At 40.5% G+C, this 72089-nt stretch overlaps 1 protein-coding gene across 5 annotated transcripts; it reads right to left on the reverse strand.

Annotated features, from left to right (window-relative positions):
* Positions 1–13740: 13740 nt before the first annotated feature.
* Positions 13741–60083, reverse strand: LOC139471296 (E3 ubiquitin-protein ligase Midline-1-like). Of its 5 annotated transcripts, none has more exons than XM_071253599.1 (11): positions 59834–60083; positions 49924–50001; positions 43495–43577; positions 26354–26980; positions 25131–25226; positions 23522–23752; positions 21456–21478; positions 19902–20029; positions 16811–16962; positions 15887–16097; positions 13741–14105 (listed from the first exon to the last, which is right to left on the reverse strand). In XM_071253599.1, the coding sequence occupies exons 3-11, from the start codon at positions 43540–43542 to the stop codon at positions 13807–13809; spliced, it is 1815 nt and encodes a 604-aa protein (XP_071109700.1). In that variant the 5' UTR covers positions 43543–43577; positions 49924–50001; positions 59834–60083; the 3' UTR covers positions 13741–13806. The 5 variants fall into 5 exon arrangements, with proteins under 5 accessions (XP_071109700.1, XP_071109701.1, XP_071109703.1 ...); XM_071253600.1 differs by lacking the exon at positions 59834–60083 and adding an exon at positions 53288–53351; XM_071253602.1 differs by lacking the exon at positions 43495–43577.
* Positions 60084–72089: the final 12006 nt, after the last annotated feature.

Raw genomic sequence — 72089 nt, forward strand, 5'->3', positions numbered from 1 at the left:
AATGTTAGGTTAAGCGACGAGCGCCGGTTGTAGCCATGTTTCAATGTGGTTCCCTCACCATTGCAGTAGAAAACGGCCGTTATAATAGACCACCAACCTTTAAAATGATATAATTTGCTCAAATTGTTTTAGTATATGTAATGTTCGCACTGTTGAAGATGAGAAGCACTTTTTAAATTATTTTTTCATGTCCTTAAGAGATGAACTTTTATCACATGCAAATAATATGGTACCTACGTTTAACAATCTTAACGAGTGTGAAAAGTTAATATATACATTATACAGAATGATAGTTTAGTAAAAACATTACGAGAACATTTATAAAACATCTTAACACGCAGCTGTTAATCTTGTTTTTCTTTATACAGTGATTGTACGGTTGTATTTATATATTACCGTGACACTAGTTTATACATCACCATGAATGTCTACCATGAATTTGTGCGTATTATATATACTATCTATATACGCGTGACACGTAAATAAAAAATATTTATCTCTCAATCTCTCTCAAAAGCAAAACAAAGTAAACAAAGACTAATACGAGCTGTGAGAACAATGTGTAACATTAATACTACGAATTATAGAATAGAGAGAGTATGAGGTAATAATGTATCAGTTAAACTGGTATTAATAGAATAGGCCTATAAATAAAGAAAAAAGTGATTAAACATTGTTGCTGTTGCGAAAAAGAACGTTGGGCTGGGAGGCAGGGTAAGGCGGCTGATGATTGCAGTGTTGTGCTTGTGTGGGCGAGGTGACCTTGATAAGTTGGTTATATAATCGAGTTGAATAGATTCATAGATAGGTGAGGTGAAATAGGGTTTAAACGTCCCTTACGCGGCCGGTGATCAAGGCAAACGCTCTACCACTCGTCCACGGGGCATGTCGATTCAAAGATAGACGATATTAATCTTTATTTCTTCCATATGAACGAATATAAGAATATGTAGAGATAATTTCGATGTGGATCCGAAAAGGAGAAATGTTGTTTTGGCAATTGGTTTGTTTGGAGTTTTGTTTTGTCAAAGATTAATCTAAAATGTTTGCTGTCTATTTTGATGAAATGTGAAATTGCCGAGAATAGTGCCGATGCACGGTCTGAAGAGTAAAGCAAGATTGTTTTTATCCCCCCCCCCCCCCCCCCCCCCCGGCATATAATGCGGGGAGATATAGCGATCAGCCAGTCTGTCTGTCCGTCCGTCTGTCCGTCCGTAATCATTTCCTTTTCCGGGGCAGAATTCCAAAACCATTCAGTGTATTAATCGAAACTTGGCAAATCTATCAGGCACATACTGAAGTGGTCTTTTGATATTTTGTTTTTTTTCTAATTTTTATTTTTTAAAATTTTTATGGAATGAAGTTGGACATAGACTCAATTGGGGATAGGGTTCGTTTCCGGGGCAGAATTCGAAAACCATTCAGTGTATTTGATCGAAACTTGGCAAAGCTATCAGGCACATACTGAAGTGTGGCCTTTTGATATTTTTGGATTTTTCTAATTTTTATTTTTTACCTTTCCATGGCAACAAGTTGGACTTAGGTTCTATAGTGTACAATTCGTTTCCGGAGCATAACTCAAAACCGATTCAAAACTTTCTAACAAAACTTTGCATGTTTATCAGACTCATGCTGAACTGGTGCCTTTTGCTATTTAGGAATTGTATATATTTTTTTTACGTTTCCATGGAAAAACAAGTTGCATTTAAGTTTTAATATAGGGTTGGTTCACTTATGGAGTAAAACAAATAAACTGTTAAATATTTCCTTGCCAAACATTGCATGTCTATATTATAAAACACATACTGAACTGGTGCCATTTGATGTTAAGTAAATAAATAAGTTTTAGAAATGTTTATTTAAGAATTTCCATAGCAGCTTTTTTTACATGGGCTAGGAGAAATGTTGGGTCAGTTACCTGGTGTGGGACCATAACGTGTTAAAATGGGCGGGGTATATAGATGACTTCGTGACTATACGCTTGTTTAGTTATTGTTTCTTGTAATTTGTCATTTGTTTGCATAAAAAAAACCCCAGAATACAGAATTGCACATTTACTTGTGGTTACTTTACAGACAGCTGCCGGGGGGATATGTCATCTTTCTGATGACTCTTGTTATATTTTGATGTAGAGCTCGAACAGTACTATGGAAAAACATATTCGAGTATTATAATTAGGCACAGAAAAACATAACATCATATCCTTTCAGCGAATTCATGCAGGTTAACGATCGTGTGATAACAAACATGGTCAATACAAATTTGAAATTTAAAATGAAACATCACTAGACAATATTATTTAACGTTTAAATTGTATTTCCTGTTCTGCTAGTCATTGGTTTATATGCAAAGATTACGAGAAAATACATGTAGTAATCTTAAACTAAACTGATACAGCAATCAGCTGTACACACTTTTTCTACCGGTGATTCGGTTAAAAATTACCCAATTATAAACCGTCAAAGAATTTTGATGCAATGATCGGCAGAATTGAATCTGAAACTTTTATCTTATCAGGAATAATATATTCTAATATCGTTTCGTTTCAGTTGCAGTTTTACTATATACATTTAAAATAATCATCATAAGTGAAGCACTTTCAAAGGTTCATCGCTATTGCCAAATATTTTTACGTATGGAACAATTTGACCAATCACCGTCGAGGGTCCCGCCCTTCTGATCGAGAAAACTTTATGTTGGCATATAATAGTCAAACTACAACAATTATGACTTTGAACGAGTCAAAGTATGACATTTATGATATATAGATATCCATTCTCTGACAAACAAGGTTCGTTTCAAGGGGTCAATAGCGGTAATCTGACCATGGTTGCTGTAAATAACGGTCAGTTGAATACAGTTAATGAAATAGGCTACAAACATACGTCCAGATATACAATGAACAATTTTATAACCAGACAGTGTAATTATATAATTATTTTGCGTGCTTAAGTACGGATTTCTTGACATGGTATTTCCAGTGTTACGAGCTCACAGTAATGTCTTTGCATTGGGAAAAATATCCATCACAAATTATGATGGCGTGTATTCTATATTGCGGACCCCTCTCCAGACAGTTGTGTATTTTTTTAAATGTGCAGGTTAGAAACTAAGCACAGTATGCAAGATAATAAGATAACTTCTAACCTAAAATATGTTTTATCTCTCGCACGTTCTTAGAAATAATAAGGATGCAAACGTCATTCGTATCATTAATAGACGGCAAACTTGGCAACTGTCTGTTAAAGAAATAATCAGAATTTTAAAGGAATACAATTATATTCATTATTTCTGTTGTAAGCGAATTGGTGAAGAAAACTGGATGGCGGGAAATATGCATTTCTTTGAAATGTCTGTCTTAAATATCCTCAACTATCAGATCCAAATTCTTGACTGGTGATTGGGTTGAACAATAAGTCGAGAAATTAAAATTAAACTTTCAAAGGAAAAGTAGGAATATGTTCAATGCTGTTTATGAACAAGTTATGAATTAACTTCAGTCAGCACAATATCATGCAAAACCGCTGAACACACTTGTGACTTTTTACTTTATAAACGTAAATTGAAGAACATGGCAATAATAACCGAGAACATGAAACTTTATAAAAATTATAAGTGAACACATCGCACGACGAGTACAAAATAATATCTACTTGCCTACAGGACAATTTCTTATGTTTAAGAAATTATTCTATCCCCGAGTTGGTCTTTTGATGTGTCGGTACCCCTTGAGGCGCGCCATTTCTTGTTATAATGAGTCCATCTTTTTTAGCTCCAGATAAGACGCTTTACTTTCTATAATAATGAGTTGGTCTCTAATTTTTCATCACCAGCTGTGACGCGCCACTAAATATGCTGAGTTGGTCTCTGATGTTTCAGCTCCAGTTGTGATGCGCCGCTTCATATATCGAGTTGGTCTCTAATGTTTCAGCTCCTGTTATGACGCGCCGCTTCATATAATGAGTTGGTCTCTAATTTTGCAGCTCCATTTGTGACATGTGATGTTCTCTCATGTTTAGCTCTAGTTTAGATATCTCCAGTCGCAATGCGTTGTTCTCTAATATTTTAGCTCCAGTTGAGATGCTCCACCTCCTAGTTTAATGTGATGCTCTCTAATGTTTCAGATCCAGTTGAGATGCGCCAAATCCTATTGTTATTATTATTATTATTATTATTTGTTGGTCGTTTAATGTTTCAGTTCCAGTTGAGACGCGGAACTTTCTACTATAATGACGTTTTTTATGATTCATATCCAGTTTGAGACGCGTCCTGACAGAATCATTTTTTCAATATTATGGTTTAAACCCGGCCCTACTTTAACTCCATATAGTTTCTGTAGTCACGGTGACTTTGACTGAATGTAAAAATGTCCTTCTACAAGGTTATACCCAGACGACCAAGGTGCCTGGACATGGGTTACACATTGCAACTGTCCGTGGTCATGTGGGCTCCATTCTGAGAAAGCCATGCTATGCTGGACTTTCCCTGTGAAGAATGTGGTCAGTAGATATAGGGGTGTATTTTGCTGGTCAGAATGTTCCGAGTAGTAGGGAAAGTATAACCTTCCGCATTCATGGTGAAGTGTAAGAATGAGTTGCGGGTGCTGTCCACACCCAATGATACCCCAGTTACCGTAGAAAGGCAGTTGTAGTGTCAGCTGAGGTCGTCTGGAAGTCTGATCCCTTTTGCACATATATTGAGAGTTATTAAAAAGCTCTAAGCTTCCGGTTGAGATGCGCCACTTCTATAAAGACTTAGTCTTTAAATGTTTCAGATCCCGATGAGACTCGCCACTTCTATGAGGAGTTGGTCTTTAATAATTCAGATCCCGTTGAGACGCGCAAGGTCTATAAGGAGTTGGTATTTAATGTTTCAGATCCCACTGAGACTCGCCACTCTATAAGGAGTTAGTCTTTAATGTTTCAGATCCCGTTGAGACGCGCCACGTCTATAAAGAGTTGGTATTTAATGTTTCAGATCCTGTTGAGACGCGCCACTTTTATAATGATGGTCTTTAATTTTTCAGATTCCATTGAGACTCGCCACTTCACCAAGGAGTTTGTCTTTAAATGTTTCAGATCACGTTGAGACGCGCCACTTCTATAAAGAGTTGGACTTAATGTTTCAGATCCCTTTGAGACTCGCCACTTCTGTAAGGAGTTTGTCTTTTAATGTTTCAGATCCCGTTGAGACGCGCCACTGTTATAAGGTGTTAGTCTTTAATGTTTCAGATCCCGTTTAGACGCGCCACTTCTCTAAGGAGTTAGTCTTTATTGTTATCAGAAACTGAATTACAAACAGGTCACACCAAACTAAACAGCCATCTTCAAACACTAAAAATACACGCAACAGGCACATGCCCACACTGCACTCAAAAAGAAACCACAGAACATGCACTCATCCACTGCCAACACTACAAGACACACAGAACAACACTCCAAAACACACTAAACTTAAACTCCCGAGTTAACTCTAGAAAAAAATCTTAAACCCACTAAATAACACATCCACCTTTAAAGCCCTAGGTAAATACCTAATGAAACACCCTCCTGGGTTGCACAAATCCCTTCCTTCATATTTTTTGGCAAATACATTAAATGGCCTGGCGGGCCCGTGTGCGACATACGCTTGCAGTTGGAAAGCGCACGTAAAATCCTCAACCTCAGTCAGTCAGTCAATGTTCAGATCTCGTGACGTGGCGCGTCGCGTAATTAATGGCCCTTTTGTTTCACCTCCAGCTTGGAAGCACCACTTCCTATTATAATGATTTATTTGGTGTACAATGTTTTAGCTCGAATTGAGTCTAGCCAACTTTCATAATGAGTTTGTCTTTTAGCGTCGGTTGAGAGGAGCCATTTCCTACTCTGATAAGTTGGTCATTTAGCTCCAGTTGAACCACGCCACAGATGAGTTGGTCTCTAATGTTTTAGCTCCAGTTCTGATGAGATACTTCCTATAAGAAGTTAATCTTTTAATGCTTCAGTTCCAGTTGAGACGCGTCACTTCTCATTGTTATGGTCTTACCTCTAGAATTCCTGGTCAAGCGAGAGAATGAGTTGCAGGTGTTCCAAATGATGGAGGGTGCCAACCCACCACATCTAGGCATCCGGTATACCACCTCATTTGCCTTGGCATCCAATTTAAGAACTCATTGAGGGTTATCAATGTACACAGCTGGTAGTCGTCAATCATATTTCCACATAAAATGCATGACCATGCTAGCTTATAAGCTAAGGGCTGTATATTGTATATATTTTTGTCACTCCTTGCATTATTAACAATATAACGAAAATTAATTTTCAACATGGACATACTGGCGTCCGCGTTCCAGGTAAACATTTCGTGGCATCCAGCTTACTGCACTGCGACATCCAGTGTACCAAAAGGGGGTTGGTACCCTCATGACACCCCAGTTACTGTACAAAGGCAGGTGTGGGGTCAGCTGCTGTCATCAGGTAGTATGATTTCGATCGTGTGTTTCAATAGCGGTAGATAACGGCAATTTCGGTTGGGCTATCAATGTGCACAATAGTCCGTGGAGAGACAGCGAACACAGAGCTTGCACAATCCTCTCTCCCAAATGATCTAACTTCGGATGTGAACCTAGATGCCGAATATCTTTTCGGGTCCATGTTTTCCTACTGACACCAAAGACCTTTCTGTGTATCCGTCTCTAGGTTTGAGAGGTTTAAAACAATTTTGATACCCCTGCTGGAAGATTGCAAACACAAAATAAAACAAATATGTCTTCAGAAAATTTATGAAACTGTTTACCACGGGATATGAATGTTTAGAGTTTAGATCCAATTTAAACTTTAATTTTATTGATTTCGTATTTCGCGCAATCTCGGTCTCTGTAAGCAAGAAGTTTCATATGTGCTTTTAGCGGTACGGTTTTTATAGGTCACACGACATTCGTCACAACTCGTCACTCTCCGTAATCTGCAACCATGTTGGCAATAACTGTTTCAACATGCCAGTTATTCCATCCATACTTGACAGTACATGGTGTATTTTCTAATCGTACAGTATCCTTTACATCATCTATGAGATATAATATTGCAGGCATAAGAATAGTCTCAACGCTGTTGACTACTGATATTTTGTCTTTGTAACAGAAAAGTTCAACCGGAAATGAAATAATCGATCACACTACATTCTTGTTAACTTATAAAGTAAATGAACCACCACCGTCTCCGACAACACGCCCACTGAGTATTTACAATCTCAATGTATAGGAAAAATTCAAAAGTAAATTTCCAAATGTAATAACTCTTCTATCACTTTAATATCGGCCCGACATGGGTACAATGTGTAAAGGCCATTTCCCACGCCGTGATATTGCTAAAAGCTGTGTAAAACCATACTCACTAACTCACTTTAATTTCGGTAGAAGATAAAGCTACCGGCTCATCTGGAAATATGTTTTTTTTGTACGCGTCATTATGTACAGAAACAGGAGGCTGATTTCCACAGCCGACTCGGGCGTTAAAGTCCCCGTATAATTGAATATGCCAGTCGGCAACATGGCTGGGTTGTCATACATCCACTGCTCTAAACGTTCTAAGGGCGGTATGGTAGCCTAATGGTTAAAGCGTTCGCTCATCATGCCGAAGACCATGATTCGATCCCTACATGCATACAGTGTGTGAACAAAATTTCTGGTGCTGGAATATTACTAAAAGCGGCGTAAAACTATACTCACTCACAAAACGTTCTTATCACATATAGACTGCATGCTATAAAAATGATTATACATAAATACATATATATGCTAATAATGCCTTTCAAATATTTCACACGAAATAGTACCGACATTGATGTATAGTATGTACAGATATATGTATGTATAGTGAGTTGTGGGGACACACTCAACGGGAAAGTATACATATTTAACATTTATTTAAAAACTATTTATAATTTTGATTTTTCTGTGTTATTGCTTGCCAAATGTTGCATTTGAGCAAGTCTAAACAAAATATTATGTGAAACGTATTATAGAAAGTCACGTGTTTTATCTGTTTGTTTGTTATTTAACACCGCACTCAGCAATATCCCAGCTATATGACGGCGTCTGTAAATATCGAGTCTGGACCACACAAACCAGTGATTGACATCATGAACATCGATTCACACAATTGAGATATGATGACATGTAGCAACCATGTCAGGGAGCCTGACCACCAGATCCCGCCAGTCGCCTCTTACGACAAGCAAAGTGTTCTGCATACAAACATCTGTTATCGAATGCTATATGATACATGTCAGAGGAAATACTTAAATTGGGCATCTTGTATTAAAAATTTGCTGTTTAGTTACGACTTTGGCCATGTTTGGATATCCAGGGAGTTGGTAATGAAATGGCATTTATCTCTGTCCTGAAAAAAACATATTCTTGATTGTGCTAAACAATGTCAGGATTTCAACAAAGGGCGCGTGTTAATTAATTTCTTCAGCCTAAACAAACAGACAAAAAGAGCGGCAGAAGCTCATCGGATGTCGTTATATGGAAATACCCCTGATGGTTATAGTTTAATAATAATAAAAAAAGTATCCCTGCAGTGAAAGCATTTTTGGATTTCGGATTGCTTCTATAATACGATTGCTACTCCCTTGTTGTTATCCATTTTTCTGGTATAACTCTACACTTGTGTATTTGTCGTCATTCACTTGATGCTCAGTTAATGAATTTATTACAGGTATAATTTGTTGTAATTACCTGATAAAGGTTCCCATTTAGGCATTTCTTGTGGCTGGGGGTAATTATTCAATCTAAATCCAGGTTTGAAGTTAGGTGAAATGTGTGTTATGTAATATGCACGTGGCAGCCCAGCAAGAGATCAATGCTCAGTTGATTTACTTTTTTGTAAATCAACGGATCATTCCTAGCAAACAAGGGATCAACAGAAAATACATTGATTGATTAATCACTGTTATCTTCACAGGGGATATGTCAAAAGTAGGTAAGGTGAAATGGGGTTTAACGTCGCGTCTAAGATTATTGCACTTATATAGCGACGTATGTCAAAAGTGATTACATGTGTAGGTTGACTAAAGCAAAGGGAATACACTCATATCATAGCGTGAAGTGCCGATACAAAAACAACATACTTTGTTCAAAGGGTTAACCGATAATATTTTATTGATTGCTCATTGTTATCGAACTCAATGGATTTTTTGTAAGAACCGTGGACATTATGAAAATAGTTGTCACAGCTGACCTTTGAGACTTGACACCTGTGTGAAACAACTGAAACAAACTAGGTGATCAGTTGAGAAACGTACACGGTTTATAATATTCCGAAACGATATATGTACATATATATATTAAAATATTTGATTGTTACAGAGACACGAGACATCGAATAAGTTTCTTTGTACAGCTGCAGACGTGTGGGGTATTGTTCCTTTATGTAGATATTCACGGATACATTCCTCGAACAAGGAAGCTGTCTAAAATTATACATATAAATTTGGTAAGTTGTAATTATGATATCCGCATTTTGTTTTCATACATTTGCTGTAGCATTGCACAGAATCATGCTTGTTCCTCTACGTCTTGGTTGGGAAGTTCTTCGATGCGCGATATACGTCGTTTTCACAATTCTTTTGCTTTGTAAGCGGGTATATGTTACAGTCAATGTGTAATATGTGATTCATTCAGACAATTTATAAAATGTCTAAATATTTCACCCGTTTTACAAAGTGATTGACACATCTGTCCATTTATTTAACAAATTGACGAAAAAGTATTAAGACGGTCCAAAACATCACAATAGATTAATTATGCTAGGATTAGAACCCAAACCATATACAAATGTACTTTTAATCCTAACATTTTCAGTCACTTGGTGATGATATTTAGCATAAAAATGTTTGGAATTCGTTATCATAATAATACAGATGAACATATTTTTTCAGTCAATTTGTTAAGTAACTGAATATTTTGGCGTTTAATAAATTTCATAAGTGAAAATTTTGCACATTTTCACTGTAAAAATATAAACACGATAAAAAAACCAATGCTCAGGTGAAATATTTACTTTCTGTTGCAAGTGTAAAGGATAATCGCACAATTACTGATGCTACCCACAAAGATAACCTACATTTCCTTATTATTTCCAAAACTGCATTGTTGCCCATTTTGTTGATCAATGTGACCATACGCCCTCATACTATAAATAAAAGTGACAAATGCTCTTACGAATTGGGCAGCACAGGTCGCGACTAGTCTAGGTTTCTGCTATATCATCCGGGTACTCACAGGTAAAAAACAATAACAAAGGCAATAACCAGTCCCGGGGAATAGCTTTAGATCAGTGCCCCATTAATGTCTTGGGAGTCTTTCCATCTATAAGGCGTAATTTCTCCTGGGCACTCGAAGTTCAGACTTAATTAAAGCAACAACAAGGACGCAGACCATGAAACGAAATACTTTTATTCAAATATAACAAGCAATGTGTTATGCATGAAAAATACAGGACTGTGGTGTGCAGCATGTTTTTGGCCCTCATTCGAATGAGCCAAGTCTCTGTTTCTGGCGATCGCCCCTATTCCAGGCACTTTCCTAGTTTCAAGTGTGTTAGAAATAATTCATCTTCCACGTGACCAAGATGCAATCATTGGTCTTTTAACATCTCGTATTAAAACTTCTTAAAACTATTAAATAATATTGACAATAGTTTTCGCACATACATATATATTTCAGTGTCTACTGGTTCAAATGAACATCAACATTATAATGTGAATATATTACTGAGGAGGGTTGTCATCGAACTGAAATCTCCATGCCTGTAATTTATGAACATTGTCACCCATTTTAAGTAATTTTTCTGTTGCTTTATTTTAAGCCTTTTCACATTCAGTGACATCCAAATAAGGTCAGTGTTTTACATTTGATGAAGATGTACCTCAAGAACAAAAGCGGGAACCAGGTATATATATCACAGAATAACAGTGAGCAAAGTGTGACCTTATACATCATTTAGGTCAAGAGACGGTTATTGAAACAAGCGTAAACATGATTTTGTTAGTCCAACTTGAAACAAGTGTAAAAGAATACATAAACATCACAAATAGCTGGACGGATAATTGTAAGATCAAATATTCCATAACAGAACAATATTTATTAATATATTAAGAATAATACTCTTTCCAATTTCTGTACTGACTAAATTCAAGCATGCACGATGTTAATGCTGAAGCAGCCTAAGGCGGCACTGTGGTTATCACATATGATGTATCACAGTAACATGTTCTAATGACTAGAGCAAAGCATCACTAGCCCCTAGCAGACCAACCTCATGGGCGAGACTGTTTATAAGGGAAGCTATCTATCCCTCAAAACAAACACAGTTCTAAAAAAAATAACAATGTTCTACAAGATGGCATAAACCATCCGCATAATTATGCCATAGGCTATACATAAGGAAAACAACATGAATTACCTTTGACTAAGAACCAATTAAACTGTAATCTGCATGGTTATTTTGAAGCATCTGCCTTCTGTTCTGTTGAAAAATAAATTCATCCTCAATGAGTTATCTCACCAGCAACCTGAGAGATCACTTTGTCCACAAGTAAACTATTTGGTCGCTTGCTAAAAACGTGAACTGACAAAAAGGGTTACACAACAGGGTTTTCTCTTCCCTGGACATAATACTGTGGCAGTGAGGATAACACGTTCATGTACAGCACCATTATTAAGTAGAACTAATCCCTCTTCCCATGTTTCTTCTGTTGTTAGAGTGAGTGTGTTGGGTTTAATGCTGGTTTTAACAGTATTCTAGTCATATCACAGTGTTCCTGTTGTGGTGGGGTACCTTAGTGGTTAACTAGTATTTCCTCGTCATGCCAAAGACCTAGGTACGATTCTCCACCTGAGCACAATGCAAGGAAACCTCTTTCTTGTGTCCCCCGCCATGATAATACTGGAATATTGCTAAAATCATAGCCAACCCTACGGTTTTTAGACACAGCATGTTTGTAATCTGGTTCCGCTCCAACAATGACCATCTAAGGCCCCTGTGTAGTGTAGACCTTGGGGATCAACCATATCACCTAGGCCTGGGTTGTTAACTTAAATACATAAGCTGATCCATGAAAAGCATGCTGCTTAACTTTTGGATGCAATAAATAATCTGCCAGACAAGTGGATACTTCTGCAATCTAAGGTCACCCATCCAATTATGGGTCATGTCAGAACGATCTTTCGCAAACTTTGACCGACCACTGAAATGACTAACAAGAAGTCGACATAAGCCAATCAGAAAGCAGCTTTCTCGAGCTTTACAACACTGGTTTCAACCTGGTGACTTTGAAAACTGAATAAACGAACATTCTGCAATGTCGAAAATATGTTTGAGATTGTATGGCAGTGCAACCCACATACTGTGCAACGCCTCCTCCGTTCAAATGTTTATCCCACGGAAGGGAGAGATCGACGATAATTTTGAAGGAATCAGTCGCACCGGTCGTAACTGTCATTCGGAACACCCTGTGTTAACATTTTCGAGGTTGCATGATTAGAAAACACATTCCGACTGTCAGTTTCATGATCTGGTAAACAACGCTTAGATTGGTTGGATGAAAGGTCGTTCTGACGTGACCCGTAATGTGATGTCCGCAGATCTTTGTTTAGCATCAGCAAGAACTTAGATCTAATTTTAATGAGATTGATACTTCTGTCACTCAAGAGGGTTATACAGTTTGGCTGGCATGAAGGTGTAATGGGGAGTCTCTCATCTAGTGTATTCAGTCTGGCAGTACAGTGTCGTCCTGTTCAGGATTCATCTACTTTCTCCATCAAACAAACTCATTCTTACAAGGTACTAAGGCTTAAAAAAAATAAAAAAATTTGTTCTCAGGCAATTGTTTTTGAAAATGCAAAGTGGGTAGGCGGTGTCTTTTTTCTCTCTTTTTCTCAAGCTAGTGTGCAACCAAATAAACAGTTGTGTAACCAAATAAACAATTGTGTACAATCAACCTGGGAAAGGGCCTCCCAACAGAAATGTATTCCTTGATGAGTAAAATACTGGAGTACAGTATTTGACTACCATTGGACTTATAATATTTAAGGTTTCTTTTGTTATTTATAAAAAATGGAAATAAAAATGAAATGTGTGTCAAACTTTAGCAGTAAGGCAGTGCCTGAGAACCAAGACTCTTATTTTTTTAGCCTAATATCTTACAAGTAATAATTCTAGATAATGGGCAATAACGTTGGGACATTAGATATAACATATCCACTCATAGGATGAACAGTGTTACTTGATATTTACACATATATGGCATCTGTGTAGTGAGCAGAACTGTTGATTGATGTGTGGATTGATTTGTGTCTTGAGCAGGAAAGTGTCCACACAAACATATCATACCCTTACAAATATTGAGTATTTGGCCCTTTTCTTCATAATGCAGATGAGGGCAGCTCTGTTGTCGCACCTTGTGAAGCTTTTTAATGACAGACAGTATCAAATGGCAGACAGCTGTCTGCAGCGGGACTGTTGTCACAACTTTCCCCACTAACACAACTTAATGTCAGACAGCTGTCTGTAGAAAGACTGTTGTCACAACTTTCTGTAGCATCAAATGGCAGACAGTTCTATCTGTAGAAAGACTGCTGTCACAACCTTCTGTAGCATCAAATGGCAGACAGTTCTATCTGTAGTGAGACTGTTGTCGCAACCTTTTCCACCATCAAATGGCAGGCAGCTCTGTCCATATATATTGGGTCACAGCCTTCTCCAGTATCAAATAGCAGACAGCTCTGTCCGTATACAAATTGGGTCACAGCCTTCTCCAGTATCAAATGGCAGACAGCTCTGTCTGCAGTGAAACTCTGTTAGAAAGCTGACATTCCCCACGGGGATTACATGCCATGATCACAAAGTCATATTCTGTGTTTGGCTCCAAACCAAACACACGATGCTCCTGGCGACCGTATAAAGACACACTCTTCCAGAGACAGCGATGACCTTGATCTGATGGTCGGTAAAGCAGAAAGTGGGAGATCTTCTGCTCGATGGCAACATCAAGTGGGCTGGAGCTGCAGACCTGTATGGAGGACATGAAGCGGCGGCACAACGTCTCCAGGATCACCGGTACTGAAAAATACAACAACTTCAAATTACAAAGTACAAACCGGTGGAATGTACGACTGATCCAAGGAGTTTTGAAATTATAAACAGCACAAAACAAAGACTTTAAAGTTGGTATTCTGACATACTACAGTCTTTCCATTGGCAAATGAGACACTGGCACATACCTCGGACAAAACTATGGCTCTAACTGAGCATGCAACACTGGCACATTTCCCCTCATTTCTGACACATTTTGCCCCATAGAAGGGTGTGCTCATCATGTCCAGTAATTTTTTTATCACAAAATGTTCACGTTTGTTATTTCCTGTTTGTTAACCTCAAACCTCACGATGTAGTTATTGCCTGTGCATATCATAAGAAGTAGAATTTTTTTCTGAAACTTGTGCCATCATTCTCGCGCCAACCAAAAGTGCAACATTTGCACTCTTCCTCAACATAGCTGGGACTACTCTCTCATGCTGACTGAGGGTGCAACATTTGCACTCTTCCTCAACATAGCTGGGACTACACACTCCCTCTGACTGAGGGTGCAACATTTGCACTCTTCCTCAACATAGCTGGGACTACTCTCTCATGCTGACTGAGGGTGCAACATTTGCACTCTTCCTCAACATAGCTGGGACTACACACTCGCTCTGACTGAGGGTGCAACATTTGCACTCTTCCACAACATCCCTGGGACTACACTCTCGCTTTGACTGAGGGTGCAACATTTGCACTCTTCCTCAACATACCTAGGACTACACTCTTGCTCTGACTGAGGGTGCAACATTTGCACTCTTCCTCAACATCCCTGGGACTACACTCTCGCTCTGACTGAGGGTGCAACATTTGTACTCTTCCTCAACATACCTGGGACTACGCTCTCGCTCTGACTGAGGGTGCAACATTTGCACTCTTCCTCAACATACCTGGGACTAAACTCTCGCTTTGACTGAGGGTGCAACATTTGCAATCTTCCTCAACATACCTGGGACTAAACTCTCGCTTTTAGGGTGCAACATTTGCACTCTTCCTCAACATACCTGGGACTAAACTCTCGCTTTTAGGGTGCAACATTTGCACTCTTCCTCAACATACCAGGGACTACACTCTCGCTTTGACTGAGGGTGTAACATTTGCACTTTTCCTCAACATCCCTGGGACTATGCTCTCGCTCTGACTGAGGGTTCAACATTTGTACTCTTCCTCAACATACCTGGGACTACACTCACGCTCTAACTGAGGGTGCAACATTTGCACTCTTCCACAACATACCTGGGACTACGCTCTCGCTCTGACTAAGGGTGCAACATTTGCACTCTTCCTCAACATACCTGGGACTACGCTCTCGCTTTGACTGAGGGTGCAACATTTGCACTCTTCCTCATCATCCCTGGGACTACACTCACGCTCTGACTGAGGGTGCAACATTTGCACTCTTCCTCAACATACCTGGGACTACGCTCTCGCTCTGACTGAGGGTGCAACATTTGCACTCTTCCTCAACATATCTGGGACTACACTCTCGCTCTGCCTGAGGATGTAACATTTGCACTCTTCCTCAACATATCTGGGACTACACTCTCGCTCTGACTGAGGATGTAACATTTGCACTCTTCCTCAACATACCTGGGACTACACTCTCGCTTTGACTGAAGGTGCAACATTTGCACTCTTCCTCAACATACCTGGGACTACACTCTCGCTTTGACTGAGGGTGCAACATTTGCACTCTTCCTCAACATACCTGAGACTAAACTCTCGCTTTTAGGGTGCAACATTTGCACTCTTCCTCAACATACCTGGGACTACGCTCTCGCTCTGACTGAGAGTGCGACACTGCACCACCTCGGAGTTGGCACTCTTGCCCCCTGAGTTGACGGCGGCCAGACAGAAGTAGTAGGTGGTGGCCCGGTACAGATTTTCCAGCAGCAGGACCACACAGCTGCTGCTCTGGCTCAGACCCTTGATGATTTGCCGGTCGTCCGGGCAGCTCCGCACAGTCATTGTGTCCTGTAACATGGTAGGAGGCGTGTCACACAAGAACACAGACAACATTTGGGAGGGATTTCCAGGACAACATCAATTCTGCTAAAAACAACATCCTATACCTATACTACTACTACTACTACTACTAATATTCTACTAAAAACAACATCATTGAATGTGTTATATAAGATGCCTATGCCATAAATTGAAAAGAATAATGAAAAATGAATCTAGTTTATTTCACGATAAAACATTGTTCCATTATGAAGTCATTTCTGGAGATTCAAATATTAGCTCACAACAGTTGTTCCCCAAAGATGTAGCTGGGCTACGCAGATAAACGCAGTGGCTGAATGATCGCATTAAAAAGTGGGCGAGATATGACAATTGGTATTTGGAGAAAAAGTAGAGATAATCGACTTTAAAATTTTCCGAAATCCGGAAATAACAAATGTAACCCCCCTGTTCATAAAATGGACTTGTCCGACATGGCTGAGGTTGCATTGTATTCAGAGAGTCATCACTATTTAAATATATGTTTCTAAAGAGTTTACATCTTATTAACATCATTGAAAAGGCTGATCCCCTCATGGTTTTTTGGCGCAAATTTTGTGACCAAAAAACCCTGGTTTGCAGAAAAGACACAGTTGGCAATTGCTGCATTTAAGACCAAACTACCAACAACCCAATGGCACATAGAGTTATTAAAAAACAACTCCACACAATGAACATCCTACCTCTATTCCTACACTCTTCTGTTCTTCAGAGCAGTAGCGGAGTTCATAGCTGTCTATCACCTCCTGGCTTGTCTTGGACGATGTCACCACCAGTGCTACTGCATCTTCACTGCGGGAACACTTGGTCACATCGATGATGGGCGTGCAGGGTGCTGCAGCAGCAGGGAGATAAGAATACTGGTCATGAATCACACTCAATACATCAATACTCAAAAACACCAATAATTATTAATAAAAATCAATACATCAATACTCAAAAATACCAATTATTATTAACAATTCTCAATACATCAATACTAAAAAATACCAATTATTATTGATAAAAATCAATACATCAATACTCAAAAACACCAATTATTATTGATAAAAATCAATACATCTATACTCAAAAATACCAATTATTATTAATAAAACTCAATACTTCAATACTCAAAAATACTAATTATTATCAATAAAATTCAATGCTTCAATAGTCAAAAATACTGATTATTATCAATAAAATGCAATACCTCAATACTCAAAAATACCATTTATTATTGATAAAATTCAATACTTAAATGCTTAAAAATACTGATTATTATTAATAAAACTTTGGTAATACCATCTTCTACATATCACTGTCTATCACACCACTCAGCAAAGTAGCAAATCATTTCTCAGGCATTCAGTTAGGCAGATCTTAACAATCTACAGTAAATCATTTCTCAGGCATCTTGTAAGGCAGATTTCTCTAATCTGGAAAATCATTTCGCACATGTCTGATAAACCAGATTTCACCTAGGTAGGACATGTTTCACTGATCCAGTTTTGCGATCTCACCTGTCTGTAAGCCATGTTCACTGATCTAGTAATGCGATCTCCCCTGTCTGTAAGCAATGTCTTACTGATCTAGTAATGTGATCTCACCTGTCTGGTAAATCATGTTTCACTGATCTAATAATGTGATCTCACCTGTCTGGTAAATCATGTTTCACTGATCTAGTAATGCGATCTCACCTGTCTGTAAGCCATGTTCACTGATCTAGTAATGCGATCTTACCTGTCTGTAAGCCATGTCTCAGTGATCTGGTAATGTGATCTCACCTGTCTGTAAGCAATGTCTTACTGATCTAGTAATGCGATCTTACCTGTCTGTAAGCCATGTTCACTGATCTAGTAATGCGATCTCCCCTGTCTGTAAGCAATGTCTTACTGATCTAGTAATGTGATCTCACCTGTCTGGTAAATCATGTCTCACTGATCTAGTAATGCGATCTCACCTGTCTGGTAAGTCATGTCTCACTGATCTAGTAATGTGATCTCACCTGTCTGGTAAATCATGTTTCACTGATCTAATAATGTGATCTCACCTGTCTGGTAAATCATGTTTCACTGATCTAGTAATGCGATCTCACCTGTCTGTAAGCCATGTTCACTGATCTAGTAATGCGATCTTACCTGTCTGTAAGCCATGTCTCACTGATCTAGTAATGTGATCTCACCTGTCTGTAAGCAATGTCTCACTGATCTAGTAATGTGATCTTACCTGTCTGGTAAATCATGTCTCACTGATCTAGTAATGTGATCTTACCTGTCTGGTAAATCATGTCTCACTGATCTAGTAATGCGATCTTACCTGTCTGGTAAATCATGTCTCACTGATCTAGTAATGCGATCTTACCTGTCTGGTAAATCATGTCTCACTGATCTAGTAATGCGATCTTACCTGTCTGGTAAATCATGTCTCACTGATCTAGTAATGCGATCTTACCTGTCTGGTAAATCATGTTTCACTGATCTAGTAATGCGATCTCACCTGTCTGTAAGCCATGTTCACTGATCTAGTAATGCGATCTTACCTGTCTGTAAGCCATGTCTCACTGATCTAGTAATGTGATCTCACCTGTCTGTAAGCAATGTCTCACTGATCTAGTAATGTGATCTTACCTGTCTGGTAAATCATGTCTCACTGATCTAGTAATGTGATCTTACCTGTCTGGTAAATCATGTCTCACTGATCTAGTAATGCGATCTTACCTGTCTGGTAAATCATGTCTCACTGATCTAGTAATGCGATCTTACCTGTCTGGTAAATCATGTCTCACTGATCTAGTAATGCGATCTTACCTGTCTGGTAAATCATGTCTCACTGATCTAGTAATGCGATCTCACCTGTCTGGTAAATCATGTCTCACTGATCTAGTAATGCAATCTCATCTGTCTGGTAAATCATGTCTCACTGATCTAGTAATGTGATCTTACCTGTCTGTAAGCCATGTCTCACTGATCTAGTAATGTGATCTCACCTGTCTGTAAGCAATGTCTCACTGATCTAGTAATGTGATCTTACCTGTCTGGTAAATCATGTCTCACTGATCTAGTAATGTGATCTTACCTGTCTGGTAAATCATGTCTCACTGATCTAGTAATGCGATCTTACCTGTCTGGTAAATCATGTCTCACTGATCTAGTAATGCGATCTCACCTGTCTGGTAAATCATGTCTCACTGATCTAGTAATGCAATCTCATCTGTCTGGTACATCATGTCTCAGTGATCTAGTAATGCGATCTCACCTGTCTTGTAAGTCACAGCTCACTGATCTAATAATGCGATCTCACTCGTCTGAAAAGTCGTATCTCACTGATCCAGTAATGCGATCTCACCCATCTGAAAAGTCATATCTCACTGATCTAGTAATGTGATCTCACCTGTCTGGTAAGTCATGTCTCACTGATCTAATATGTGATCTCACCTGTCTGGTGAGTCTTATCTCACTGATCTGGTAATGTGATCTCACCTGTCCGGTAAGTCATGTCTCACTGATCTGGTAATGTGATCTAACCTGTCTGGTAAGTCGTCTCTCACTGATCTAGTAATGTGATCTCATCCGTCTGGTAAATCATGTCTCACTGATCTAGTAATGCGATCTCAGCTGTCTGGTAAATCATGTCTCAGTGATCTAGTAATGCGATCTCACCTGTCTGGTAAATCATGTCTCAGTGAAGTAGTAATGCAATCTTACCTGTCTGTTAATCATGTCTCAGTGATCAAGTAATGTGATCTCACCTGTCTGTAAGTCATGTCTCACTGATCTGGTAATGTGATCTCACCTGTGAGGTAGTGGAGATCTCTCAATGCTGCCTTCTCCCTCTTGAAATCTACAATCTTGGCTTTGAGGCTACCAAGGTCACATGGCTGGTACTGGCAACTCTCACAGTCCCTCTCAGCCTTGGATATCCTGGAGGGAAACAACACAGTAAGTCAGAGAAACACCACTATGCCAGGGGAACACACACCACCCTATGCCAGGGGAATATCACCCCATTATCTCAGGGACACCTCAATAGATGCCTTTTATTACTTGCCCGTGAAGAGATCACCCGTTTAATAAACATACAGCTGTATCACACATTGTGTAATACCAAAACGCGTGCTTATGTACTCTCGGAACACGTTTGACGAACAAATATTGAAAGCTCTGAACATCCCTTGGCTTATTCAATGACATTGCATGTGGAGTTGATAGATCACTGAGAGGAGCTTATGCACACTGGATCACTTGTTGCTAGCTAGGCTGACGTCACATGGCATTGTTTCGCTGATGGATCTTGCAACAAAATTCCACAAATTACGTCATCGGGTATTGTGACGTTATTGTAAACTTTGAGGTGCAAGACCCGTTCCACAAGACGATCGTATTGTAGCGCAACGACAGTCGTTAGTCTAAGTTAAAGTATGTGAGTTGCGATAGCCTTAGCCCTATGATAACTTTGTGAATTCTAAAGGTGGACCGTTGTATGGTATTTAATTCATACGTTTCATCTTTTGACGTGTTTAAAGTATTATTCTGTTAAACTCAATTGGACTACGCCATGGATCGCGTAGGTGTCAGCCTATTCATACTCAACAGTATAATTCTAAAAACGTTATGAATGGCAAGTAATAAATAAAATACTAAACTTGCTCCCGTGTAAAACCAATTTTATGAAACTTGTGAATAGTGGTAGTAACCACAACTATTCACTCATCACTTGTTTAGTATTCTATATATCCTGGCCTTGATGGAGCACAGAGTACACACAATTTATGGATAACAACTTATGTAATTAATGCAAAGGCGATGTTTCAGTATAGATCCTTATACCCTTGTCAAGCAAGGCTGGAGACGTGACACTCAACACCATCCAGATTGGCTTGACAATGGCGTAAGAATCTATACCGAAATGTTGCCTTTACAGTATTAAAGAAGTTGTTATCCATAAGTTGTGTCTACTTTGACATCTGTCAACTTCTAAGTAATGCCTATCAAACAATTTACGATGGAGTGTACCACAATGAAATAAGACTGGTACTACATATGCATCAGGTGAGAGTGTCTGGGTGTCGACCCATAAGCCACTTGACTACATATAGTCCTTGTAATCATGATATCGGTCTGTACAGAATAGGAGTGAATGAGTGAGTGAGTGAGTATGGTTTTACGCCGCTTTTAGCAATATTCCAGCAATATCACGGCGGGGGACACCAGAAATGGGCTTCACACATTGTACCCATGTCGGGAATCGAACCCAGGTCTTCGGCAAGATGAGCGAACGCTTTAACCACTAGGCTACCCCACCGCCCCTTAGAGAATAGGAAGTTTAAACAGCTAACAGTTATCATACCTTTCATTCAGCGCTGAAGCAACCTGAAAAATAGTCAATAGAAATTTAGGACATTTATGTTTGTGAAAAAGGAGCAGTGTCAGAGATGATCAGCTCACAGTGGAATTAGTTCCATCCATAACAAATATTTCCAACATAAATGCATCATGGAAATATCTTCCTAGTAAAAAATGTTCCAGGCGAACAATTCTCCTTGAGAAAATTAGCACTAAGGAACAATTTCACTTCAGGAACAGATACTCTTTGACACACTCAATCACATGCTAACACATCAAGGGAGATAACTCTTCATACCCATCTCACCCAGCAATGGTACTATGAATAAAATCCCTTATATGTACATGATGCTACTTAATAATACATTTAATCAGCTGCGAGCTGATTTCTTATAAACGACAAAACTTTTATTTGAAGGTAATAGTTTAAAACTTTGCAAATTCAGAAAATTATTATACATTCAAGTGTCAACTTGGGAAATATCAATATTTGCCCTTTGAATCAATAGAATCCATGCAGTAAGAAGGAATCAATGCATTCTCTTCACTAGTTGTTTGCATTGAGCAGTGTGAATGTAAACTATTGTCACGGATGGGTTCGTTCATCATACCTGGGTGTCATCGTTTGTACCACGTGTGCACCTTTCTTAATATTTGACCACTTTCCTGGTGCAGTTGATAGAGGTATGCAGTGATGGAAGGTCAGTGGTTCCATCCCCTCACCACTTAATACCAAAAGGTGTTTGTTGTTGCCCTGTCTGACACTTGGCATTAAGGGGTAAAAACAAGGCAGTCGACTTGGAGTCAGCATTCTGACTGGGTATTCATGTTGAACTGTGGCATGGTATCTCGGTGGACTAGTGTAAGAGTAAATATTATCCAACCCTATTTTTAATCCCGGGGATGAAATTCTTTAGTGTCAGGATGATTCTCCCTAGTGAATTTGAACCCATACCAGTGTGTTTAATCCTATAGACACTATACTCTAGTGTGTTTAATCATATATACTATACTCTTGTGTGTTTATAATACTATACTCTAGTGTGTTTAATCCTATAATACTATACTCTAGTGTATTTAATCCCATAGATACTATACACTAGATTAAAACTTCCCCTGGGATAATATTTAGGTAGGATATAATCCTTGCTTACACTAGCACTATAAAACCAGGCATTGGTCCGGAATTGTACATGAACACACACATTAAACACAATGATAAATTCCATTTCAACTTCACATTCTTAATATCTATCCAGGTTCTATGTTTACTTATTTCTGTACAAATGTTATTGAGTGTGCGATCAGAAACTGCTGTGTCATTAAAGTCGTGATGCAAGAAATAGCATCTACGTGCCGCATTGGGGCATCTTGTTACTGATCAAAACGAATCCTGTACCATAAATATTTCCAAGAAAAGTGGTTCATTTGCTATTGAAAATGGCCTTCAAGACATGACCCCATGTTTTTGTGCCATGTGGGCTAAGAAGGCCCGCACTATTTCAGCAATTATATCAAATTGGCTGTAGCAGGATGCATGTGTTGAAACCTGGAAGGCAAGGCACATAACGCAGGACCATGGTACATTTGACAGGAGGGAAAGGAATTTAGGTACATGGAGACATTATAAGTTGTCATTTGAGCTCGAGGGGAACATTTGATGTGATGTACCCTGTGTGTGAGCCTATGTACCCTGAGCCATCACAACATACGCCCTAAGGGATTGGTTGCCAATGAATTTATCTCACCGACTTTCATTTATACAGACCCATAACATATATTCAAAATTTGACCAAGCTAAAGCTTTTATTCAGGCATTTTGACAGCATATAGACAATGCAAACAAACCGAGTTACTTCCCTTTACCCAATGCATTTGGATAAACATCGGTTCATTTTAGCTCAATAATACTATGTAAGATAAGCAAGTTATCTAAGGTGTGTTATGAAAATAACTGCTCGGTCCTTAACCAACCAGAAGCTAGTATTTTAATGTAAGGTGTATACCGCGGGCACCGATGCTGGTACCCAGGTGGAGGACGGCCCCATTAGTGTCAGTCTATAGTCTCACCTCTAGGAAGGAAGCAGGGTCCCGCTTCAGGATGTCCTCAGTGTAAGTCTGAAGACTCTGGGAAGAGCCCAGGATCTTTTCAAACAGCTTAATGACCTCCTCCACGGTGTTCTGTCTGACACGCTCCTCGTTCTCGAGGTCAGCCAGGAAGAAGCTGCGCTTGTTTTCTACCTCCGCCAGCAGAGAGTCACACTGCATGTTGATCTCATCTCGCTTCCGGTCCACCAGCAGCTGGAGGCAAAAATAAATTCTTTATTAATTTTGTTGTTTCGTGTCATTGTTTGTCAACAGACATAAAATGCTTTCATTGGGCATCTTCCTGAGGCAAGAGAGTTAACTGACTACAAAAGTCCAGTTTCCACCTTTGCCGAACTAGGCTGGTATTATGGAGTTAGATTTTGGCTGGACTAACGAGTCTATGCATAGTCCAATCAGAATCACACAATCAAATCAAAATCCTGTTCGTAAGCTGTCATACTAATTTCAACAGATATTTTCCAAATCTTTTCAGGTCTTTAAGCAAGCTGTTCAAGTGATTTGATTCACTTTGTGATGTAAGACCCGTTTAGTCACAATATAGATCTTGATTATCGATCAGATTGTCTGGACTGGGTGCCGCCATTTTGTTTGAAGCAAATGCAAGAGATACAAGAGGTAGAATCTGATTGGTCTATAGGAGAGGCATAGAAGGGACATAACCCGTTATAGCCACTGGTGGCATTACGATCGAGCCCAGGAATTCCAGCCTAGTTCGGCAAGGTGATCTACATGTAAGGTACCTGTATGTCCTTGAGGTGACCTATAGATATATATAGTCCTTGAGATGATCTATACACAATGTACCTGCATGTCCTTGAGGTGATCTATACATTGTGTACCTGCATGTCCTTGAGGTGCACTTCGAGCTTTCCTCCCACATTAAGCTGACACGCCGCAATATAACTGGAATACTGTTAAAAGCGGCGTTAAACCCAACTCACTCACTCACTCACTCCTTGAGGTGACCTATAGATATATATAGTCCTTGAGATGATCTATATATAATGTATCTACATGTCCTTGAGGTGATCTATATATGATGTATCTGCATGTCCCTGAAATGATCTATATGTAATGTACCTGCATGTCCTTGAGGTGATCTATATATGATGTACCTGCATGTCCTTGAGGTGATCTATATATGATGTACCTGCATGTCCTTGAGGTGATCTATACGTAATGTACCTGTATGTCCTTGAGGTGATCTATACGTTATGTACCTGCATGTCCTTGAGGTGATCTATACGTTATGTACCTGCATTTCCTTGAGGTGATCTATACATAATGTACCTGCATGTCCTTGAGGTGATCTATATATAATGTACCTGCATGTCCTTGAGGTGATCTATACGTTATGTACCTGCATGTCCTTGAGGTGATCTATACATAATGTACCTGCATGTCCTTGAGGTGATCTATATATAATGTACCTGCATGTCCTTGAGGTTATCTATACATAATGTACCTGCATGTCCTTGAGGTGATCTATATATAATGTACCTGCATGTCCTTGAGGTGATCTATACGAAATGTACCTGCATGTCCTTGAGGTGATCTATACATAATGTACCTGCATGTCCTTGAGGTGATCCTGCTGCAGCTTTAGACTTGTCATCATCTTGCACTGGCTGTCGGTCAGTCTGTCCAGACTCTCCTTCAGGTTCAACTGTGATACACCAACATATTACTTCATATTGCTGATACGAGACCAAATTTACTACCCAGGTATCTGACCCCCTATTTCCCGACCCTACGAGTACACACTATAGGTCTCAATTGTTGGGAACAAAATGTCTGATAAGGAATTGTTTTACCACAACCCTAGTAAAAAGTATATAGATACAAGCATCAAACGCTCAGATCCTGCGTACACTGAAGTTGACTGAAGCCTTATCATTACTCCATTTGACAAACATGTACAAGTCAAGAGGAATGCGGAAATTAGCAACTTGTAGTGTTACTGTAGCAGGGCATGGAGTCATCCCACAGATGACATCCTTACCTTGTCAGCTTGCTGATGGAGTTAACCTCTTTGGTCATGTGGACAAGGCGTCCGACCTCTGATCAGAAGGTCGGTGGTTCGAATCCCATCACAGGACTCGGAAATTTTAGGGCCGCTACATTGGCGCCCAACGTGGGGCTGGGAAGTTCATGTTAAATTTGAGCAAAATAAGCCTCAGTACCCTACTATGCAGCCGGGGACGTGCCTTCTGTTGACGGGGGAGTATGTAGCAGGGCGTGGAGTCATCCAACAGATGACATCCTTACCTTGTCAGCTTGCTGATGGAGTTAACCTCTTAGGTCATGTGGACAAGGCGTCCGACCTCTGATCAGAAGGTCCGTGGTTCGAATCCCATAACAGGACTCGGAAGTTACAGGGCAGCTACATTACCATAGATCTACAGTGAGTTTTTGTCATTAAACAATATATCACGTGACTAACCACGGGTCCGGGTACTGCTGCGGGTACCCGGGTCCTACTCAGGACCCACCTGTCCTGAGCAACTGAGTTGCCCATCCCAGCCCTAATTCATATCCATATTCCATACATGGAACAAGGCTTCAAGCTCCACACAGACAATGTGCTGGTCAAATCAATTCCACAGGTCATATCATATTAATGCATATAAATCTACATTTAAGGGACCAGCCATTTACTATCCTGGGAGGGATGTTGGTGCTGGGATGTTGGTGAAACGTAGGATATTTTGTTTCAAAATATTTTACTTTCAAAACAAAATATTTTTCTAAAAACTTCAAACTGACTCAGTACAAAAACACTGATGTACTTACTTTCAGTTTTGCGTATCCCTCTTCAATGGAGACAGTAGGGTGGTCAACGTGAAGCTCTGCTTCATCACATGCCAGACAAAATGGCCGCCGACACTGATGACAGAACAAGCTCAGAGCTTCTCCATGTTCAGAACACAACACTAAAGCTGACCGAAGCTCCTTCCTTGGTTCAATTAGTTCATGATCTGTGAACGGTTCCCGGTTTGGATGTGACAAACGGAGACAGTTTGAGCAGTAAGATGCATTGCAGTCCAAACAGGACTTCTTCGCAAGTCGGGGGGAAATCTCACACAACTGGCACAAAATCCCATCAGATGAAGTTTCCGAGCTGATGGCAAGGGCTTCTTGTTCTTCCAGATCCTTACGGCGTTCCGCCTTGTACTTGTCGATGATGTTCTCAAGGGTGATAACTCTTGGCAGACTTGATATGCCTCCACTGATGTAGCAGTTGTCACGACACACGGGGCAGCGGATAAAATCAAAGTCAAACAGATTCTCCGCACACGGGGATCGGCACAGGATGTGAGAGCAGGGGAGGATTATGGGATAGCTGAACAACTCAAGACATATCGGACATTGTAGGTCACTGTCCACCTCCATTGTTCGCCCTACACTGGTCCGACGCCTCTGCAAAACAGAAAAATTACATAAAACATTACTTCTCATTTGCAGTCTTCTGGTAAATAAAGCTGTTTGTGTCTTCACTTATTGTGTACCTCGGTTTGAGATGCTCCCCATCATCTTATTTTTTTGTATTGTTTTGTTTGTTGCTTAATGCCACACTCAGCAATATTCCGGGTATATGATGCAGTCTGTAAATAATCGAGTCTGGACCAGACAATCCAGTGATTGACATCATGAGCATCAATCTACGCAACTGGGATATGATGACATGCATCAACCAAGTCAGCGAGCCACAGACCACCCTTACTACAAACATAGTCGCCATTTACGACAAACATAGTCGCCATTTACGGCAAGCATGGTCTTTTTATAAGTCTTGCGAGACTATTCTGAATGTTGCGAGAACCGTGCCCTGAGTAAATCAGTTGTGTAGTGTCCGGTGACAGAGTTTGTCATGCATTCAACTCCAGGATAGTCTCCCTCTCAAAGTTATTAATTTTACAGCGGCGAGGAAAGAGGAAAGAAATTAAAGTATCTACGAGTGATAACTGCTTAAGCAATATTTACAAATATCCAACCAATGCATCCTAAATTCACAACACAAACACAAGTAAGTTATCTTGCCCATACACATGTTCTGTTGGGAGATGGTATATGCAGGGATGAGAATGGTTATTTTCCTTTTCAGCTGAAACTTGTTTGCAATGTAGTGTGGTCCATAAATTAGGGGTGTTTATGGGGGAAGCCATCAGATTTTAACATATTTGAGATCACTAAAATTCACAGAAATTCACAGAAGATTCTCACTGCTGTATATGAGAAAAAAAAGTTTCATTGTCAAGATTTCCATCATTCACAAACATCATGATTCAGGAGAGAAATGGGTGTGCCATGGTGCATCCATACAGACATTTACATGCCCTTTTGGAATTTAGTGTTTCAGCAAGAATAGCAGTTGAAACTAGAATGTTTTTACTCTAAAACAAATGTCTCCCCCCTCTGTTAGTTTAAATTGTTACTGTGAAAGTACAATAATAGCAAATTATAGCCTGGAAAGATAATGTTTCATGAAGAAATATTCATCAGCTGTAGAGTTTTGGCGAAAACAAATGCTGCCTGTTTGAGACTTAATCCCAACTGTTTCCATGGAAACACAACAAATTAAAAAAATGAAAATTTAAAAATATGAAAAGGCAATGTGGTCATTGCACATGTATTGTTTCATGCAAAATTATTCATTAGTTTGAGAGTTATGGCTCGGAAACAAAGTTGGTTGGTTGGTTGTAGTGTGGTCCATAAATTAGGGGTGTTTATGGGGGAAGCCATCAGATTTTAACATATTTGAGATCACTAAAATTCACAGAAATTCACAGAAGATTCTCACTGCTGTATATGAGAAAAAAAAGTTTCATTGTCAAGATTTCCATCATTCACAAACAGTTGGTTGGTTGTTTAACGCCGCACTTAGCAATATTCCAGCTATATGACGGCGGTCTGTAAATAATTGAGTCTGGACCAGACAATCCAGTGGTAAATATCATGAGCATCGATCCACGCAATTGGGATTGATGACATGTATCAACCAAGTCAGCGAGCCTGACCACCCGATCCCATTAGTCGCCTTTTACGACAAGTATGGGTTGCTGAAGACCTATTCTACCCAGGTTCTTCACGGAAACAAAGCCTAGAGTTGGTTGAGACTAAGTCCCAATTGTTTTCATCGAAACTAAACAAAATAAAATTTAGGAAAAAGCAAAATGCACCAGTGAAGCTGATGTTTTCAAGATACGGCCCGCAAACAAACCCTACCCTTGTTTGAAAGTCCAAATGGTTTCCATGGAAACATATAAAAATAATTTTTACAATTTTCAAAACAGCAAAAGGCACCAGTGAAGCTGATGAGCAAAGCATATGGCAAGTTTGGTTGAAACACATTGAATACATTTCAAGTTATGGCTCAGAATAGGATGGGAACACCTAGACAATCAGCGCTGATCCATGCCACAGGGGTTCCACACAATCACAGACTACCGGCATTTAGGAAAATTTCCTTAAAGAGTGATCCAATGCAGCATTAACCTACTAAAGGCATAAATGGGATATGATCCTGAAATCTTGAAATAATGGATTATCCATACCTGTGAAGTAATACCATGAGCCCCCTTCCAAGACTTCATGTACAAATACTCCTTTCTTTCAGGACAACTACACAAGAGCTTCTCCAGGGACTAGGGGATAACCCTCAGGTGATACTTGTAAACAAGCTGGATAATCTGACACTTATTTATGAAACATTGAAACGAATAACTGAAAAGCACTTATTTATCTTTGGTCACACTTTTTTAATTTAATGTTTCATTGATTTATTGCAGCTTTTGCACTCAAGGTCGGTCGAAATTTGAATAAAAATAAATAGCTTTGTCAATCTTTTATTTATTATTATGAAAGTCATTCTGCCCTGATAGTGAGTGAGTGAGTGAGTGAGTGAGTGAGTATGGTTTTACGCCACTTTTAGCAATATTCCAGCAATATCACGTCAGGGGGGACACCAGAAATGGGTTTCACACATTGTACCAATGTCGGGAATCGAACACAGGTCTTTGGAGTGACGAGCAAACGCTTTAACCAATAGTGATGTAGACGTAGAATTTATATATGACATCTTATATTGTATAAGAGGATCTATATTACTATTTGGATATATTACTATTTGGAGACATAATAAAAATAAATATTTTTATGTTTAATATATCTCTTTTCTAGCTGCTTTTCATTTGGGGTGGTGGCACCGTGAAATGAAAAAAATAAAAATGTATGGCGTTATAAATCTGCCAAAGACAAACGAACATGATGACAAAACAAAACTGTAAGACCCTGGAGACACATAAGGTACACATGACAATGAACTAAGACAACTTTTTGAAAAATAAAAAAATATCAGAACAGCTTTTCACTTTGATTTTTCTCTTGCCTACCACTGAAACATTTTCACGACAAAATCTGTATTCAAGCATTATTAATGTCTGGCCTCACACCAAGGAGTTCTTTCAGGTGAATCGAGTCAGTCCAGGTGCCACTACTTGACCAGCTTAATTAACCCATAACCTTTATACAGAGTTGTAAGATTCTATAATAACACACCATGACTTAATGGTGAGACGACTGTGATGGTGTAGTATCAATACTTTGAGTATTAATTTCCCAGCAAAGGAGTCGTCAGATTGTTGTGACTCTAAGCCTGGTGGTATTGTCCTAATCTGTCAAGTGTTACTCTATGGCAGTAGACGTCAGGTGTTGAAAACCTTATCACCTCAACTAAACCCCCTACCTAACTGCATTGATAAGACTCTTAACATCTACCTAATAAGATCTAAATATAATCTATCAAAATAGACGTTATACTGGAGAATAGTTTAAGTGGACTTGAGCAATATTCAAGCAATATCACAACAGCGAGACAAAATTGGGCTTCACGTATGTGGCGAGCTAACTCAACGGACTTTGGTGTGAGAGGCCAACAGCTAGGATACCCTCTGTAAAATGGATATAAGTGTTTGCATAGTTTAGTGTAAGGGAATAATCTGTACTTGTCAGAATCGAATGAATATGTACACACACACACGCACGCACGCACGCACCAGATCTTCATCATCATCCAAAACTTGGGAGATATCATTAAGATCATGAAAGATGTTGTTAAATCACATAATACACCCAACTGATTTCAGACAGCATAGTATGTTAACTGTGGCCTCTGTCAAGTTTGACCTTTGCAATTTATGTATGATGTGAAATGCTTTGTCATCAGTACCATGACATCACAATCAAATTACTTCACTAATCTCTCTGCCACTCACACCCCCTCAGACACTGTTTATTACTGATAAGTGATCTAAAACTGAAAAAGTTTAAAATTTAAAATGTTTTTCGACTTGTGTTCATATATTTAATATCAAAAGACAGATGGTTAAAGCGTTTGTCGTCACACCGAAGACGCGGGTACGATTTCCGACATAGGTACAATGTGTGAAACGCATTTCTGGTGTCCCCTGCTGTGATATTGCTGGAATATTGCAAAAAGAGGCGTAAAACCTCGCTCACTCACTGTCAGGCTTATCCCAACATTCCTTTCATCATCACAACTACTGTATCAAGTGGCAGCTTTCAAGGATGAAACACAATGGTCACGATACATACGTCACGATATGATACGTATCCCCGGAATACGCATATATATGTCAAAACAATGAAAACTTCTTGACAAGAAATATTTCGGAAGGTTCAAAAGGAAATTAGCTAGCTGTAGACACATGTCTGTAAAGGCTTAATTTTTAGTAGTGAACTGGAAAGCCTAATTACAACACATTTTGCTACATCTTACTGACAAAAATGAGTTAGTAAGTAAGTTTTTTCAGCAAGTGCATCGTCTTGTATCGATACAGAGAAATATGTATCCAGTATCGTATTGTCACATGAAAAATCAAGATGCACCGATACACAGATGTATCGTTTCACCCCCAGCAGCTGAGTAAGGTGTTGTTACTGTCTGCATAACATCCACCCAGAAATATTTCATTTGTTTTTGCTTTCCAGCAACATAAAAAGTTCATAAAAATATTAATGGCAATATATTGCAATAATTATCTATCACAATTGAGATCTAGTATCACAATAAAATTTCATGTATTACAGAGCCCTAATATGTACAATATAGAAACACACACACGTAATAATCTTCATCAATCACACTAAGTATTGCAGCACTCTCTGACAGTGTCTCTACCCAACTTACGGTATCGGTACAACACCGTCACACAAACAGTCCTGTGTCTGAGTACATCTTACCTTCAACACCATTTGTAGCATTGTGTGCCTGTCACTTCAAGTAATCAATTTCAAATGTCACCCTCCCACAATGCTGTTCCGTCCATGTCAAACGTAATCCATTTCAACACAGGGGATTCAGCCATGCCGATATCACAGTGAATTAACATTGTATAATATCCAGAATCACACTCGACAAATTTACCACATGAACTCAGAATAGATTTCGATATGAACTCATTGAAATAGATTGGATTTGCCCGAGCACTGTAGTGAAATGTACATGCTTCGTAGGAATGTCATTATAATGTGTTCAATGGAGTAATGGAGCCTTGTGATTTCTATGGAGTTCTTGCTAATGCATTCAGCTGTGTAAGCCAGCACCCTGCTCTCAATGACTGGGGAGTGGATATAAGCTTATTTATTCACTAGGGAGACACAGCATTGTTAATTCACCACCTGTAATCTACCAATGAAACTCACACCACAGTGGCTCATTTCGTTAGTGTGTGTTGGGTTATACAGGACATGTCACTGTTCATTCAACGCCTGTAATCTACCAATGAAACTCACTCTACTCTTTCATTTATACAAACAGGATATACAATACTATAGCAGCTGGTCAATGACATGATTAGAATTATAGATAAAAATTGAGAATGAAACTTGATACATTTCACAAAAGGTGACGTGAGGTGAAATGGGGTTTAACATCACGTCCAAGATTATTGCACTTATTAAGAAACGTACATGCATGTGTGTGTGGCTGCTTGTTCTAGTCCGGACTGATGCTGATTTATAGAGCTAGCTCACTGAGGTACCATGCCGCAGTTTAACATGAATACCCAACTCAGACACAATATACTGACTCTGAGCCGGCAGTCCTTCTTTTAGCCCCTTTATGCTGAGTGCCAGACAGGGTAACAACAAGTACCATCTTTTAATGTCTTTTGGTATGACGCGGCCGGGGATCAAACCCTTGAACTTCCACTCTCCTGGCAGGTGCTCAACCACTAGACCACAGAGGAGGTACATTTCACAAAAAGTAATGTAACAATAGTCTCTGTGTCATGTAATTTCTTTACAATATATTGGCAGGTTAAAGAAAATGTACACATGCAAACTGGATTTGACCCAAAAATTTCAAACATTATCAAAATGTTACTAGGCTGACCTGTTGTGAGATGGCCATTGATATGATGCATGTTAGTATCGCCCATTATATTGATTTCAAATCCATCGTATTATCTTTTCTTGTTGATGTTTCATACTTAACCACCAAACATGGGGTGATGTGACTTTCTCTTGCCCTGAAGTTTAGAACTTTTGATGATGTTCTGTTTAATTTCATATGTTGTTCCTGTCTTTGGCTGAAACAATGCTGATGTGACGTTAGATCTGAACTCACTCACTCACTAAGTCACTCCCATGATGGCTTGTAACTGTGAGACGCCACTACACTTAACATCACAGAAAACAAAATAATTCTCACTGAGTTGACAGAAATTAGTATCTTGTATAGACTAGTATTACAGTCTATAGAAAACATCATCATGTGTTTGTACAAAACAAAAAAACTTTGCACAAAAGTATCCAATTTTACTTTTTTAAACTTTTCCTGTTTTTTCCTCCTGTATTAATGCATTTTTGCAAAGATTCTCTATTCGTCAAGCAGTTATAAACATGTGAAGTTTTGAAAATTCATAAGTGATTATGATTGTCCTAATAGCCAGATAGACCCGTGAAGATTCCGGGGTAGAATAGGTCTTCAGCAACCCATGCTTGTCGTAAAAGGGATCAATGGGATCGGGTGGTCAGACTCCCTGACTTGGTTGATACATGTCGTCGATCCCAATTACGTGGATCGATGCTCATGATATCAATCATTGGATTGTCTGGTCCAGACTCGATATTTACAGACCGTCGTCATATAGCTGGAATATTGCTGAGTGCGGCGTTAAACAACAAACCAACCAACCAATAATAGCCACATAACTATTCTATATGCTGTGTCTTTGAATGGCATTGAAAGTGCTACTCATAAGGAAGAGAATTTATGGACTTATTTATTATGAGGGATACAATGTATCAGAGTATATACTTACTCCATCTCCTAAATGATGAAGAGTCACCTGATCAAGGAGTAAGTATATACTCTGACACGATGTGTTACTCACACTAAAGAAGATGACAACCATAAATTCTCTTCCTTAATCTATATGCTATTATTTTTGTCTACTGAAACAAAGTTGGTTGGTTGGTTGTTTAACGCTGCACTCAGTAATATTCCAGCTATATGACGGCGGTCTGTAAATAATCGAGTCTGAACCAGACAAACCAGTGATGAATACCATGAGCATCGATCCACACAATCGGGATCGATGACATGCATCAACCAAGTCAGCGAGCCCGACCACCCGATCCCGTTAGTTGCCTTTTACGACAAGCATAGTTGCCTTTTACGGCAAGCATGGGTTGCTGAAGACCTACTCTATCACGAATCTTCACGGGTCTATACCCATGACATCACACATCTGCCAACACTGACAACAATTGAGTTCCTGTAACAATTTACTCAATGTCTTCCAGTACTGTTGAGAAACTCCACACCATTGATACAACTATTGGTTGTGTCAATATGTTTTTCTCATTAGAAAGCCATTAATTACTTTATCGTATACGTCTCACTGCTAATACATAATGCCACATGATTTACAACAGACTGTTAGCTTGTTTATTGGTCCTGTGTTAATACTGCGTACTGTACTACAGTCTGTAAGCGTGACATAGTCCTGTGTTGTCAATCACATCAGGTGAGGTGAGGTGAAATGGGGTTTAACATGGCGTTAAAAATTATTGCACTTATAATGCGACGTGCATGTGTGTGTGAATGAGTGCATGTATATCAGTCTAGACTTACACTGGTTTGTTTATAGTGCCAGGCCCATCAGATACCATGTGTGAAGCCCATTTCTGGTGTCCCCCGCCGTGATATTGCTGGAATATTGCTAAAAGCGGCGTTAAACCTTACTGACTGACTCACTCACTCAGATACCATGCAGCAGTTGTACAGGGATACCTCACCCAGACACGAGTTGACCAGTCCTTGTTTTATCCCCATAATGCCGCACACCAGGCAGGGTAACAACAAGTACCATATGTTAATGCCTTTTATGAAGTGGCCAAGGAATTTGAAGAAGACCTTCTACTCTCTACTACACCGCGGAGGTGGTCAATCATTTAACAATCTGGCGGGGAAGCAACCATTTAACAATCTGGTGAGGGAGCAACCTTTTAACAATCTGGTGAGGGAGCAACCATTAAACAATCTGGTGAGGGAGCAACCATTTAACAATCTAGTAAGGGAGCAACCATTTAACAATCTGGTGAGGGAGCAACCATTTAACAATCTGGTGAGGGAGCAACCATTTGACAATCTGGTGAGGGAGCAACCATTTGACAGTCTGGTGAGGGAGCAACTTTTTAACAATCTGGTGAGGGAGCAACCATTTAACAATCTGGTGAGGGAGCAACCATTTAATAATCTGGTGAGGGAGCAACCATTAAACAATCTGGTGAGGGAGCAACCATTAAACAATCTGGTGAGGGAGCAACCATTTAACCAGCTGGTGAGGGAGCAACCATTTAACAATCTGGGGAGCGAGCAACCATTTAACAATCTGGTGAGGGAGCAACCATTTGACAATCTGGTGAGGGAGCAACCATTTAACAATCTGGTGAGGGAGCAACCATTTGACAGTCTGGTGAGGGAGCAACTTTTTAACAATCTGGTGAGGGAGCAACTTTTTAACAATGTGGTGAGGGAGCAACCATTTAACAATCTGGTGAGGGAGCAACCATTTAATAATCTGGTGAGGGAGCAACCATTAAACAATCTGGTGAGGGAGCAACCATTTAACAATCTGGTGAGGGAGCAACCATTTAACAATCTGGCGAGGGAGCAACCATTTAACAATCTGGCGAGGGAGCAACCATTTAACAATCTGGTGAGGGAGCAACCATTTAACAATCTGGTGAGGGAGCAACCATTTAACAATCTGGGGAGGGAGCAACCATTTAACAAACTGGTGAGGGAGCAACCATTTAACAATCACAACAAAATATACAAATATTAATATACAATTCATTTCAAGTCACATATATTCAGTTTGTTTGTAATGTAAATTGTATAATAATCTCATCATATGAATGCAATATCTGGGTACACAAGTCTCAAGTACTGCACCCCCTCCTGTTTCCCTGCCCTGGGGCAAGGCTCAGGTAAATGAGTTCTAGAGCCCAAATATAACAAAGTCTGGGCTTCAAGCATACTTAACTCTCCTATTAACAACTAATTCCTCAATTACAGTCCACACCAGACATGGGTAACACCATTACCATACAACACTCCAGGCGGGAATCAGATCTAGGGGGCATATCATAACTGTCAAAATTAAAATAAATGATTGTGATTCCAGCTACTGCTGCAGTATTTAGCTGACATCTCAAAATTTTGCAGATTCTTTATAATGAAATTATAATGAAGACTTTGAAAGAGATTTAGAAGTGATACACATAAGGAAGACAATTTATGAATGTCAGCTTGCCTTGTGGCTTAAGAATTCGCTTGTCAAGCCAAGGATCCGGGTTCGATTCCTGAAATGGGTACAATGTGTGAATGTCACAGTGATCAGGGGCGGTCTGGTAGCCTAGTGGTTAAAGCGTTCGCTCGTCACGCCGGAGACCCGGGTTTGATTCCCGACATTGGGTACAATGTGTGAAGCCCATTTCTGGTGTCCCCCGCCGTGATATTGCTGGAATATTGCTAAAAGCGGCGTAAAACCACACTCACTCACTCACTCACAGTGATCATAAAGCAATACTTTTTAATGTGTCGTCAATCCCCAGTTCCACTCACCATTCAATAAAAATATAAGTAAAAGTAAGATTGTAAGTTTGATTTAAGATCTACTCTCATTCAGAAGAGTTCTTTGTATTGGTTGTTGATAAAAAAATCTAGTTCATGAGTCTAAAAACAACCACTAAAATTTAAATTCTCCCTTTTCAAAAGAAAAATATAACTTGACACCCCCCCCCCCCCCAAATAGCCTCGAAAGTATAGACATTGCATAGCACAAATCAACTATTTCGTATGTCTAGAAGAATTAACTACCTTTTAACTTATAAATCGATTCCTACATTTTGAGATGCCCCCGGATCATTTATCTGACTGGTTATCTCCCATTTACAAGTAGGACCGGGTAGCAGTGAAAAGAACTCATTCAGTCAGTGTAAACGCTGGGTAAATACTTTTACAGGTCCACAAAGACAGAGCCGAGTCAGTGATTGATTGTTACGTACAGGTTCATGCACATTACGCGGCTCACTGGCTAGCCTACCTGTACTCCTGCAGTGGGGAAATCTATACTGAGATACTGGCGATAGGGAAGTAGCTTTAGACTAAGACTTGCTCAGAGAACGACTTTCAGCCCCAGTCAGCAAGATATGACTGTAAAACTTCCCCAATTGAAATTATTAAATTCCCAACTCAAATTTTAGTTATAAGATCACACAGTTTTAATTTTATGTTTCGGGGCGGTCGGGTAGCCTAGTGGTTTAAGCGTTCGCTCGCCAGGCCGAAGACCCGGGTTCGATTCCCGACATGGGTACAATGTGTGAAGCCCATTTCTGGTGTCCCCCGCCGTGATGTTGCTGGAATATTGCTAAAAGCGGCGTAAAACCATACTCACTCACTCACTAATTTTATGTTTCACGGATTTATTCCAGCTTTTCGACACAAGGTCTGTTGAAATAAAAATTTAAAAATAAAAATACATATTATGTATTTATATGAATGTCATTCTGCCATGGAGTTAAAACTGCAGCTGGCTTCTTGAATCAATGACAGTGATGTAGACATGGAATTTATATATAACATTTTATATTGTATTAGAGGGTCTATATTACTAGTGGGAGATATAATAAAAAAAAAAATTATGATAAATTTATTCCTTTACCAGCTGCTTTTCAGTAGGGGCAGTGGGCCTGTGAAACGGAAAAAAAAAAAATGTGTGGCCAGTGTTTATCGACGTGACTTGTATTCCACTGATAATAGGACCAATATGTGAGAAGCGGCTGTAATACTTAATATTGAAGGTGAAGTTAAAATACATCTTGCATCACAGAAGTATGAATAATAAATAAAATTAGTTCTTTTAATAAAATACTGATATTTTCCCAAATTTTCTGGCAAGGGCACATTGTCTGGAATCCAAGACAAATCCTGGCGCTATGCTTCCAGAGATGAGGACTCTTCACAGTTGATTCCCTACTAAATCATACACAAATACCTAACCCGAAACATTTCTGTCTTTTGAAACAGGAACATAAACCAAAGATAAGGTGATGTAGCAACGATGGACATGATTTAGTATGTGATTGCTGACAGCTCACACTCGATGCAGGTAAATTCATGGGAGTGAGTGAATGATATTTTGTGCCAGTCAGCAATATACCAAACTTATATCAGTGGGGCTCTATTTAAGGAACTTGATTTAACTTGCACCAGGTGCATGTTGATACGACAAACTAGTTGAATCACACAAAACCAGGTTGCACCCTGGTCCCATAAATTTTTCGAAATTGAAACATAGAAGAATAAACTTGTCTAATACCGTATTCGAAGTAATAAGCACCCAGAAATAGGGGGCTCTTATTAGAATATTATTTTGGTGAAAAAAAAAGACTTGAAAGATAAATTGCATGGTTTATGCTGACAGACTGAAATGTTTATGCACGACAGATATATTTTTCCAGAATTTAATTGCCCATAATTAAGGGTGCATATAACACACATGTGCGTATTATTCGCAAAAAAATAAGTCTTGTGTACATTGATCAATCGGAAGGGGTGCCAATTGGGATTGTTCACTAGCCAATATAATAGAAAATATCGCCGTGGGCGCTTATTAGAGCGGAGCACTTATTACGTCAAATACAGTAAGTACAATCTCAGATCTCTGATGACTGTCATGTATCATAAATTACACACAACACAGGAACTAGTAATGTGGTATGCTAAATTAGAGCCTAGAGGTACTGAGTGTGTTCACAGAACTATGTTGTGTGGACAAGATTTAGGAAGGGTTAGTCAGACACAAATATTGAAATGTTTTATATGTACTTTGGGCATAAAGACATAAATATTAGGTTGCATTTTTGAATAATACGTTGCAGTAGTGCATGGTTTATATTGCTAAATCAAGAACTGATCAACAGTGTAGAAAAGAATTCTCAAATCTCAGAATAAAGGATTATCTGTGCCTTGAGAACGAACAATAAAAGTCCTTAGCCATAGACTCAGGACTAATAGCAATTTCATTCAGTCAGACAGGTAATCCATAATTCCTTGTGTTTGATTAATAGCTGATCTTTCTCTGTAACGTGAAACCCTGTTAAAATTCTAGATGGTAATACACTCGGTAAAATCCACCAGATTCACATATTTCCTGATTAACCAATTACTGGTCCAGAACAGAGTGTTTTCCATTTGTGATTATATAGATGGTCAAGACTGTGGTCACAGGAAGCAGAACTACCTACAGCTACAGTGGGCTCCAGTCTAACAGAACATATTGTATCAAGGTGAACTAGTTTAAACTTAAAATCACACTGCTATCATCTCACCTTTATGTATAGAGGTGAAACTATCTACAAAAGCCAGACATCCACATTAACAAGCATGGGGATAGGTGTAGTATAATTCCACTTCAGAAAATGTTCACATTAGAAGGTTTAGATCTGGCACAGTCAAACCAAGACTGTGGTACATATAAGAAAACCCCAGAATAATCTTATGAAAGAAAATAAATCTGTACACAAAACGTTTCACATCCTAATTAATGACCAATACCAGAACACATCAACCTTGGACAAGTCTTACCGTGACATGACCTGACCTGAACAAATCCACACAGAATTCAGATCACAATCACAAACTAACACTCCCACCTGCTGCTAAATATTCCACAATACTGACCTCACTTCTCCTTCATGCTGTTCTAACACAAAGCCACACAACAGCACTTGAACATCAAGTCCAACACTACACCGTTGCCCACCGTCTACCTGCACACATTACACCCGATCACAGACTTTCTCAACAGGTTTATCTGGACCCGCCTCTCATCAGTGAAAACTCCCCAAGTAATCAAGCTCTTGGTTTTCGCCAAGGTGGTATAACGGTCTATTGTTAACTGGAAAGGTACACAAACAAGCCACTTGGAAACCCGGGCCTGTGAGGGAGGAGCGTGTCGACTGGGGGTCACCCAAATTGTTTATTTGGTACACACTTCCTTGGAATTGACAGAACTATTATTTGGAGTACACTGTTTTTTAAGCACGACATGTTTTGAAATATATTTATTAGGTCAGGATTGTTTATTGCTTCTGATAAGCTGCACAACTTGAAGTGATAAGTTGAACTGCCTGCACAAATCAAACAAAAATTGCATGTGATCTTTTTTATGAGGCCAGACCAATTGAATTTCTTGGTTTACACAGTTTTGGGGGGAATATAAAAAATAGATAAATATTGTCTGGTTGATTTCAGGTTAGTTTCCAAACTGAGGGCTTTTCTTGAGCAAGACGTCGGAACTATGGGCTTGTCTTCCACAGGGTTTCTGAACTAAGGGCTCGACTTGAGCAAGGTGTCTGAACTAAGAGCTTGTCTTGAGAAAGGTGTCTGAACTAGGGGCTTGTCTTGAGAAAGGTGTCTGAACTTGGGGCTTGTCTTGAGAAAGGTGTCTGAACTAGGGGCTTGTCTTGAGAAAGGTGTCTGAACTAGGGGCTTGTCTTGAGAAAGGTGTCTGAACTAGGGGCTTGTCTTGAGAAAGGTGTCTGAACTAGGGGCTTGTCTTGAGAAAGGTGTCTGAACTAAGGACTTGTCTTGCACAAGGTGTCTGAACTAAGGACTTGTCTTGCACAAGGTGTCTGAACTAAGGGCTTGTCGTGAGCAAGGTGTCTGAACTAAGGGCTGGTGTTGAGCTACATCTGAACTAAGGGCTTGTCTTGAGCAAGGTGTCTGAACTAAGGGCTTGTCTTGTGCAAGGTTTCCAAACTAAAGGTGTCTCATGAGCAAGGTTTCTGTCGACAGCCTGTCCATAATTACATCCCTTAGGAGTGCCAGAAACCGGTCATGGGTTTGAAACCCATATTCAACCTGATTATGTTTCTAGGTCTAAGACCTGCACATACTGACAAAAGTGATCCACGTGATACTGTTCAAAGTGACATTAAACCACACTCACTGTAATCTGTTACTTATTCCTGACCATCAGTGAGTTGTAATCGAAAATGAAAACAAAGTTGTCAATATGCCTCACCAGTCTGATTAAGTGTCTTTGTTAATTAACACTGCACTAAGCAATATTCTAGCTATTAGAAAAATAACTGAGTATGAACCAGACAAGTTTGATATTTCCATCAAAGTCCCATGCTGTCAACATGATGTCATACAATCAACCAAGTCACCAAGTCTGACCACTGAATCACGGTGTGTCAGCTTAATGTGGGGGGAAAGCCCGAATTGATGCAGGTCTCAGATGTTTACCACTTCCGTGAAACCCACGAGCATGGGTATAGTGCTAACAAACCTAGAAACATAATCAGGGCGAACCGGGATTCGAACCCACAATCATAGGTTTCTGGCGTGCCCAAGGGACGCAACTCTGCACGGCAAATCGCAGCGCCTTAGACGACAGGGCCACCTGTGCCCCCTTGAACAGTTCTAGAAACAAACCCTCATTGAACCCAAGTCCTACTTGTTTCCTTGAAAATGCAATATTTAGTTAATTCCAGAATGACAAAGGCACCAGTTCAGCACAAGCCTGATGTGTATACAAAGTTTCACAAAATAGTAACGGGTAATGAGTTACGCTCTGAAGACACGACATACTATAGCCTGTTTCCAGTCATCCCCTGCAAAACTTTGTTTGAGCAGGGAATAACAACAAGGGTGGGAAAAGTCAATATAAAAAAGTGACACCATACAAATGGTAGTCGAGGGTGTCATATGGCAAATCACTCAAGAAACACAAACAAAGAAGTGTAAATAACCAAGCGATGAACCCCCACCAAGCTGGCACGAATTACTGTCTGTGTGCACAGCCAGATAATATATAGGAATACTTATGCTTGTTGTGTCCACAATGATATATGACCCACTGATGTCTATACTGAACAAGAGTGGATGTGCCAATGTGTGTACAGTCAATATACCACATGACAACGTTCATCAACAACACACTAACTACTTTCTGGATTTCACAGCCATGAGTGAGTGAGTGAGGTCAAAGTGTTCAATGTTGAAATCAGAAATATTCCAGAAAATCACTGAAATTTTTAAATACTCAAACATCTATGATGGATATGATGACACACAATATGCCAAGTCCTAACATTGGTCCCCAGTACCCCATGCTTTTCTCCGTTTGGGGGTTCAAGGATAGACAAGGTTCCCCCATTACTTCTCACCCTGTGGGGAATCCAAAGTAGAATAGGTCCCGAAGTACCCATTAATTCTCTCCCTGTTTGGATTCCAGATTAGTAGGGTCCCCCATGCATGTCTCCCTGTTGGAATCCAAATTGGAATAGTTCCCAAAGTACCCATTGATTCTCTCCCTGTTTACATTCAAAGTTAGAACGGGTCTCCAGTACCCCATGCTTGTCTCCCTGTTGGAATCCAGGATAGAATAGGTGCCCAGTAGCCAGTGATTCTCTCCCTGTGGGAACCACAGGACAGAAGAACTTATCTCACAGACTCCCACTGAGGATGTATACTGCCCCAGGGAAACTTCAAAGGCCACGACAGACATGCATGAGGAGACAAGCATGAGGAGACAAGCATGAGGAGACAAGCAAAGAATACTGGGAACCAATTCTGCCCTGGAATCCCCAAGGTAGACAAGCATAGGGTGGTGGTGACCTATTCCATCATAAGGGACCCGTGAAAATCCGGGTTAGAATTGGTCTTCAGCAACACATGCTTGCCGCAAAACGTGATTATGCTTGTCTTAAGAGGCGACTAACAGGATCGGGTGGTCAGGTTCGCTGACTTCCTTGATGCATGTCATCCATCCCATTTGCGTGGGTCGATGCTCATGATATTGATCAGTGGGTGTGTCGGGTCCAGACTTGATTATTTACAGACTGCCATCATATAGCTGGAATATTGCTGAGTGTGGCGTTAAACAACAAACCAACCAACCCTAGGACCCCACCTGCAGTCACTATTGGGAAACAAGCATGGAGTATTGGTGATCTTTTTTATCCTGGGAAAGCCACAGGGAGACTAACCTTGGTGAAATCTGGCATCTATTCTATCCCAAGGAATTCCCATGGGGAGACAAAAATCGGGTACCAATTCTGCCTAATTCTGTTACCATATGCCATAAAATTAAAATAACATGACACATAAAGATCAGAAATGATGAAAACCGATGCAAAGGAAATATTAAAAAATGGCTAAGTGTTAAAACATGAACTACTGAGGAAACAAATAAAACAAACTACCTATTCTATATACTGCTCGCATAGATCTACTTCCCCAGCTCTGACAAAAGCATTTTCGCAATTGTTATCAAATTTGTAGCAGTGAAGCCTCTAAGAGTAGCTGGCAATGTGAAGATACTTACGGAGATGAGGGAGGACCTGTGTCTGTGGGGAGAGTCCAGCAGGTCCATTGTGTATTGCAACGGCAATGCCTCAGTCCGCCACACTTTCCATAAATGATACATGTAAGTCGGTGCTGCCATGGAGCAGAGGAACAGTGACAACAGCTGCTTCAATCAGCACACATCTTTAATGAGCTTAACAGTTCATATTGGCATCATCCACATTGTACCTTAATAGCAGTTGCCTCAATCAGCATCAATTCTTGACAAGTTCAGTTTGGTATGACATATGTGGTGCCCTCCAGCTATCTTGAAATGGTTCCATCAATATCAAAAGTCAATACAACCTACACATATTGTCATGTTAATGGAAAAGGATAACACCTGACTTGATTCTGTTTGATCAATATTTGTGTCCCCATGCAATCAATAAATCACATAAATGTGTCTGCACCGAGATAATATCTACAGAATTTATGTTATATTAAACTGACTTTGTGATGCAAACAACTTCATCTCCTGAGGGAATTTCATACATTTTGTAATATCAAGTGGTTTTATATTTGATTCCTATATTTTAATGCACACTGTCCACACAATAATTGAACGCACAGTCCAATTCCACAAAATCGATCACAATTCATTAAAAACAAGGGGCAAACACATCCGCCTTGGCTGACTCCCTCCTGAGCATCAATCCGTCATGACCTCCATATATCTGTAGGTTCTCAGGACAACCAACCCGCTCAAATAATGCTTATCATCCCAACAAATCATATCCTCACAAACATAATCCATCCCACGTTTCAGCTCACAGAACACGTTCTTTAACCACACATATATCTATCTTCCCTCCAATGAATCTTTGAATGGGACCCTGCTCAGCTCACACAGATCAGACCTTTACACCTCAGATGTGAGAATTGAAAAATTAATGACAAGGACGGCACCAAATCATTTCATCAGCAAAAGTATGGACCAACCACCAACCAATCAATAACACATCCGATGTCACATGCAGAGTCTGTCGTGCCTGGGAAACATTTGTCATCCATTCACAATCAATTGATCCATTTAGATCTATTTGTGTGTAAGCATTTTCCATCATGGTAAGACTGAACAAATCAATACTTGAAGTAAAAGAGGTCTACTACACTGTTCACAGGCTTAATTGTTATTGGTTGCTAAGTTCTATGTTAAAATGTAAATATTTAATGGCTCGGACTAATTACCATCGGCACAGGATGGTTTATAGATTAAATGGTGTTAGGTTGAAATCCCAATTCTTCAAACATTTGGATGATTTATTTTTTACTAAGCCAAATTATAATCAAATATATTAATCATTCTTGAATGGTCAAGGTAATACTATAACTTGCTAAGCTAAGCAAATAATATATCTAAATCAATGTTACACAAAATTTAATGCTTTCCTTTAACCAAAACAATTTGACACTTTTATCACCAAATAAAGCATGATTTTTGTCACTGGCACAAAAACATACTTAACAACTTTTAATCTCATAGATTAATCATGCTGTCTGGATCTGAGAAGCGTGATGTGGACAAGTTTGACCTTAGTTCCTACTGGTAATTGAAAGCACTACATCAACTTGTTTGATCAGGGACTTGCTGTTAGGCAATCACCAGGAGTTAGCAAGGTGATCCTGACCTTTGGCTGCACACACTCAATAATGTTTCACAGCTCCGACGTGGCGTGACTTTAACTATATCGAGGCCTCAAAGTTGCGACTAAAACGGTGGCCAATGCGACATGAATTTCAATTCGTCTACTCTCTAAAATTCAGAGGTAGCCAAATGACTACCTTGAAAAATATCTTGTGGCGACTAAATTCTATTTCTATGAGTAGACACACATCTGCTAATAATTGTACTCACAAATACTTCCTCTTAAAGTCGACACTGAACCAAAGTACATGAATATTAATGTAATTAGTATTATATTTTAGTTGACAATGCTCATTGGATGAGCAGGGATATACCTATATAATCTTGTAACATAAATCACATCATTGTTCGAGTTACAAATAACAAACTTCACGAACAGTTTCCACGAATATATAATTCAAAGACTAGTGCTATGACTTGTACATATAATAGTTATTTGATAAAAGATAATTTCAAATGCTTTTGGCTACCTACAATATTGGCTTGACTTTTTTTATTTTACCACTGTCTACCTGGAAAAAATTACTTGTAGTCAAATAGCTACTTGGTAAAAAATTAAACTTTGAGGCCTGATATCTAACCAAACATAAATCAATAAACACTAGCACACAACATGCAAGACATCATACTACTTGTAAAAGATATTCAAGACATAACATTTCATTTTAAAGAAACCTTGCTGCAAGCCTTAATGCTAAGTTTGTTCTGAGTAGAATGCATTTTCGTAAAGGAATTTTGGTTAGAAATTGAAATTCACCTAAACTCGAAACTTGCATATGATATTCATATTACTATTCTGAATAAGTTATTTTGCTACAATAAAAACAACTATCTTTTCAACCAGATCTGTGTTGATCTTTGTCGGTGCTAATAACCTAGCTGGCTTTTATTGCCCTTGCGATGTCCATCCTTTCACCTATCAGTGCTAATTAAAGTAACCCAATGTAGCACGGCAGCTTTATCCTTTATTTCTTTACAAATCCTAACTGCAGATCGACTACAGGCATCAAGTATACATGAACTCTACTGCAGCGTTGGTGGGTTGGTTTGTTGTTTAACGCCGCACTCAGCAATATTCTAGCTATATGACGGCGGTCTGTAAACAATCGAGTCTGGACCAGACAATCAAGTGATCAGCATCATGAGCATCGATCCTCGCAATTGGGATCGATGACATGTATCAACCAAGTCAGCGAGCCTGACCACCCGATCCCGTTTGTCGCCTTTTACGACAAGCAAAGTCGCCATTTACGGCAAGCATGGGTTGCTGAAGACCTGTTCTACCCCGGATCTTCATGGGTCTGCAATAATGCAAACAAGTACTACCACATTTAGACCACACATTATTTCTTTTTCGCTTCATGGACCCACCGCCCCTACTGAAAAGCATCTGGAAAAGAATATATAACTTAAACATAAAAATATTTATTCTTATTACGTCTCCTGCTGGTAATATGGTATCTCTTATACAACAAAAAATATCATACATAATCAGTGATTCAAGAAGCCAGCTGCAGTTTTAACTCCACGTCAGAATGATTTTGACATAAATAAATGATTAAATTTATTTCGACCGACCTTGTGAGGAAAAGCTTGAATAAATCTGTGAAAATTAAAATTAAAAAGTGTGATCTATTGCACAAAAGCACTCCAACACTTATGTGTCATGACTTCAACAGGTATCACTGCTGTGAGTTTATGTGATATGTGACACACTCGTGGAAGCACATGAACAGAATGAAACTGAACTGAATCCTGAATATTTTTCCAAAATCTTGTCACTGTTTAAATATACCCAATAAACAAAGAGGGCACAGATGGCCCTGTCGTCCAAGGCGTGCAGAGTGCAGAGTTGCATTCCTTGGGCACGCCAGAAACCTATGATTATGGGTTCGAATCCCGGTTCTATCTTTCTAGGTTTGTCAGCACCATACCCGTGCTCGTGGGTTTCACCGAAGTGGTAAACGTCTGAGACCTGCATCACTTCGTGCTTTCCTCCCACATTAAGCTGACACGTGTGATATAACTGGAATACTGTTAAAAGCGGCGTTAAATCCCAACTCACTCACTCAATAAACAAGACCGAGGGAGTACATACTGAAGAAACCATCTGGAATCCTGATGAACAAGACCTGCCTGTGAGCTACACATAATCAATACATGCATAACAACTCCTTGTGTTTAGCATACACTATAACTTATTCATTCAAAATGACAATTTAACTATGATCGTAAATATAAGATTGATCAGCTGTTATTTGGTTTTGATTTACGACATCCAGTTCCACATAAATATTTATTTCCAACATTTATGCAGTCAAACCTTGATGCATATGGGATTAACATTAACAATATTTAGTTTCTGTTATCCCTAATGTGCAATTTGCAAGAAAGAACAGCCACCGATCTGGAATATAATCTGGGTGCAATCCAAATTCTGCACTGCCGTGTTTATTGATTAATAATAATCTGTGTCCAAGGTATGCAAAGTACGTTTTCATTACCAAACTACATTTAGGCAACAGTTGCCATAGGCATGAGTGAGAAACTGATTGAACTATCGATGTATCACGATTGTCCATGAACCACAAGCAAATAATACATCACTTTGTGACCACTCTGTGATATCACGAACATGAATGCTGGACCACACATTATGCTTAGATGGAATAAATGACAAGCATACTGTTAATGATAATTTTTCATTCTTCTTAGTCCAAAACACACCTTGTATTTAAAGTTAGTCAGTTCATCATTAAATATCAGATGTGTTCAGATTTACCTCCCTTGCAATTTCTTGAATACATGTTGTGAAGGGTGACTTAGACTTGCACAAGTCCCTAAGGCAATAATTAGTTTCAAAATAATTTCTAGATTATGCAAATAATAAGAACAAGTTGTCCCTATTAGAAACTGGAGTCCTTTGACTGTCCACGTATCTAGACTTGTCTATTAGGAGGATAGAATTACGACACATCCATGGACTTATCTTTCAGTACAGCCTTGGAGCAAGGCTGTTTTAGGCGAGATATGAAGACAACTAATGGAGCCCTACTGTGGGGGAAAGTGCAAGTAATTTCAGCGTTCCCATAATTACCGGTAAAATTAGCTTGGACCGGTAATTCATGTGACTGCCAGTCCCTGTGGACTGGCAAATAAAGTACCTTATAAATCTTTGTTCGTTAAACAAAACATCTGTGATATTCATATAAGTACATTTTTCGAACAAAGTCAGCTAGTTTGATACCATCATTGTTTCCCCTTGTCTATTTACAGGTTAAATATCCATTTGTAGCATTTGTGGATCGATGCTCATGTTGTCAATCACTCGATTACTTACAGGCTGCCGTCATATTGCTGGAACATTGCTGAGTGCGGCGTTAAACAACAAACAAACAGTACAAACACAGACAATCAAGTGATAGACCAGAAATTTCAGTAACACAATAGCTAATTTGTAACTCATATTACCGAAATTCTGCACATGTGAACATTGTTTTATTCAGTTACACAAATAAGCTGTGGGTAGTGGAATCTCAGCAAGACACATCGGCGGACATTTATCAAATTTTGCACTTGAATGACACTCAACATGTGATTCAAACATACCAAATTTCAAAGTGATTTTGTGACTCACTGCATATTTATTAGCATAATTCATCAAATAAAAACTCTTTATAATGACATTTTGTGGAATTATTTCGTTTAGGATTAGGATTCGAGATTCAGTAAAATGAGTTTTTATTGATTTTGAGGGGGACATTGTTATGTTTTTACCACATTATTTACCCTCAGAATTTTGAATTTTAGCCACAGAATTTTGGTTATTTTACCACTAAATGTTGATAATGTTACCAATGAATTTGTCTGGGCTTGAAATATCCAACTGTCACAAAATAATGTATATTTTCCATACTTTGTGTTAAATTCAGGTTTTACATGTTGCAGGAATGTGTGTCCAGTACTCACAAATTTAAAGAATGGATGCAGAAAATATATATTGCCTACTGAGGGACATACAATAATATTCATTGTATAAAATTCTTGACAAAAAAATATATAGTCTTTTTATTATTTATTAAATCTTACAGAAGCGTACACTGTACCATTTCATTACATCACAAGACCTTCATATTTCCTGGGCAGACCCACAAAATTAGTAATCATGGGTTCTCTGGACCCCCAGATTTGTAGTTCAAGGTAAAACCAGAGCTCCAGATAAGCTTTTGGTGTTGTGGGTATTTTACACATGCATTTTAAAATCATTGGGTATCAGTAATTCTATCTGGGTATTCAAATTTCTGTAACCCACTAGTTTTTACACATGTGGGTATTTAAGTTAAATATTTAACAACACTATTCATCTAGTCCCTGCAAACTGGTGTCATGTGGGTTAGAGAGCTTTATAGGACTCAAAAATACAACGATAATTCCACAAAAAAGTGTGATGGCAAATGATCATGATCGCTGAGTTTGGCAAGGTTGACGGAATGCCTGTTTATAATTTCAAAATAAGTTGCTGACTCGCTAATTGAATACACAGGGTTACTTCACAATATTTTGATGATACGCACAAGTTTTATTTTTGTAGCGTATCTGTAATGTTCGTTGCGTATTTGATACGCTTGGATTTTATTTTACTGCGTATTTCTGCATTTCTGATACGTATTTTACGCAGATACGCAGCTTATCTGGAGCTCTGTAAAACCCTGTAATTTCATATTTATCTTCACAAACTCAAACATAGAGATATTTCCCTACCTGAAACGTGTCCTAATCAGAACCAGTTGTCTCCCCTGGAACTGTTGTGTATGTATACATCATTGAGCACTGAAGAATCTGAAAAGAACATAAACATTTTATACGAAAACCAGAATTCCTGCAGTAAATGTGTTCATCTGGTGTTCCTTGTCCAGTCAGAAGTTTATGATTGGAGTAATCTTGATACAAGACTTCACAATCAAACACACAACACATACTACCGTATTCGGCGTAATAATCGCCCGAGGCGCTCTCAAAATTAGAAATAGGGGGCTCTTATAAGAATATCATTTTGGTGAAAAAAAACAGAGTTGAAAGATAAATTTCATGGTTTATGCTGACAAATATATTTTTCCAGAATTTAATTGCCCATAATTAAGGGTGCATATAACACACAAGTGCATATTATATGCTAATAAAAAGATCTTGTGTACACTGATCAATCGGAAGGGGTGCTAATTGGGACTGTTCACTAGCCAATATATCAGCAAATATAGCAGTGGGCGCTTATAAGATCAGGGGCTTATTACGTCGAATACGGTAATCATCCTGAAGACCAGGCAGCATTCTTTAACATTGGTGACTCGCCAGGAGGAAAGGCACAATTGTGCTGCGACATCAAAAAGTAAGAAGTTTGATGCCAACTCACTCCCACATAAATCGCAGACTGTAAAAATATATTGAATTTTTCTCTTGAAAGTTCGTAATGTAATACAAACAGAATTTCAAAGCATTTCAGCAAACATCTCTTCTTTCAATTAATCAGACATTTTGATGTCTCATTACACAAACAGTGTCTGAAAAACATAATACAAAGTCAAAATTTGATGTTTCACCTGTGAGGTCCCTTATGTTATGGTTGGTCACATTTTATCTTAAAGCTGCACATAGAAGCTGGTAGTAGTCAGTGAGTGAGTGAGTGAGTATGGTTTTATGCCGTTTTTAAGCAATATTCGAGCAATATCACGGAGGGGGGCAGCAGAAATGGGCTTCACACATTGTACCCATGTCGGGAATCGAACCCCGGTCTTTGGCGTGAAGAGCGAACGCTTTAACCACTAGGCTACCCGACCGCCCCAGAAGCTGCAGTATCAGAGGGGACTACACTGACATACAGATTTCAACTTTTTGTATTCTTTCAATACAACCTTTTGATACTATTTTCAGTACTTTAATTAAGCAAGTTATTTTTTATCTATAGCTGTTAGAGGGCTTCAATTAACCGGTTCAACACATCAGCCCCACCTTCTAAATATCCTGAATCTAAGTTCCATGAATATTCACAGACATGTCCTATGTCCATGGATTTAACACAGGCGGTCGTATGGGCCATAGTACGTGAGAGAACTCCACATTTCATCTCATGTCCACCTGTACTACATTCAAGTCAGTGCCGTTGCCCCCCCCCTAGATTTTTTATAGAAAACAGTTTTATTTGAATCAAGTTGGGGACAAGTGATACTAGTACAAATATTTGCCCGGCCTGTCAAAAAAAGTTAACTACAGCCTTGCAAGTGAACACCTACCAACTTAATCTCATCACAACATATTCAAAATGGCCGCTGCCACTGGATTAGCGATTGTTCCTTTCAAAAGACTTTCCATAATTCAAAACAAATTTGCTAACAGCTTGATATGAAATATACTACTTTCCTGTTAACTAGACAAAGCATGATTGTGAATCCCAGCTCAGGCGGGAAATCTGTGATAATACAACCCACGTGATGGGATCAGGGGTGAGGGGAATAGCGTGTTCACTCTGTCCTAGCACAGGCAATAGACACAAGGAAATAATCCAATGCTTGGACATACAATCTACAAACATGGGTCTTTTCTCACTGGCATAAAGACACATTGTAGGACTATTTCTATAGGCTGCTCAGCTTGTCAGCTCATGTTCCTGTACATGCTCAACATTGCGAATATTTTCTGTTTGAAGCTGAAAGTACTGTTGGGTAAAACATGATAGATTTATCCACAGATATTTGTTTGTTTGTTTGTTTGTTTGTTTGTCGTTTAACGCATCACTCAGCAATATTCCAGCTATATGACGGCGGGCTGTAAATAATCTAGTCTGGACCAGACGATCCAGTGACTGACATCACGAGCATCGATCCACGAAATTGGGATACGATGACATGCATCAACCAAGTCAGTGAGCCTGACCACCCAAACATGTCATCTTACGACAAGCATACAGCACGACACCTTTTACAGCAAGTTTGGGTTGCTGAAGACCTATTCTACCACGGATATCCACTCATTTAAAGATGTAGATTTTGCGTCGGGCCCATAGTTTCAAATCTGAATGGGTCCTTAAGGCCTGCTGTAAATTTGCATCGCTATCTATTTATCACAACAAGCTGCAGCCTGCGGGGCGGTCGGGTAGCCTAGTGGTTAAAGCGTTCGATCGTCACGCCGAAGACCCAGGTTCGATTCCCTACATGGGTATGGTGTGTGAAGCCCATTTCTGGTGTCCCATGCCGTGACATTAGTGGAATACTTTAAAAGCAGTGTAAAATCAAACTCACTCACTCACTGTGGGTCCTGATTGCGTTCCCACGAGTTATACAAGTATTCCTTGTATCAGTAGGGTATCAATGCCACAGCTGAAGTCACCACAAGTATATTGTCCAAGTGCCTTAATGGAACACTAAGAAATCACATTTGTTCGAAAAATATATACCTTGTGATGATGTTTCTCATATTATTCCAGGCATAAATGTACTCTCTCTCACATAAAACCTGACAAACACATAAAAAATGAATATCTCAAAGAAGACAGATTGAACAGAATTTCAAATCACATTTTTTTCTGAACTGAAAAGTTGTTTTCTTGTTGGTACATCAAAATCTGAAGGAGCACACCCAGTGTTCCCGCTGGCTTTTTAATCTGCCAGTCCTGGTGGACAAATAAAAAAACATGAAAATTAGGTTCAGTGCAATGAGGTCATCACTGAAGTAACTTAGATCAACACGTCATTCACATGAAGTTCAGTCACAAGTTTCTTTTCGTTTTGAATATTTCAAGACTAAGTCACCACAAATATATATCAATTTATATTATATAGAAAAGAGAATTGTTATATCCATGCATTAAAAATAGACAAACCCTGATGGTAACAGACAAACTGACTTTGTTCGAAAAAAATATACCAATATGAATATCCCCCATTTTTGTTCAACAAAAATCTAAAAGGTAATTTATTTGCTGGTCCAGAGTGGCAGTCCCATGGATTACCGGTCCATGCTTAATTTTACCGGTTATTTTTTTTAGTAATTATCAATTGACCCGTGGGAAATCTGAACAAACTCATTTCTATCCATGATAGCCGCCACCTTAAGCAAAGACCCGTTTCCTTACCTCTATGTGACAAGATATTGTCCAGCTGAGGTAAATCCTCCGACTGCCTGTCTGAGCAGATACACCACACTAACCTCAAATTTCTTATTGCTCTAGTGTCATAAACACAACATTGCAATACAAATCAACATTCTCGCCGGGAAATAACAACCTTCATTGAAAGCCAAACACAAGTGATTTATGCTAGCACTACACAATAGACCTACAGCCACCATTGTGAGTTGGTCTTGGAAGCGTGATGTACTTAAGCTACTGAATGCTCACATAAGAGACAGTTTTTGCTTGTTTGCTGTCCAAGACTTTAAGGGTCAGTAAAATGTTTGTTAGAACAGGACTGAAGCCTCTCATTAAAAGTGTTTGATGTCGGTGAATTACTGGTTCCGGGGCATTTCACACATCATACACAAGGCTCTGGTAATAGATGTTCTTCAATACCTGTAATCTGACACTACCATCTGACTGTACGTACCACTTCCCCCTGTTAGACTAGTGAGGTGTAAATGTACGAGAATTAATAATACCTGAGATAGCCTTGTCTCTTCTTTGAGGTGTCTTATCTATTCATGTTTTTCTTTATTTAATGTTGTGAAAGGCGACTAACGGGATCCGGTGGTCAGGCTCGCTGACTTGGTTGATGCATGTCATCAATCCCAATTGCGTGGATCGATGCTCATGATATTAATCAATGGATTGTCTGGTCCAGACTCGATTATTTACAGATCTCTGTCATATAGCTGTAATATAGCTGAGTGCGGCGTTAAACAACAAACCAACCAAACAACTTTATTTAACCCAAACCTTTGAAAGGTGTATGATCAAATTGCACCAGAGTTCATATTTTCTAAGATTTATAATTAGCATTAATGATAACAAAAGAGACAAAATTCTTGAGACAGACATAATACACAACAAGTTTTAATCAATGAAAACTAAACAAAAGTAAATTAAACTAAACAAATTAAGAATCTTTACCAAAACAATGTTTCCTTTCCCTGTGGGATGCTAGGTTAAAATAGGGCCACAGAACCCTCTGCATGTCAAAAGAGGTGACCTACCAGATAGGATTGTCCAAAGACGTATATATATACGTCTTTGGATGGGGGCGGTCGGGTAGCCTAGTGGTTAAAGCGTTCGCTTGTCACGCCGAAGACCCGGGTTCGATTCCTGACATGGGTATAATGTGTGAAGCCCATTTCTGGTGTCCCCCGCCGTGATATTGCTGGAATATTGCTAAAAGCAGCGTAAAACCATACTCACTCACTCACTCTTTGGACGGTCTGACTCGGCAACTTGATTGATAGCATGTCATCACACCCAAACTTGATTATTAACAGGCTGTTGTAACATAGCTAGAATATTGTTCAGTGAGATGTTAAGCAACAAACATAAATCTATCAAGTACACCCCCACAATAACGTTGTGTGTTTATCAAGTGTGTAGAAGGGATTGTAACTCAACACGAAGCCACCAGACACTGTTGAGTATTTTTCTATGAACGCTCCAGTTTTCTTTGAGTGTTCCTGACATGGCTTGGTCAACTAAGTGATAAGGTTTGCTCACAGTCAGGGAGTGTATTGAGGGGCTGTAGTACACCTGGCTCCTAGCTCACAGTCAGGGAGTGTATTGAGGGGCTGTAGTACACCTGGCACCTAGCTCACAGTCGGGGAGTGTATTGGGGGGCTGTAGTACACCTGGCACTATCTCACAGTCGGGGAGTGTATAGGGGGGCTGTAGTACACCTGGCACCTAGCTCACAGTCGGGGAGTGTATTGGGGGGCTGTAGTACACCTGGCACTAGCTCACAGTCGGGGAGTGTATAGGGGGGCTGTAGTACACCTGGCACCTAGCTCACTGTCGGGGAGTGTATTGAGGGGCTGTAGTACACCTAGCTCACAGTCGGGGAGTGTATTGAGGGGATGTAGTACACCTAGCTCACAGTCGGGGAGTGTATTGAGGGGCTGTAGTACACCTGGCATCTAGCTCACAGTCGGGGAGTGTATTGAGAGGCTGTAGTTCACCTGGCACCTAGCTCACTGTCGGGGAGTGTATTGAGGGGCTGTAGTACACCTGGTATCTAGCTCACAGTCGGGGAGTGTATTGAGAGGCTGTAGTTCACCTGGCACCTAGCTCACAGTCGGGGAGTGTATTGAGGGGCTGTAGTACACCTGGCATCTAGCTCACTGTCGGGGAGTGTATTGAGGGGCTGTAGTACACCTGGCATCTAGCTCACTGTCAGGGAGTGTATTGAGAGGCTGTAGGTCACCTGGCACCTAGCTCACTGTCGGGGAGTGTATAGGGGGGCTGTAGTACACCTGGCATCTAGCTCACAGTCGGGGAGTGTATTGAGGGGCTGTAGTACACCTAGCACCTAGCTCACAGTCAGGGAGTGTATTGAGGGGCTGTAGTACACCTGGCACCTAGCTCACAGTCGGGGAGTGTATTGAGGGGCTGTAGTACACCTGGCACCAAGCTCACAGTCGGGGAGTGTATAGAGGGGCTGTAGTACACCTAGCACCTAGCTCACAGTCAGGGAGTGTATTGAGGGGCTGTAGTACACCTAGCACCTAGCTCACAGTCGGGGAGTGTATAGAGGGGCTGTAGTACACCTGGCACCTAGCTCACAGTCAGGGAGTGTATTGAGGGGCTGTAGTACACCTAGCACCTAGCTCACAGTCAGGGAGTGTATTGAGGGGCTGTAGTACACCTAGCACCTAGCTCACAGTCAGGGAGTGTATAGGGGGGCTGTAGTACACCTGGCACCTAGCTCACAGTCGGGGAGTGTATTGAGGGGCTGTAGTACACCTGGCACCTAGCTCACAGTCGGGGAGTGTATTGGGGGGCTGTAGTACACCTGGCACCTAGCTCACAGTCGGGGAGTGTATAGGGGGGCTGTAGTACACCTGGCACCTAGCTCACAGTCGGGGAGTGTATTGAGGGGCTGTAGTACACCTGGCACCTAGCTCACAGTCAGGGAGTGTATAGGGGGGCTGTAGTACACCTGGTATCTAGCTCACAGTCAGGGAGTGTATTGAGGGGCTGTAGTACACCTGGCACCTAGCTCACAGTCGGGGAGTGTATTGGGGGGCTGTAGTACACCTGGCACCTAGCTCACAGTCGGGGAGTGTATAGGGGGGCTGTAGTACACCTGGCACCTAGCTCACAGTCGGGGAGTGTATTGAGGGGCTGTAGTACACCTGGCACCTAGCTCACAGTCGAGGAGTGTACTGAGGGGCTGTCGTACACCATGTACTACTGTGAGACCTGGCACCTAGCTGACAGGTAAAAACGTTGTTGAGACCCGTCATCATGTGAAGAATAATAATATATAGCAGTAGCCTAATTAGTCTATAGCAATCTGTAAACATAATAACTAATATTGGACGTAGCTCCTGGTAATGTTTTGAGCAATTGAGTTTTTACTTAAAGGTTTTTATTTTAATTTGGTTATTACATTTTTCATTGGGTAACCAATATTTTTTCACTCATCTGTTCATCACTCGATTGTTTTTTTAGGGTATTTTACGCAAATACGCAGCTTATCTGTAGCTCTGATTACACATTCAATTTAATTAGCTTAACACCTGAGTAGAGAGTAGTTCAATACCTAACACATGATTTAAACTGCAAGATTAGAGAGACAAGATAATCAGTTTTAGATTGAATATTAAATTCATTACAAAATCTAACCTCAATTAATATTTTGTGAAAATGACCCCTATGAAAGACCTATGACTCCCTGTAGGACAGCGAAGGAGTCATAATGACCCCATTTTTAAGAGGCTAGGGCAAACCCTGCACCACCTATCTCCCGGCACCTGGTGTTCCCACCCACACACCTCCTCCTGGTGGATAAAAGTCTGTTAGGCCTGATATGCTGCATCCTCCTGAGGCAGGGGAGTTAACTGCCTATAAAATCCAGTTTCCACCCTTGCCGAACTAGGCTGGTATTATGGAGTTAAGTTTTGGCTGGACTAACGAGTCTATGCATAGTCCAATCAAAATCGCGCAATGAAATCGAAATCTGGTTCGTGAACTGTCGTGCAGTTTTCGGTCGATTGCAGGATTTGCAAAGCATGTGCACTGCCAACTCGTTGTCAGCAGATATTTTCCAAACCTTTTCATGTTTTTAATCAAGGTGCTCACATGATTTGATGCATCTCGCGATGTAAGAACCATTTTATCACAATATAGACCTTGATAATCGACCATATCTTCTTGACTGGGCGCCACCGTTTTGTTTGAATCAAATGCAAGTGATGGAATCTGATTGGTCCGTAGGAGAGGCTTAGAAGGGACATAACTCGTAATAACCACTATTGGTGCTATGATCGAGCCCAGGAATTCCAGTCAAGTTCGGCAAGGGTTGCGACTGGACTTTTAAAGTCAGTTAACTCTCTTGCCTCAGGAAGATGCATTTCTGGTGTCCCCCGCCGTGATATTGCTGGAATATTGCTAAAAGCGGCGTAAAACCATACTCACTCACTCACTCACTCAGGAAGATGGATATGCTGTTACAGACATATGTTGAGACAAGTCACAAAGACACGCTGGACTGATTTTATGAGAGCTTCAAGTGTTCAATGAAAAGCCCCAGACAAACATGTAAGTAAGTAACTCCTCCCTCTATACTGGACAGGCAATCAATGACAGCAGGTCCAACACAACACTCTAATTCCATATGTGTAACCAGTCAGTGATGACACCATGTTACATGCTATATATGTTATTGTTTCATCCTAATCTTCTCTAATAAAGATGAATGTGCAATTATTTTATGTTCCATGGTCTATTGCCAATGTTCAGCCATACATATTAATAACTGTAGTGCCATGTGTGTCACCAAGACATTGTCTCTGTGTAATAATGACAATGAGAGACTGACCTACAATTCAAGATATTAAACAACAAAGAGGGTTACGGATGTACCGATTCAAACTTTCAGGGACTGTTCCTAATTATCATAAACCCAGTGCCTTTAATACGTTTACAAGGAACTGCCGACCCGTGAAGATCTGGGTTACAACAGGTTTTCCGCAACCCATGCTTGCCGTAATAGGTGACTATGTTTGTCACATGAGGAAAATGAGGCTTTTGTTTTGAATTGTTTTGGAAGTTATCGGAAGTGGTTATAAAACTGACAACTGACATTTCTTGTTTGGCATTACAACACATCTTGTGAGCATAGAGAGTGGTGGCACTCCACGTGCACTACATGGGTGGTGAAGGTCCATCACTCTGTGGGAATCTGGTGGTGAGGTGAGGTGAAATGGGGTTTAACAACGCGTCCAAGATTATTGCACTTATACAGCGACGTGCATACACGTGTGTGTGTGTGTGTGTGTGTGTGTGTGGCTGCTTGTACTAGTCCGGACTGATGCGGATTTATAGTGCTAGCACACTGAGATACCATGCCGCAGTTTAACATGAATAAACCCATAAGACACAGTATACTGACTCCAAGCCGACCAGTCCTTGTTTTAGCCCCTTAATGCCGAGGGCCAGACAGGGTAACAACAAGTACCATATTTTAACGTCTTTTGGTATGACGCAGCCGGGGATTGAACCGCGGACATTCTGCTCTCCGGGCAGACGCTCTACCATTAGACCACGGAGGCGGTCTGTGGGAATCCGGGTCTGACTTTCACTACGGGACGATTAACATGGGAATCCAGTGCTCAGGCTCTGTGATTTGTTTATGCTTTCAATCACTGGTTTGGCGGTTGGGGAATTAGAATACAGGTCCCTCGCAGTCTATGCTTGTCGTATATGGTGACTATGCTTGAGGCGACTAACAGGATTGGGTGGTTAAGCTCCCTGGCTTGGTTGATGCATGTCATCATATTCCAAATGTGTTGATTGCTCATGATGTCAATCACTGGATTGTCTGGTCCAAACTCGATTAATTACAGTGAGTTGGGTTTAATGCCGCCTTTAACAGTATTCCAGTTATATCGCGGCGTGTCAGCTTAATGTGGGAGGAAAGCGCGAAGTGACGTTTACCAGTTCGGTGAAACCCACGAGCACGGGTATGGTGCTGACAAACCTAGAAACATAATCGGGGCGAACCGGGATTTGAACCCACAATAATAGGTTTCTGGTGTGCCAAAGGGACGCAACTCTGCACAGCGAATCGCGGTGTCTGAGACAACTGGGCCACCTGTGCCCCTAGATTAATTACAGACCGCCGTCATACAGATTGAATATTGGCTGCATGCGGCATAAAAAACAAAAAAACAAACAAACAAACAAACAAACAAACAAGGAAATGCCATAACTGAAAGAAAAATTCGATCTTGGAAATAACTAGCCATGTAGGGAGTCAGACTTACATTTCTACGCATTTAAAATGACATGTCAACAGGGTAAATATAGTCATTTGGTTGATGCCGATGACAACCCATCAACTGCCACCACATGTTGCAGCGATCTGGTAATGACAAATCAATCATTGGACTGATTGACTGTTTGCTCATACATCGACTGCTAAATTCTTTGTGCCCAATTAGTCCTCTACTGCTACAGAAAACAACACTATCAAATACTAACCTATGCCTGTGTACTGTTGCTTTGAGTGATAGTCTTGAAATTCTTCAATTCACCAAGTTGTGTCTGGTTTCAAGCCTGCGCTCCGGCGGTGCCAACGTCTACTAGCGGACAAACTTGACGCACCCGCACGTGCATGGTGATGTCAGCATCACGTGAATGGCACACTTCTGGCCCAGTACTTGTCCATCTGTCTACAGGTATCTAGAATCTACAATGTGGTGCGTAGTTCTGTAACTGCGATGCACGAGGATTTTCTATTTTTGTCCCAGACTTTGTTATTGTGCACCACCGGAAATGCCATCAAGTTAAAGTTTACCGCATATTACGTTTCACTTCCGGGTCACGGGGTTTGCGGTGCCAAACATGGTTTCACTGTTTTAACGTCGAGATGGAACATATTCATCAGTGGCAGGAGGGTCGCATTTTGTGATTTGTCAGTGCCTGGCCCAGTGACTATAAAGTCTATTTTATGGTCTCTGCTGGGCTGTAATCGTGTAATCTTCGTGAACATATATCACAGAATGAGGTCATAAAGTTGTTATATACTCACTTATAATATCTGATCATCCATAAAAAATGCTCAGTGCGATTCTGAAAGGGGGTTTGCACCCCTTTTCACCCCATCCCCAATCGTGACACTTGACATGAATCGTTCCACAAAATTAAGTAGGAGCAGTTAAAAAATGTCAAAATGTCCGATAAAAAAATGGTATAAATAATGTTTCGTTAGCGTTGACAGTTATGTCTCTCTCTAAAAGTCCCAGAAAACAATATACTGTCAGACAGCCACAACTGCGTCTTTTGATACTATGCATTTATTTAGTCAGTCGACACGTGAGTGAGTTGTGTTTAACGCCGCTTTTAACAGTATTCAAGTTATATCGCGGCGTGTCAGGAGGAAAGCCCGAAGTGATGCAGGTCTCAGACGTGTACCACTTCGGTGAAACCCACGAGCACGGGTATGGTGCTGACAAACATAGAAACTTAATCGGGGCGAACCGGGATTCGAACCCACAATCATAGGTTTTTGGCGTGCCTAAGGGATGCAACTCTGCACGGCGAATCGCCTTAGACGACTGGGCCACCCGTGCCCCCTAATCGATATGTCCCTCGTGGGAGTAGAATTGGGCTAGTACTGTTGCCAGTAAGAGGGGGACTTCATGGATCACGTGGTCAGGATCTTTGATATGGTCGATTGCGTGTCAGCGATATCGGCGAAGATCAATGCACACAATATTAGTCAATAGATTGCCAAACTATCAATGAGTGCGGATAAAAAACAACAAAAACGAAATACGTTATATGCGTATGTCTTCTGAGCCATATCAAGTAAATCGTCTTTAAATATTTCTAAACATAGCACCCCTTGAAAAAACTTCCTGGTGTTTATTTTCAGCGTAGATGGCGCAATAATTAAAGCATAATGTTGTGAACTTAACTTTATATAAAAAAATGGTATTGTGTCAAGAAACGATCTGATTCAACCTTGACGGGCCCGCGTTTAGTCTCCCTTTAACACTAGAACTGTTGGTATGTCAACCCATTCCTTTTTGACTGACACTGAATGCTGAATCTGGAGTGAGTGAGTGGGATTTAACGCCGCTTTGAACAGTATTCCAGTTATATCACTTAGCTTAATGTGTGCAGGTCTCAGACGTTTACCGCTTTGATGAAACCCACGAGCACGGGTATGGTGCTGACAAACCCAGAAACATAATAGGGGCAAGCCAGATCCGAACCAGTGATCGCAGGTTTCTGGTGGCCAAAGGGACGTAACTCTGCACAGCGAATTGCGGCACCTCAGACGACTGGGCTACTCGTGCTCGGATATTTACGGAATGAGGTAGTTATAAAGTTGTGTATATATTCACGTTTATATATATTTTACAGCCGCTTCAATGTGTACGGCATATCTGAATCACGATACACGCACACCAGCCTTGTTTACTTTGTGCTGTCACATACCTCAAGGAGAGCATGTTTTGATTGGAAAAGCAGACTCGACAAGACGAGTCGCATAATAACGCATTGACTGACATAACAGCATGAATTGTATTCATGTTCGCTCACGTGAATATATATGTAGCAAATCCACTGTTAATAGTTCAACACAAGTTAATCACAATGTTTATCAAATGAGTGAGTGAGTGAGTTGGGTTTAACGCCGCTTTTAACAGTATTCCAGTTATATCACGGCGTGTCAGCTTCATGTGGGAGGAAAGCCCGAAGTGATGCAGATCTCGGACGATTACCACTTCGGTGAAATCCACGAGCACGGGTATGGTGCTGACAAACCTAGAAACATAATCGGGGCGAACCGGCATTCGAACCCACAATCATAGGTTTCTGGCGTGCCCAAGGGACGCAACTCTGCACAGCAAATCGCAGCGCCTTAGACGACTGGGCCACCCGTGCCCCCGTTTATCAAATGAACACATTTAAGACAATTTCACATGTTATACTCCTAATGCATTGACAACTAACAGAACCTACATGACTGATTCGGCTAAATTTTCTTCGTTTTAATATATGTACTTGTATGTTTGTTTGTTATTTAACGCCGCGCTCAGCAATATTCCAGCTGCAAGACGTCGGTCTGTAAATAATCGAGTCTGGGCCAGACACTCCTGTGAGTGAGATCATGAGCATCGACCTACGCAATTGGGATACGATGACATGTATCAACCAAGTCAGCGAGCCTGACCACCTAATCCCGTTAGTCGCCTTTTACCTCAAGCACAGTCGCCTTTTACGGCAAGCATGGTTGCTGAAGACCAATTCTACCCCGGCATCTTCACAGGCTGGGTTTGAACTGCAAGAGTACTGTAGTTTGACGTAAGCCAACAAACAAACACTTTCTAATGTAAATTGTGTGAGTGGTGGTGACCGAAGTAGGACAGGACATGCAGAGCCTGACCACCCGATCCCGTTAGTCGCCTCTGACGACAAGCATTGTCGCCTTTTACGACATGTACGTAAGCAGGTGGAGAGAGGATAGCGCGTGTTGCACGGGATCCTGGGGGTGGATTCGGTTCCTAGATAACGGAACAATCCGAGTGGCTGGTGGTGATCCTTGTGGTATCACATACTTATGTCTCGGACATTTCTCCCACGGACAATGACCCCCGGCTCCTCGGAAACTGGGTTTTCTGTTTTACAGTTGGCACGCTTCAGGGGCAGTTGGCCTGACACATGTTACGCACGTATACGCCATTATCAACGCATCTCGTCTCTTAAAGCTGTATATATATATCTGATATACATAATTACTTACAGTAGCAGCGGATTTCTTCTCAGATTGGAATGTACTCCAATGCATGTGCACTCATATGACACCAGGACATTGCAGTGAAACAACGTGCACGCTTGCAACAAGGTTACCTAACCCTCTTTAACCACTAGTATTGATTCACAGTGCACTTACAAGCAGTAGAGCCAGAACTGTGCGTAATCAGCTTGTTACTCTCCTGTAGCGAACTAGATAAATGCCTATCGTTAATTTCTATCGCACGGATCGGTTAAGTTATAATGGACGGACAAGGGAGGCTTGGCTGAGTTCGCGAAGTTCAAATCTCATAGCAAATGGTTGTTTTGTTGCAAGCTTTCACACAAACTACGATCAGTGTAATGAACCCTAGCGAAGCCTATCGTGCAGTGTAGTGAGTTAACAGAGGGGTTTTGTATGGGTAGTGTTAAGGTGGCGGAGGCACGCGATGTGGGGACATTGATCGTGATGAATGATAAGATATCAAATGCATGCCAAGCAATACGTGTGTGACAAACATGTCTTTGAAATATGAGACATTGCGTTGTTGCTGTTTTCACATGTGCGAGGGACAAGCAGAAAAAATCGTCAAGCGTTTAGTGAAAAACCAGAGGAGGTTTTAAAGCAAACGATGCGTTCCAAGAGAGACCATCTCGGTACTGCAGCATGTGACCAGGTTGCAAGTACTCAACGATATTCTGGTCGGAATATGTAAACGGGAATCCCGATCGAGTGAATGCACACATCATGGGTAGATGCAGTGCTCTTAAAAGGGAGGGGTCCAAAATATCAAAATCCTCTCTCAGACAATTGTCTGAATGACAACATACAACATTTTGTTTAGGGGGGGTGGCGTCCGGATCACTGGACCCCCTCTGGATCCGCTTCTGCACATTGAATGGTACGGGAGAAACGGAATCGTTTGTTCAACGTGAATTGTACATGATCGATGTGCATATGTGTGGTTTGACGAATTGGTTGTTTATAATAGTGTGTGTGTGTGTGTGTGTGCGTGCGTGCGTGCGTGCGTGTGTGAGTGTATGTATGTATGTATGTATGTATGTATGTATGTATGTATTTATGTATGTATGTATGTATGTATGTGTGTATGTGTGTGTGTGTGTGTGTGTGTGTGTGTGTGTGTGTGTGTGTGTGTGTGTGTGTGTGTGTGTGTGTGTGTGTGTGTGTGTGTGCACTTCATTTTGCTGATGATCGTATTTTGGTTGCTCACACAACACTGCGACCACAAAAGCGATTTGATATATTGTCCTGATATATTTATTCCAGTAAATAGGGCATTGATATTAGTCGTGTCAAAATGAAACAAAATATTATTTGTAAAAATGAAGTCTTTCAAAGTATGAACGCTGGGCATATAAGCAATGTATATTAGATTGTGAATGTCATGATGTAATAATAAATTAATTTTATTCGAATTATGAAACGGTTCTTGTAAGATTTAAAAGTGGCGTGAACTCATTTTCAGCAAATCCGTAGAGTATTTTGCTCTGCTGACGACGAAAGCTTTATGCAGTGCCAGTGTCAAATGTTATGCTTATGTATAACGTTATGCACGCGATATAAAAAAAAACCTTGCCACGAATGACGAAAACCAGTTTTTACCTTCTAACTTGGCTCATTTGGTGAGAATTTGGTGGATAACAACATATGTTCGTATTGTTTTGTTCACACTATTTCTTTGTTCACGATTAACCACTATATTCCAACACAAATAATGATGTTGACACCGTCTACGCTAAGAGACACCATCACCCATCATGATGATATTGTAAAAGGAGGTGAGGTGAGGTGAAATTGGGTTTAACGTCGCGTCCAAGATTATTGCACTTATATAGCGACGTGCATGCACGTGTGTGTGTGTGTGTGTGTGTGTGTGTGTGTGTGTGTGTGTGTGCTTGTACTAGTCCGGACTGATGCCCATTCATAGTGCTAGCTCACTGAGATACCATGCAGCAGTTTAACATGAATACCCAACTCAGACACAGTATACTGACTCCGAGCCGACAAGTCCTTGTTTTAGAATATCGCTAAAAGCGGCGTAAAACCATACTCACTCACTCACCCCAATTGTTTTAGCCCCTTAATGCCGAGCGCCAGACAATGTTACAACAAGCACTATCTTTTAACGTCTTTTAGTATGACGCGGCCAACCCCGGACCTTCAGCTCTCCGGGCGGACGCTCCACCACTAGACCACGGAGGCGGTCCAATTGTAAAAGGAAGTAATAGCGAAATTGATGGCCCTATCTATCTAGCATGTATATTAGTCCCTGGATTCACGTATTCAACTGATTGTGTAGGTCCAATTTGACTAATGTTGCACCATTATTAATGGAGTATTGGTCATATAATCAACTTAATGAATTACAAAAGAAATGAGAGCATTTTGTTTGACCACATCGGAGTAAGAAAGACGACATTGCTACATTGATCAATGTATATATCTCACTTAATTTTCGTTCATTGCCAATACGAAATGTGTAGAAGAGTATTGAAACGTTTTCTACTGTATTAAATTACTGTTTTGTCATTTAATTGATAGAAAATGAGCTTGTTTATTTCAATATAATTAAATACCGGATTCGTACAGTTTGCACATCGGGTTTTCGATTCTTACCTCAATGGACCGAAAATATATACTCTTTAATCGTCGGGCACCTGTTAGACATTTAAAAAAAATCAAATACTCAAACAGAAAGCAAAACAAACATTATATTATGACAGACGTGTTCCATTAGAATGTGATTATTCTCTGTATGCTTTCTTAGTATTAAAACATATTTTATGCGAAGAACGTCCTTTTAATATGGAATTATCAGGACAAATCGTATAAGGCTCGCCCAACAGATTGGGCATATGTCACGTTTGCTTTATTAAATGTTCTTATAAACAAAGTAAACAGATAAATATCCTTAGAATTCAACATTTAAGAAATTGTGCAACGTGATCAAATTATACAAAACACGGAGTAACTCGTAAATAACTTTTAAACCCTTGTACGTCTTATACGTCTGATGGCGGGAGTCTAGATGTAATGACGGGAGTTTATGTATGGCGGCGAGTGTCTCGGTTTGATGGCGAGAGCCTAGGTGTGATGGCGAGAGTCTCAGTTTGACGGCGAGTGTCTCGGTTTGATGGCGGAAGCCTAGGTGTGATGGCGAGAGTCTCGGTTTGATGGCAAGAGCCTAGGTGTGATGGCGAGAGTCTCGGTTTGATGGCGAGTGTCTCGGTTTGATGGCGGGAGCCTAGGTGTGATGGCGAGAGTCTCAGTTTGACGGCGAGTGTCTCGGTTTGATGGCGGGAGCCTAGGTGTGATGGCGAGAGTCTCGGTTTCATGGCGAGTGTCTCAGTTTGACGGCGAAAGTCTCGGTTTGATGGCGAGAGTCTACGTGTGATGGCGAGAGTTAAGGTGCGAATGCGGAAGTCTAGGTATAATGGTGAGAGTCTAGACGTGATGGCGAGAATCTAGGTGTTAATGGCGAGAATCTAGGTGTGATGGCGAGAGTCTAGCTGTAGTGGCTGGAGTCTAGGTGTGATGGCGAGAATCGACTTGTGATGGCGAGAGTCGAGGTGTGATGGCGGGAGTCTAGGTGTGATGGTAATAGTCTAGGTGTGATGGCGAGAGTCTAGGTGTGATGGCGAGAGTCTAGATGGGATGGCGAGAGTCTAGGTGTGATGGCGAGAGTCTAGATGTGATGGCGAGAGTCTAGATGGGGTGGCAAGAGTCTAGGTGTGATGGCGAGAGTCTAGGTGTGATGGCAAGAGTCTAGGTGTGATGGCGAGAGTCTAGATGTGGTGGCGAGGGTCTAGGTGTGATGGCAAGAGTCTAGGTGTGATGGCAAGAGTCTAGATGTGGTGGCGAGAGTCTAGATGGGGTGGCAAGAGTCTAGGTGTGGTGGCGAGAGTCTAGGTGTGATAGCGAGAGTCTAGATGTGATGGCGAGAGTCTAGGTGTGATGGCGAGAGTCTAGATGGGATGGCGAGAGTCTAGGTGTGATGGCGAGGGTCTAGATGTGGTGGCGAGAGTCTAGTTGTGATGGCGAGAGTCTAGGTGTGATGGCGAGAGTCTAGGTGTGATGGCGAGAGTCTAGATGTGATGGCGAGAGTCTAGGTGTGATGGCGAGAGTCTAGGTGTGATGGCGAGAGTCTAGGTGTGATGGCGAGAGTCTAGGTGTGATGGAAAGAGTCTAGGTGTGATGGCGAGAGTCTAGGTGTGGTGGCGAGAGTCTAGGTGTGATGGCGAGAGTCTAGGTGTGATGGCGAGAGTCTAGATGTGGTGGCGAGAGTCTAGGTGTGATGGCGAGAGTCTAGATGTGATGGCGAGAGTCTAGATGTGATGGCGAGAGTCTAGGTGTGATGGCAAGAGTCTAGGTGTGATAGCGAGAGTCTAGATGCGGTGGCGAGAGTCTAGATGTGATGGCGAGTGTCTAGATGTGATGGCGAGAGTCTAGATGTGGTGGCGAGAGTCTAGGTGTGATGGCGAGAGTCTAGATGTGGTGGCGAGAGTCTAGGTGTGATGGCAAGAGTCTAGATGTGATGGCGAGAGTCTAGATGTGGTGGCGAGAGTCTAGGTGTGGTGGCGAGAGTCTAGGTGTGATAGCGAGAGTCTAGATGTGATGGCAAGAGTCTAGGTGTGATGGCGAGAGTCTAGGTGTGATGGCAAGAGTCTAGATGTGGTGGCGAGAGTCTAGGTGTGATGGCAAGAGTCTAGGTGTGATGGCGGGAGTCTAGGTGTGATGGTAATAATCTAGGTGTGATGGTAATAGTCTAGGTGTGATGGCGAGAGTCTAGGTGTGATGGCGAGAGTCTAGGTGTGATGGCGAGAGTCAAGATGTGGTGGCAATAGTCTAGGTGTGATGGCGAGAGTCTAGGTGTGATGGCGAGAGTTTAAGTGTGATGGTAATAGTCTAGGTGTGATGGCGAGAGTCTAGGTGTGATGGCGAGAGTCTAGATGTGGTGGCGAGAGTCTAGGTGTGATGGCGAGAGTCTAGGTGTGGTGGCGAGAGTTTAGGTGTAATGGCGAGAGTCTAGGTGTGATGGCGAGAGTCTAAGTGTGATGGCGAGAGTGTAGGTGTGATGGCGAGAGTCTAGGTGTGGTGGGGAGAGTATGAGTGGAATGGTGAGTGGCTAGGTGTGATGGCGAGAGTCTTAATATCCTACTCATTCACTAGGTGACCCAGTCTTAATAGATAGATAGATAGATAGATAGATAGATAGATAGATAGATAGATAGATATTCTTTATTTCCTCAAATTGCATGAAGATGACAATATGCAGATATAATTATGTTACATGTTTACGATGAATTGGGGGGTATATTTACACAAGTTCATAAACATACAAGTATTTGAGCAGGTATCGCCATTTCCTTATAAAGCGGCTTACATCAATAATTACTTCTGCCCACACATCTCCTATAAGTTCCACAATACGTCCTATTGGACATCCACCAAGTGCACCAGCACTTTTAATCATTTGTCACTCATTTAGTTCTATGTCTGTTCGTTTTTCTTCAGCCACTCTCTATTTTGATCTGGTTACGTCATTCCAGAACGTTTATGGCAGACATTCAGAATATGACACGTCGCCTGATGCTATCCCGCATGCTATTACCTCTACTTGGAGTTTTCACAACTCACAACTTGTGTGAGTGGCGAGTGCTACCGGTAGAGCAAGCCAAGTTTACCCTTTTTGTGATCACTTGGTGTCTTCACTGATTTGGAATGATCCACTCATAACTTTCATCACTATCTTTCCAATTACGACCCACGGAATCTGTTGCGGCAACAAAGACACGAACATGCATACCCTCGAGGCGTTGTTGTTAATGACTGAATATTTATATAAAAGATGTCGCGGTTCACCAAACATGTTCCTTTTCTTACTATAGTATTCGCTTCGCGCCTGAGGCGTATTTTCTTCTGGCATTAATGGTAACATCAGAAATCAGAAGACCGTACTGATAATTGCTAATCGGAGAAATGTCCCATTGAAAGCCTTCTTCGGAGCGAAACTCGTCCAAACATAGTGGTGTGTTTGCTGAAGACGAGTTCAGAAGACGAGTTCAGATCGATGCCGGTTAACGGAATGACAGAATCCTCGTCTTAACGGAACGTTTCCCTCTCTGACTCCGTTCTCTTACAGATGAACGACGACGTAAAGGAAAGTGTTATTAATGGTTTGACCTACCGTTAAATATGGATAATAACAATTATGGTGCTCAAAATAATTTCATTTTATATATTCCTTTGCCTTTGTGCTTGACCAAAACGTTTTCAATAATATCACTACCACTTACAAGAAATCAGCTATACAGTACCATTTCAGAAGACGGTGTTGTCACACCTGGTAGGCACACTAGGTAAGAGATGATAGCATTCAAAATATCAAAGTAATAATTCCAAGACAGTTTACCTGAATTTTTTAAACATTATACTGGTTATTTTTTAGTATATCTCGACTTACTATTCAGCCCTATGCCAGAACATGGATAGGTTCCCAGGTGGTATCATAGTTCCGATACACAAACAAAGCGCATTAGATAACTCCGATTACACTGTTACGTGTTTCAGCAAAATATTAAAGTATATCGTCATTAATGTTTTGGTCAGCTACAATAAACACAAAAATTAAGCCGCAAGCAGGTCTTTAGGGAAGAACACACAACGTAGCGATCAATAACATCCTAATACTGCAATCTCACATTTAAATATATTCAAACACCCAACGTAGGTAATTGTATCCTTTGTCGATTTTGCAAAACGTTTTGTTTCTTCCACAGCAGTATGAAGTGGTGATATCCATTGTGTGTCTGAAAGGTTTAACATGGTCTACATAGTTTATTAACTTAGAGTCGCTAAGTCTATGTTATACATTTGATAGATTTATAATACCTTTAACAAGGTATCTAAAGGCACAATGAAAGTATATGGATACCAATAATTCATTTTCATACATCAAAACTTATGCTATTGATGACCGCCATCCACAACCTCAGTAACTGAAAAGAAAATGTTTAATTATACTGCAATTTTTATTGTTCTGTTTCAAAATAACCTACACCTTTAGCGTCATTATGGTTCTGTGAACAGTCAAAAAATAATAACATTCTTTCCACAGATTGAATATGAAATGTGACGTAAACTAAATATCAGCTGCTAAAAAAACCAAATACCATAACTCGGACCCTAGCCTAAACATTGTCCGCGCCTTAATATATAAATCTTTAAATCTGTTCAGATCGCGATATGGCTGAAATATTGCTGATACGATGTTACGTTTAAATAACCCTTTCCATATCCAATAGAAATCTATGCATAAAGCAGAGTCGACTGTACGATTCCGACTATATCGTGAGCATGTTTCTATGAATATCTATCACATAGTGATGATACCAGGTGTTCGCGAAAAGGTGAGCGTATCCTGCTCTAACTGTGGCACCCGTCACAAACACATGTAAAGGCAAGTCAATAGTTCAACCCAGACGATAATCTTAGAAAAACCATCACCCCGATTCCATTCGCACCCCCTTTCGCGCTCTATCAACTTATGCCCTGTTTCTCTGACATTATAAAGAGACTTAAGAGCGCCTTTAATACTCGCTGTTTCCTTTGAAGAATCATTTGGATATAACCACATACATGCGTGTATTTCGTTCAGTATGTGTTAGTCCAACTCAGCAGCAATCATTCGGAAGGAGGAAGGGAATTTCTGTTGCACTTCGTACAGCATGTTTTTGGTTGATACACACACACACACACACACACACACACACACACACACACACACACACACACACACACACACACACACACACACACACACAGACAGAAAGAGAGAGAGAGAGAGAGAGAGAGAGAGAGAGAGAGAGAGAGAGATCACGGCGGGGGACACCAGTTATGGGCTTCACACATTGTACCCATGTCGGTAATCGAAGTCTTCGACGTGACGAGCGAACGCTTTAACCACCAGGCTACCCGACCGGCATCGAGAAAGCTGGCAGCTGTACATGTATGATATTGTGTATAATTAATACGTTTGTTGAATGTATGTCCACCCAGTAATTAAAACTAGTCTTTGCGATTTTATTGCAGTGATATAATCATTGCTACAGACGTGAAGGGAAAACATTTCATTGCGTGTCATGTCAATTCTCTTCCCTAATGCTGGTGTCGATAAATAGACGTACCCGGTTTTGTTTACTGAAGAGATCCTACTCAGTGACGCACTCTGAGATCGAGCCACAACGATCATCAATATAAAATGCTCTTAAAATCTGTCCATTACATTCTAGACATGACATCGTTACTCGTATGTGCAAAAAGCATCGTAAGCGGGCGTTCACGTTCAACTTTAGACATTGAACAAAACTCAACAGATGATTAGTTCCTCAAAGAACCGAGCACATGGTCATGTCAGGTCTAGTTTGTTGACAGAGGTCTGATGTTCTTTGAGTCTGATGTTAAGGGGGTCATAGGGTTTCTCCAATGTATTGGTGGCCACAGTTGCAGGCGATCTGGTATATACATCCTCTGGGGTTGCGCTCTGCAATTTGCCCGTAAATTGGTAAAGCTTTTATGAGGCTTTATGGTAGACATGTGGAGGACAAATCAGAAAAGTGAGAAAAATTGTGTCCGATGCAATGCCCTATTTTGACTTGTACCGTATGTTCCGATGTTTTTTCAAGTGAACCATTGGCTTGCCTTTGCATGTGTTTGTAACAGGGGACCACCGGTGGGGCAGGATACGCTCACCTTTTTGCGAACATCTGGTATGATTACTATGTGATTGTTAATCATAAGTACCAGCTCATAATATAGTCGGAACCGTACAATCGAGATATTTCTTGTAGCTATGGAAAGGTTTTCTTTTCTTTTATTGTTCGTAGGGCCTCTTACGTCTCTTGCTGCAAAGTTGTTTGATCAGGGTTTTAACGTTCCATAAATCAATCAGTGTTGATTGTTTCACCTCCA

Source organism: Haliotis cracherodii, unplaced genomic scaffold (assembly GCF_022045235.1).
Source record: "Haliotis cracherodii isolate W230 unplaced genomic scaffold, xgHalCrac1.p SCAF_22, whole genome shotgun sequence".
Lineage (NCBI taxonomy): Eukaryota > Metazoa > Mollusca > Gastropoda > Lepetellida > Haliotidae > Haliotis > Haliotis cracherodii.

Excerpts from the sequence above, each read along its gene's own strand:
- LOC139471296 (XM_071253597.1), bottom strand. The coding sequence starts at position 43,614 with ATGGCAGCACCGACTTACATGTATCATTTATGGAAAGTGTGGCGGACT. Across the intron at positions 20,030-21,455 it reads GCTTCAGCGCTGAATGAAAG|GATATCCAAGGCTGAGAGGG; the intron begins GTATGATAACTG and ends GTTTCCCTCCAG. Across the intron at positions 16,098-16,810 it reads AGAAGAGTGTAGGAATAGAG|GACACAATGACTGTGCGGAG; the intron begins GTAGGATGTTCA and ends ACCATGTTACAG.